The 72,089-nt window shown below is 42.7% G+C and overlaps 2 long non-coding RNA genes across 2 annotated transcripts; one reads left to right on the top strand and one right to left on the bottom strand.

Moving 5' to 3' along the window:
* Positions 1-26,679: 26,679 nt before the first annotated feature.
* LOC139358106 (uncharacterized) lies at positions 26,680-45,503 on the bottom strand. Its single transcript, XR_011612450.1, has 4 exons — positions 45,388-45,503; positions 37,818-38,049; positions 36,056-36,569; positions 26,680-26,902 (listed from the first exon to the last, which is right to left on the bottom strand). It is a non-coding gene; the product is annotated as an uncharacterized lncRNA (long non-coding RNA).
* Positions 45,504-45,609: 106 nt separating this feature from the next.
* Positions 45,610-51,319, top strand: LOC139358107 (uncharacterized). The gene is made up of 4 exons (XR_011612451.1): positions 45,610-45,748; positions 46,498-46,756; positions 47,203-47,324; positions 51,107-51,319. It is a non-coding gene; the product is annotated as an uncharacterized lncRNA (long non-coding RNA).
* The last annotated feature ends 20,770 nt before the right edge of the window (positions 51,320-72,089 follow it).

Raw genomic sequence — 72,089 nt, 5'->3', positions numbered from 1 at the left:
AGGGACAGCTGTCTCTTGTTCTCTCTCTTTTCCAATTCTCAATTCCTGGGTCAGATGCTTTCCCTGGCTCAACTGACTATTGTTGTGGGGTAGGGCCATGAAACAGAAATATCACATTAGGATCCAACCTTTAACTATGTAGATGGACAGCAGTTCACAGAAAAAGTGGTTGGGAGGTGGAGGCAGGTGCTGAACAGATATTCTAAAAGGGCTCCACCAAAGAAAGCTATTTGTTATATTTATGAACATGCTGGAAAATTCTTTCAATTGTGTTCATGAAGAAATTATGATTGATTGGTTAAAAGCTAACACACATGTAGATTATGTAACCTCTTTTTTTTTTTTTTTTTTTTTTGAGACGGAGTCTCGCTTCTTGCCCAGACTGGAGTGCAGTGGGATCTTGGCACACTGCAAGCTCTGCCTTCCGGGTTTACGCCCATTCTCCTGGCTCAGCCTCCCAAGTAGTTGGGACTACAGGTGCCCGCCACTACGCCTGGCTAATTTTTTTGTATTTTTAGTAGAGACTGGGTTTCACTGTGTTAGCCAGGATGGTCTCGATCTCTGACCTTGTGATCTACCTGCCTCGGCCTCCCAAAGTGCTGGAATTACAGGTGTGAGTCACTGTGCACAGCCTATATAACTTCTTAAATCTGTATCTAGTATCTGAATCTACATATTATTTTGGCATATATAGACAAATCCCAGATACTTCAAAGGCTATCATTAGAAAAATGTTAATGAAAAGGTTAGTGGAATCCTTTATATTTAGTACCTGTGAGAATGTCCAGTTTAACTTTCTTACTCTACTGATGAAGAAACAGAACTGAAATCAAAAGATTATAAAGCTATTTTCAAGATGCATTTAGGTTTTCATTCTAAATGCTGAAAAAAGATATCCCTGCAAATAGCGGTTAAGAAATTAAGAAGTCCAAAACCCAATAATGTAGTTGGCAGCCTGTTATAAAGATTTAGAGTGTTCAAAGATAAAGTGAAATAAAAAGACTACTATTAATTTTTTTATACCAGAATAGAAACAGTTTATTTTCATTATCACTACACTTACTTCAGATATATCTATTATCTAAGTTGATGCTTGCAAAGACTCCTGATTCTTACACAAAGGCAGTTGATTCATGGATCTCTTAGAGGAAAAAAAAAATAGTTGGATGTGTTACAGCTATATGAATCATGTAGGATACTGCTTAAAGCTATATTTATCATGGATGAGGGAAAGTTTTCAGGGGAAACTATGAATCTACCTAAAGTTACCCAGTTCACCTCTGTTCCAAGGGACTCATCTTTTCAGCATTTTGTTTAGCATGTTACAAAGGTACCTCAATGTCTTCTACACTATTAGCATTGTGGGAAGAAACTCTCCCGGAGCTGCTAGAAGTCATCCTTGAAAGTCTGGATTTCTCCTGAAAACTTGTATTTCTGTCATTGTGTTAACTACCTTCTTGAATCCTTTTGATCCTGACCTCCATGTCCTCTTCCCTTGGTTGCATTTAAATTTAGTTGCATATAACCTTGCTCTTTTCCTTCTAATCCAACCTATAAACCATATCAGGGGAGGATATGTGATTTGTCAATTTTTTCCCTCACTTCCTCCTCAAGAACTTTCAGTGGCCCCATATTACCTCTGAGATTAAATTGTAGCCACTCATCCTGAGTTTTGGTGTTCCACAATCTAATGTATCTAGTTAGCTTTATGTTCTAGTCTGTTTGGGCTGCTATAAAGGAAGATTGAGGCCAGATAATTTAATAAGAAAAAAGACTGACTTGGCTCACAATTCTGCTTGCTGGAAGATTGAGCATCTGGTAAAAGCCTTAGGCTGCTTCTATTCATGGCAGAAGGGTAAGCGGAGCCTTCATGTGCAGAAAGCACAGGGCAAGGGAGGCAGCAAGGGAGGTGTGGAAAGGTGCCAGGCTCTTTTTAACAACCGCTTCTCAAGGGAACTAATACAGTGAGAACTCACTGACTCTTTCTACAGGGAGGTAATTAATCTATTCGTGAATGATTCTCCCCCATGACCAAAATATTTCTCATTAGGCCCCACCTTCAACATTGGGATAAAATTTCAACATGAGGTTTGGAGAGGGAACAAACATCCAAACTCTAGCATTCTGCCTTTGGCCCCGTAAAACTTATGTCCTTCTTACATTCGAATACAATAGTTTCTTCCTAATAGTCCCTAAAAGTCTTAATTGGTTCCAGCATAAACTCAGAAGTCCAAAGTCCAAAGTACCACCTGAGACTCAAGGCAACTTCCTTACAGCTGTGAGCCTGTAAAATAAAAAATGAGTTATATTCTTCCATGATACAATGGTTGTACAGGCATTGAGTAAATATTCCCATTTCCCTAATGGAGAAACTGGCCAAAAGAAAGTGGTAACAGGGCCCATCCAAGTTTGAAAACCAGTGGGGCAGACATTAATTCTTAAAACCCCAAAATAATTTCCTTTGACTCCATATTACACATCCTGGGCATAGTGGTGTGAGGGGTGGGTCCTAAGGCCTTAGGCAGCCCCACTCTTTGGCTTTGCTGGGTGCAGCCCAATGCCTGTGCCTTTTTCAGGCTGCAGTTGTATGTTGCTGGTGGCTCTATAATTCTGGGGTCTGGAGGGTGGTAGCCCTGCTCCCATAGCGGCAATAGATACTGCCCAAGTAGAGGCTGTCTGTGGTGGATCCGTCCCTATGGCAGACTTCTGCCTGCCTTCCCAGGCTTTCCAGTAAATCCTCTGAAATCTAGGTGGAAGCTGCCAAGCCTCCAACATTTTTGCATTATGGGCACCTGCAGATTTCACACCATGAAACCACCAAGGCTTACCACTTACACTCACCTGAGCAGTGGCTCAAGCCGTACCTGGGGCCATTTGAGCCATGTCTGGAGCCAGAGTGGTCAGGATGCAGACAGCAGCATCCTGAGGCAGCGCAGGGCAGTGGTGCCCCAGGCTTGTCCTGCAAAATTATTTTGTCCTCCTAGGCCTCTAGGCTTGTGATGGGAGGAGCAGCCTCAAAGGTTTCTGAAATGCCTTTGGGGCCTTTTTTTCCTATGTCTTGGCTATTAGAACCTAGTTCCCATTTAGTCATGCTAATATCTCTCTAGCAAGTGTTTGGCTGCATCCTTGAATTCCTCTCCTGAAAACACTCTCTCTTCCTCTACCACATGGCCAGGCTGCAAATCTTCCAAATTTTTATGCTTTACTTGGTTTTTAGTTACAATTTACAACTTTAGGTCATTCCTTTGCTGCTATATCTAATTAACAATCAGATTCACAATAAAAAGCAGTATAAACCAAAAAGTATCTGAGACAGGTCTCAATCAATGTAAGGGTTTATTTTGCCATGGTTAAGGACCATGGCCCATGAAACAGCCTCAGGAGGTCCTGAGAACATGTGCCCAAGGTAGTTTTGTGTAGCTTGGTTTTTTACATTTTAGGGAGACAGAAGTTACAGACAAAAACATAAATCAATACATGCAAGGTATATATTGGTTTGGCCCAGAAAGGCAAGACATCTCCAAGTGGGGGCTTCCAGGTCATAAGTGTATTCAAAAATTTCCTGATTGGCAATTGGTTGAAAGAGTTAAGCTCTGCCTGAAGAGTTGAAGTCAGTTTGAATTAAGATAAAGAGGTTGGCTGGGTACTGTGGCTCATGCCTGTAATCCTAGCACTTTAGGAGGCTGAGGTGGGCAGACTGCTTGAGCCCAGAAGTTTGAGATCAGCCTGGGCAACATGGTGAGACCCTGTCTTTCCAAAAAATACAAAAATTAGATGGGCATGGTGGAGCACACCTGTAGTCCTTGCTACTCGGGAGGCTGGGGCAGGAGGATTACTTGAGCCCAGGAGGCAGAGGTTGCAGTAAGCTGAGATTGCACCTTTGCATTCCAGCCTGGGTGACAGAGCCAGACCCTGTCTGGAAAAAAAAATAAAAAATAAAATTGTGAAAGTAAAGGTTCTTGTCACGTGGATGAAGCCTCCAGGCATCAGGCTTCAGAGTGAATAGATGATGAATGTCTCTTACTAGAACTTAAAAGGTGTCAGACTCTCTGGAAAAGACTTGGTAAGGGAAAGAGATTCTCTACAGAACACTAATTTCCCCCACAAGAGACAACGTTGCGGAGCCTTTTCAAAATGTCAAATAAATATATTTTGGGATAAAATACTTGTATTGTATTGTATTGTATTGTATTGTATCATATTTTTGAGACAGAGCCTTGCTCTGTCATCCAGGCTGGAGTGCAGTGGCACGATCTCGGCTCACTGTGACCTCCGTCTCCCCAGCTCAAGTGATTCTCCTGCTTCAGCCTCCTGAGTAGCTGGGATTACAGGTGTCTGCTACCATGCCTGGCTAATTTTTTGTATTTTTATTACAGACGGGGTTTCACCATGTTGGATAGGCTGATCTCAAACTCTTGACCTCAAGTGATCTGCCTGCCTTGGCCTCCCAAAGTGCTGGGGTTACAGGCGTGAACCACTGCACATGGACAATAAAATGCTTTTATTTCCTTTAGGTCTTGCTATGTCTTGTGCTGCTATAACAGAGTTGGGTTCACATTTGGTATCTTATTGCTACAAAGAGTCTCTTTTGTCAGTCATATGATCTCTGTTTTAATGGTAATGCTGGTCATTCGTGTCTAAACTCCAAAGGGGGAGGGTATAATAAGGCATGTTGGATACCCTCTCATCCTGTTATGGCATGAGCTAGTTTTTCAGGTTTCTTTGGGATCTCCTTGACCAAGGGGTCCATTCCGTTGATTGAGGGGAGTTTGAATTTTAGTTTTGATTTCCAGCAGCCATGCCACCTCTTGAATGCGGTACTGCTCAGAAATTTCTTCTGCTGGCTGGGCATGGTGACTCATGCCTGTGAGAGGCAGGCACTTTGGAAAGCTGAGGTGGGCAGATCACTTGGGCTCAGGAGTTTGAGACCAGCCTGGGCAGCATGGCAAAATTCCATCTCTACAAAAAGTACAAAAAGAAATTAGCCAGGTGTGGTGGCATGTGCTTGTACTCCCAGCTACTTGGGAGGCTGAGGTGGAAGAATGACCTGAGCCCAGGAGATAGAGGTTGCAATGAGCCGAGATCATGCCACTGCATTCCATTCTAGCCTGAGTGACAGAGCAAGACCCTGTCTCAAAAAAAAAATAAATAAATAAATAAAAATTCTGGCAGATATCCTAGGTCCTAGGTCCTAGGTCATCACTCCATCACTTTTAACTGCAACCTTCCACAAATCCATAGGACATGGACACAATACAGCCAAGTTTTTTTTTTCTAAAGCATAACATGGAACCCTTTGCTCTAGTTCCCAGTAAGTTTCTCATTTCCTTCTGAGACCTCCTCAGCATTGCCTTTACTGTCTATATTTCTATCAGTATTTTGGTCAAAACCAGTTAACCAATCTCTAAGAAGTTCCAAGCTTTCCCTCATCTGCCTGTCTTCTTCTGAGCCCTCCAGGTACTTCCAACCTCTGTCCAATGCCCTGTTCCAAAGTTACTTCCACATTTTCAGGTGTCTTTACAGCAACACTTCACTACTTGGTACCAGTATTCTGACTGTCCATTTTGCATTGCTTTAAAGGAATACCTGAGGATGGGTCATTTACAAAGAAAGAGGTTTATTTGGCTCACAGTTCTGCAAACCTATACAAGAAGCATGGTGCCTGGATTTGCTTCTGGTGAAGGCAAGGAAGCTTCCACTCATGGCAGAAAGTGAAGGGGAGCCTCCATGTGCAGAGATCACATGGTGAGAGAGGAAGAGCGTGAGAGGAGAGGAAGCTGCCACACTCTTTTTAACAGAGGTACAGGCTTTTGAGGGAACTAACAGATTGAGAACTCACTCACTACCACCCCTGCCAGGGAGGGCATTAATCTATTCATGAGAGATCCACCCATACAACACATACCTCCATTAGGCCTCACCTCCAACATTGGGATTAAATTTCAACATGAAGTTTGGGAGGGCGAACATCCAAACTACAGCACCTTGTTTCTTGTTGTTTTCTAATATTTATCCTTTATCCCAGGAAATGGGGGGTAGGAAGATGAGTTCTTGGTGTACTCTAAGCGGTCATGCTCAGCCTGTACTATCAAATTTTATTCCACTTATTCTTCTGTTGAGGCTTGCATGACTTCCTTAAGGTACAATGGCAGAGAGAGCCACATAGGTAGTAAAATCAGGGGCAGACAGTTTTCTGCCAGGAATTTGCCTCAGGGAAATTCCTCATCTTTGACTTTCCTCATTCTGACTTCTTTTTTCTTTTAATTCTACCTCCTCTCCAAACCTGGCACTATTCCTTTCCAATCTTTATCCTTGTCCTTACTGTTTTGAAGTTGGCTCTTATGCCTGTTTGTCTTTGCAATCTGTCTCTGCATTGCCATGTTGGTAGTTGTTTATTTTTGTCCCTAGTCATGATTCCCAGAACTTTGCTGTGGTCATTTTGATGCCCCTCCCTTTGACTGTTACAAACCACGAGAGCTCATGCAAGTGGCCACATGTTGTAGTGGTTAAGAGCACAGGCCCTGTAGCTTAACTTGAAACTCAGCACGACAACATGCTGGCTGTGTGACTAAGGCAAGTTAAATGACCACTCTGTGTCCTGATTTTCTTATCTATAAAATGGAACTAGAATAGTACCTCCTCAAAGGGATGTTGTGAAGCTTCAGTGAGTTAATACAGATATAATGATTAGTCATGTGCCTCCATTAAATCCAATCATCAATACTACCAATCTTTATTAAAACTTCTGACTTTTTTTTTTTGGATGTGGCCAGGTCCTGAACCAAATTGGTTTTTCCAAGTCAAATTTAAATCTACCTTCCTTCCCTTCCTTTTTTCTCAGTGCCAAATTGTTCTTCAGTTTCCATCTCTAGCCCCATAATCTTTGATTTCTCTTGCCCACATGGATGGTTACCTTTTCTGAAATGTCATAGCCCTTATAGTGCTAGCCACCTATTTTGATGCCAAATCTTTACACCAACCAATGTTATCACTTAATCAAGTCTTACATCTATGTCTTAATTTCTCCAACCAAACCTAAGACTTGTTGGTGCCAAGAATCAAATCTCATACTTTTGAGTTATTCAAACCCTACATAACAGTAGATACTGAATAAGTATCTGTCTGTATGAATTTTTTGAATAACTAGAATTCTCTTAAAGAGCCTAGAAGCAACTGGGTGCAGTGGCTCACGCCTATAATCCCAGCACTTTGGGAGGCCGAGGCAGGCGGATCACCTGAGGTCAGGAGTTTGAGACCAGCCTGACAAATATGATGGAATTTGACAAATATGATGTAGTAGATGTCTCTACTACAAATACAAAAATTAGCTGGGCGTGGTGGCATGCGCCTGTAATCCCAGGTACTCAGGAGGCTGAGATAAGAGAATTGATTGAACCCGGGAGGCGGAGGTTGTAGTGAGTCAAGATCACACCATTGCACTCCAGCCCGGGCAACTAGAGCAAGACTCCATCTCAAAAAAAAAAAAAAAAAAAAGCCTAGAAGCTTTCCAGGGTGGTCTTGGGGGTATTGGCTTTAGAAGAGGAAGCTTGATAGATGAAAACTTCCAGATCAACAGCATTCTGTGTACTTCTCAGAAACAAGGTATGACTAGACTGAAAGATCTGAAGTCAGGAAGAAACTTCTTGGCATCAGTCTATGCCCTTAGGAAGAAGTGAGTCATAAGTTCTATTAGCATACATAGCTGAAAAACTGAAAGAGGATGTAAGAGAAAGGATTGTAAAAAAACTAAAAAGAAAAACAAATAAAAAAACCCCAAAAAACAACAAAAAAAACCCCCCAAAACCTGGGTGAGGTATTTGCAATACTAGAGCCAAAGAATTTGACCTGAGAGGCTGGGCGTGGTGGCTCACATCTGTAATCCCAGCACTTTGGGAGGCCGAGGTGGGTGGATCACTTGAGGTCAGAAGTGTGAAACTAGCGTGGCCAACTTGGTGAAACCCCATCTCTACTAAATACACATAAAAAAGGGCCCGGCGAGGTGGCTCATGACTGTTAATTCCAGCACTTTGAAAGGCCGAGGTGGGAGGATTATCTGAGGTCAGGAGCTCGAGACCATCCTGGCTAACATGGTGAAACCCTGTCTCTACTAAAAATACACAAAATTAGCCGGGTGTGGTGGCATGTGCCTGAAGTCCCAGCTGCTTGGAGGCTGAGGCAGGAGAATCACTTCAACCTAGAAGGTGGAAGTTGCAGTGAGCTGAGGTCGTGCCACTATACTCCAGCCTGGATGACAGAGCAAGACTCTGTCTCAAAATAAATAATTAACTGGGTGTGGTGGCACACACCTGTAATCTCAGCTGCTCCTGAGGCTGAGGTGGGAAAATCGCTTGAACCCAGGAGGCAGAGGTTGCAGTGAGCTGACATTGCGTCACTGCACTCCAGCCTAGGGGGGAAAAACAGAAAGAAAGAATTCTGATCCAGGCACTGACTCATTGACCAAGTCATCTTCACTCTTCAGGCCTCAGCTTTCTTCCTTTGTGTTTTTTTTTTTGAGACAGTCTTACTCTGTTGCCCAGGCTGGAGTGCAATGGCACAGTCTTGGCTCACTGCAACCTCTGCCGCCTGGGTTCAAGCAATTCTCCTGCCTCAGCCTCCCGAGTAGGTGGGATGACAGGTGCCCGCCACCACGCCCAGCTAATTTTTGTATTTTTAGTAGAGACAGGGTTTCACCATCTTGGCTAGGCTGTTCTCGAACTCCTGACCTCGTGATCCACCCACCTCAGCCTCCCAAAGTGCTGGGATTACAGGCGTGAGCCATCGCGCCCAGCGAGGTCTCAGCTTCCTAATGTGCAAAATGAAAATATGCACTAGCCCTTCACTTGGCTTTCTCTATGTGATAATTTTTTTTAAGTGAAGATGTCATGTTACATTTTATCTTTATGTTTACATTTCATCTTGTGAGGTTGCCTTTGAGCCTTGACACAGTGATTTTTCCCATCTCAACCAGTGTCCTCACCATCCACTAATTGTTTAAGCCAGAAATTTGGAACTCTTCCTTGATTCCTACTCCTCTTGTTCACTTCTTCCATCTACTCCATGAGAAAATCCTGTCCGTTCTTCCTTAAATATGGTTCCCAAATCTATCTCCTGCATCTCAGGTCTATGCACTTCTTCCCATCTCTCCTGCTACTAATCTATCCAGAGCTACAACCACTTCCTTTATAGATTATTGGAATAACTTTCTTATTGGTCTTCATATTTTCACTCTGACTCCCCTCCGATCAATTTTCTGCAATGCAGTCAGAATTATCTTTTCAAAATGTAAGTTTAGGCCAGGCATGGTGGCTCACGCCTGTAATCCTGGCACTTTGGGAGGCCAAGGTAGGAGGATCACCTGAGGTCAGGAGTTTGAGATCAGCCTGGCCAACATGGTGAAACTCCATCTCTACTAAAAATACAAAAATTATCTGGGCGTGGTGGCGGGCGCCTGTATCCCAGCTACTTGGGAGGCTGAGGCAGGAGAACTGCTTGAACCCGGGAGGCCATATATATATATATATATAAAGTTTGATCACACCATTGTCCTGCTTAATCTTTTTTTCTTTTTAATTTTTAGAATTTTTAAGAGAAGTCTCTCTCTATGTTGCCCAGACTGGTCTCTAATTTGTGGGCACAAGAGATCCTCTCATCTTAGCCACCCAAGTAGCTGGGAATACAGGCATGTGCCACCACACCCAGTGACTTTCCTCCCTAAAATGCTTCAATAGCTCCTTCCTTCCTTCCTTCCTTCCTTCCTTCCTTCCTTCCTTCCTTCCTTCCTTCCTTCCTTCCTTCCTTCCTTCCTTCCTTCCTTCCTTCCTTCCTTCCTTCCTTCCTCTCTCTCTCTCTCTCTTTCTTTCTTTCTTTCTTTCATGGAGTCTTGTTCTTTCACCCAGGCTGGAGTGCAGAGGCGTGATCTCGGCTCACTGCAACCTCTGTCTCCCGGGTTCAAGTGATTTTTCTGCCTCAGCCTTCCGAGTAGCTGGGACTACAGGCATGTGCCACCACACCCCAATAATTTTTTGTATTTTTAGTAGAGACAGAGTTTCACCATGCTGGTCAGGCTGGTCTCGAACACCTGAGCTTGTGATCCGCCCGTCTTGGCCTCCTGAAGTGCTGGGATTACAGGCTTGAGCCACCGCACCCGGCCGCTTCCATAGTTTATTTTTGTGCTTAATATAAAGTTTAAATTCATGTCCAGAACCTATAGGGTGTCATATGACCAGGCCCCTCAAGGTATAACTCCAGAAACTCTCCACTTCACTCAAGCCATGTTTGTCTCGTCTTAATTCTTCAAACATACCACATTCTTTCCTAACTCAAGGTCTTTGAGCTTGCTGCTTCTTCCAGGTGGAATGATTTTAGCCCTGCCCTTTGTTGTTGTTTTTTAACCTTTTTTTTTTTTTTTTTGAGACAGAGTCTTGCTCTTGTTTTCCAGGCTGGAGTGCAGTGGTGCGATCTCGGCTCACTGCAACCTCCACCTCCTGGGTTCAAGTGATTCTCCTGACTCAGCGTCCTGAGTAACTGGGATTATAGGCACCCGCCACCACATCTGGCTTATTTTTGTATTTTTAGTAGAAATGAGGTTTCGCCACGTTGGCCAGGCTGATCTCGAACTCCTGACCTCAGGTGATCCTCCCACCTCAGCCTCCCAAAGTGCTGGGATTATAGGCGTGAGCCAGCCAGCATACCCAGCCTTTTTACCCTTTTTTTTTTTTTAATGATTTCAATAGGTTTTTGGGGAACAAGTGGTTTTTGGTTACATGAAAAGTTCTTGGCTGGGCGTGGTGGCTCAAGCCTGTAATCCCAGCACTTTGGGAGGCCGAGACGGGTGGATCACGAGGTCAGGAGATCGAGACCATCCTGGCTAACACGGTGAAACCCCGTCTCTACTAAAAAATACAAAAAACTAGCCAGGTGAGGTGGCGGGCGCCTGTAGTCCCAGCTACTCGGGAGGCTGAGGCAGGAGAATGGCGTGAACCTGGGAGGTGGAGCTTGCAGTGAGCCGAGATCTGGCCACTGCACTCCAGCCTGGGCGACAGAGCGAGACTCCGTCTCAAAAAAAAAAAAAAAAAAAAAAAAAAAAAAGAAAAGTTCTTTAGTGGTGATTTCTGAGATTTTAGTGCACCCATCACCTGAGCAGCCTACACTCTACCCAATGTGTAGCCTTTTATTCTTCACCCCCCCAACTCTTTCCCTGAGCTCCCAAAGTTCATTGTATCATTCTTATGCCTTTGCATTCTCATACTTAGCTCCCACTTATGAGTGAGAACATACAATATTTGGTTTTCCATTCCTGAGTCTCCAGTTCCACCCAGGTTTCTGTGAATGCCATTAATGTGCTCCTTTTTATGGCTGAGTAGTATTTCATAGGGGGTGTGTGTGTGTGTGTGTGTGTGTGTGTATATATATCTATCACATTTCTTTATCCACTCATTGATTGATGGGCATTTGTAACCCTGCCCTTTGAATGGCTGGCTTCTTCTTATGCTTCAGAATTAATACTTTGTAATTATACTAATATATTTTTTTTAAAAAAGAAAAAAAACCCTGTACATAAATATTGGTCTGTCACAATAATGTATAACAGCATTATGGTTTCTATTTTAATGACTTGGCAAACTGCAAACTGGTCAATGATTTCATTAAAAGTGATCTTTTTTTTTTTTTTTTTTTTTTTTTGAGACAGAGTCTCGCTATGTCGCCCAGGCTGGAGTGCAGTGGCCGGATCTCAGTTCACTGCAAGCTCGGCCTCCCGGGTTTACGCCATTCTCCTGCCTCAGCCTCCCGAGTAGCTGGGACTACAGGCGCCCGCCACCTCGCCCAGCTAGTTTTTTGTATTTTTTAGTAGAGACGGGGTTTCACCGGGTTAGCCAGGATGGTCTCGATCTCCTGACCTCGTGATCCGCCCGTCTCGGCCTCCCAAAGTGCTGGGATTACAGGCTTGAGCCACCGCGCCCGGCCAAAAGTGATCTTTTTTAAAAATATAATCAGGTTCAATAGACAGTTTAACCAGATTTGTCAACTGTTTTTGTTTTTTTTTTTTTTTTTTTGAGACGGAGTCTCACTCTGTCACTTAGGCTGGAGTGCAGTGGCGGGATCTCAGCTCACTGCAAGTTCCGCCTCCCTGGTTCACGCCATTCTCCTGCCTCAGCCTCCCGAGTAGCTGGGACTACAGGTGCCCGCCACCATGCCCAGCTAATTTTTTGTATTTTTAGTAGAGATGGGGTTTCACTGTGTTAGCCAGGATGATCTCGATCTCCTGACCTCGTGATCCACCCGTCTCGGCCTCCCAAAGTGCTGGGTTTACAGGCGTGAGCCACTGTGCCTGGGCTTTTTTTTTTTTTCTTAGACATGTTCTCACTCTGTTGCCCTGGATGGAGAGCAGTGGCGCCATCTTGGCTCACTGAAACCTCTGCCTCCCGGGTTCAGTGATTCTCATGCCTCAGCCTCCCGAGTAGCTGGGATTAGAGGCACCTGCCACCATGCCCAGCTAAGTTTTGAATTTTTAGTAGAGATGGGGTTTCACCATGTTGGTCAGGCTGGTCTTGAACGCCTGACCTCAAGTGTGATCCAGCTGCCTCGAACTCCCAGAGTGCTGGGATTACAGGAGTGAGCCACTGCACCCAGCCTCCATAAAAAGGTCTTAAACAAAGGATGTGGTTGGTGAAATAAAAATCCTATTGCACAGTAATTTTCACAAATTGTAAAATTGACAATACCTTCACTTCTTTCAGATCAATTATAGTGGCTTTCAAATGTCATCACTCAAAAAAGTTCCACTAAAATATCTTCACTAGAAAATTAATCATAAATTGATGGTACAGATGGGGTGCAGTGGTTCACGAATAGAATCACACCATTTTGGGAGGCCGAGGCGGACGGATCACCTGAGGTCAGGAGTTCAAGACCAGCATGGCCAACATGGTGACACCCTATCTCTACTAAAAAAAAAAAAAAATGAAAAACTTAGCCGGGCGTGGTGGTGCATGTCTGTAATTCCTGCTACTTGGGAGGCTGAGGCAGGAGAATCGCTTGAACCCAGAAGGCAGAGGTTACAGTGAGCTGAGATCATACCACCACACCTCAGCCTGGGCAACAGAGTGAGACTCCTCTCAAAAAATATGTAAATAAATAAATTGATGTTACACTTGGAAAAACTGATGAAATGTTCCTCTTCTGCAAAAAGTTAGAGAAACCACTGAATGATTGAAAACATTGACATTATTTAATACTTTGCTTTAGAGCAAGTACCCGGTTGTTGATTAAAGTGATTGAGGGATTCAAACACTGTCCTTTTGTTTTCTTCTGGTAACATCAGACCGGCATATTTTGTTATTGCTGCTGGTTGTTTTCTTCAAAATTTGCTTTGAAAAAGATGTAAATGGCCATTTCCTTATACTTGTGATTAAATATTTATTGGCCTTTCCACCAGTTCTCTGCATTGATCTTCAAGAAAAAATTTTAAAACCTGCACACAAACTTTTAAAGACTGCACACAAAATTTTAAAGCATGCACACAGAATTTTAAAGCATGCACATTTTTCAAAGCTGATTCTGTCTCTTCGGAAGTTTGTGTCTGATTAAGTTCATCTAAGATTTCACTCCAGGAAAAAAGTTAACTCAGAAAAAATAAATAGCCTCAGCAGAGAGAAAAATCTACTGATTTTCTTGTGTCTACATTTTCTTTTAGATAGTATACTACTTCAAAGGTTGGGACTCGTTTCTTAAACTTTACTGTGTGCATAGCTTCAAAATGAATACTCTGTTGTGTGTGGGAAAGCCTTTTCATTGTCATACTTAAAATCTTCAGCATGGACCATCAGTGAATCTTTTTAAAATTGATAAAAAGGCCAAGCGCGATGGCTCACGCCTGTAATCCCAGCACTTTGGGAGGCTGAGGCGCGTGGATCACCTGCGGTCAGGACTCCGTCTCTACCGAAAATACAAAAATCAGCTGGGTATGGTAGCATGTGCCTGTAATCCCAGCTACTCAGGAGGCTGAGGCAGGAGAGTGGCTTGAACCTGGGAGGCAGAGGTTACAGTGAGCTGAGATTGTGCCACTGCACTCCAGCCTGGGCAACAGAATGAGACTCCATCTCAAAAAAAAAAAAAAAAAAGGGTTAAGAAGATGAAGTAAAAAATTTCCAAGTTCCCCTCCACCCCTCTAAAAAAATCATACATGAAGACACATTTCCAAAACAGTGGAGTTTGGAGATTGATTTGCACAAGCACAAATGAGGATTTAGGATAAATTTCTTCGACTTTTACCTAAACACTGTAGTCAGTCTTGGCCGTATTTTCAACATTGCTATGTCCTTGGCGATGATAGGGGTTCATGTCCAATATATCACAATTCAGTCATGTGGTGACTACCATGTGAGTTCAGGAGTATTTATCTTAGAAATAGAAAGAAACCCAGGAATGACTATTTTCTTTCAAATTTGCTGTTCTCAAAATGAACATAAATGAAGACTTTACATTTGATCAGAGTGTAAACCATTGGGAAGACTAAGTGTTCTGAAAAAGAATCAGAGACTTGGAGATAGGAACAGAGCCTGAAATGAACAGAAATTATTCTACACCCACCATGCACCTAATCTAGAAACAAATGCGTATAGCTAAGTGTGTTAGTCCATTCAGGATGCTTTAATAGAATATCAATTAACTGGAATGCTTCACAGTAAACATTTATTTCTCAGAGTTCTGGAGGCTGAGAAGTCCAAGATCTGGTATCTGCTGAGGTTCCTCTTCCTAGTTTGCAGATGACCATCTTCTTGTTCTATCCTCACATGGCAGAGAGCAGAGAGCAGACCAACTCTCGTGTCTCCTCTAAGAAGAACATTAATCCTATTTACGAGTTCTCTACCTTCATAACCAAAAGGCTTCATCTCCACATACCATCACTTGGAGATTTAGCCTTCAACACAGGAATTTTGGGGGTACACAAACATTCAATCCATAGCACTGAGTCTGTATGTGTTGGGAACTGATTGCATAAATCGGAATTCTTTAAATTAACTTCCATGTAGAATACAGTATTTATTAAAGGATAAGTAATAAAAAATGTGTTAATTTATAGCACATATATTATTATTAAAGGTCTACAGGGCTGGGCACAGTGGCTCGCGCCTTAATCCCAGCACTTTGGGAGGCCTAGGTAGGGTGGATTACGAGGCTAGGAGTTCAAGATCAGCCTGGCCAAGATGGTGAAATTCTGTCTCTGCTAAAAATACAAAAATTAATTGGGCACGGTCAGGCGCATGCCTCTAATCTAGCTACTTAGGAGGCTGAGGCGGGAGAATTGCTTCAATGAACCTGGGAGGTTCATTCAAGATCATGCCACTGCACTTCAGCCTGGGTGAAAGAGTGAGACTCTGTCTTAGAAAAAAAAAGTTAACAGTAACTGCAATTGTTTAGAATTTAAACCAACAAGATATGTTTTCTTTTCCGGGAGTTGTATTTTTTATCACTGACATTGTCTACAATTGCCAGTGCATGGCAAAAAGCAGACTTGTCTTGCTGCGGTGGCTCACGCCTGTAATCCCAGAACTTTGAATGGACGAGGCAGGAGGATTGCTTGAGCCCAGGAGTTGGAGACCAACCTGGGCAACACAGTGAGATCCCATCTCTAAAAAAATAAAAATAAAACCACTCATTTTTGTCAATTTTATTACTGCTTTTAATTTTTTGAAAGACGATGTGCTGCCCCAGCTCTGGGTACACACATGCCCATGACAGCAAGCTCATAAAAGAAACCACATCCCCTCTCTCCACCTATATATCTAGTGCCTTACACACTAGCTGGCACATGGCGGACATGAAATAAATATTTGTGGAATAAATAAGTGAAGAAAAATTTTAGAATACTTTATAAGGAACAATAGATCCTCAGAGATCAACATTTCAAATTAGCAACTTTATTTACAAACCTCTTTTCTGGATTTTATTATTTACTACAAATGCTTGCAAGACTTGTTATTATACACTCATATATTCCCGTCAAAGGTAATCATCAGATATTATATTTCACTAAATAATTTAATGGTGTGTTCTGTTCTTTATTCATTATTATTATTATTTTTGTGTGTGTGAAAATGGAGTTTCACTATGTTGCCCAGGCTGGTCTTGAACTCCAGGGTTCAAGTGGATCCTTCTGCCTTGGCCTCCCAAAGTGCTGGGATTACAGGCATGAACCACCATGCCTAACTATGTTTTTTGCTCTTTAGTAAGTCTAGCCATATTAAATTTTATGTGGGTTTTTTTTTTTTTCTTTTTCTTTTCTTTTTTGAGACTGAGTCTCACTCTTATCACCCAGGCTGGAGGGCAGTGGCACGATCTCCACTCAGTGCAACCTCCACCTCCCAGTTTCAAGCGATTATTTTGCTTCAGCCTCCTGAGTAGCTGGGGTTACAGGCGCGTACCACCACATCTGGCTAATTCATTGTTGTTTTTTTTTTTTTTTGAGACGAAGTCTCACTCTGTTGCCCAAGCTGGATTGCAGTGATGTGATCTTGGTTCACTGCACCTCCACCTCCCGGGTTCAAGTGATTCTCCTGCCTTAGCCTCCTGAGTAGATGGGACTACAGGCATGTGCCACCATGCCTGGCTAATTTTTGTATATTTTTTAATAGAGATGGGGTTCACCATGTTGGCCAGGCTGGTCTCAAACTCCCGACCTTGTAATCCACCTGCCTTGGCCTCCTGAAGTGCTGGGATTACAGGCGTGAGCCACTGAGCCCGGCCTAATTTTTGTGTTTTTGATAGAGATGGGGTTTCATCATATTGGCCAGGCTGGTCTCAAGCTCCGGACCTCAGGTGATCCACCTGCCTCGGCTTCCCAAAGTGCTCGGATTACAGGCGTGAGCCACTGCACCTGGCCCATATTACATTTTAAATGGAGGTAGAATATCAACCTGAATTCACTAAGATAATGCAGGACAAATCGCCCTGATATCCTGACACAAAGGTGAAGCACGACTTTTTTGTAATTTGAAGATTTAAAAGTATGGTTGCTCCAGGCCAGGCACAGTGGCTCCTGCCTGTAATCCCAGCACTTTGGGAAGCCAAGGCAGGCGGATCATTTGAGGTCAGGAGTTGGAGACCAGCCTGGCCAACATGGTGAAACCCTGTCTCTACTAAAAATACAAAAATTAGCTGGGTGTGGCCAGGTGCCTGTAATCCCAGCTACTCGGGAGGCTGAGGGAGGAGAATTGCTTCAAGGAACCCGGGAAGCAGAGGTTGCAGTGAGCCCATATTGTGCCACTGTGCTCCAGCCTAGGTGACAGAGTGAGACCAGCCTGGCCAACACGATGAAACCCCGTTTCTACTAAAAATACAAAAAATAAGCCAGGTGTGGTGGCGGTCACCTGTAGTCCCAGCTACTCAGGAGGCTGAGACAGGAGAATGGTGTGAACCCAGGAGGCGGAGCTTGCAGTGGGCAAAGATCGCACCACTGCACTCCAGCCTGGGTGACAGAGCAAGACAATGTCTCAAAAAAAAAAAAAAAAAAAAAAAAAAAAAAAAAAAAAAAAAAGTATGGTTGTTCCAGTCCTGGGAAATTGAAATAGGGAGTAAAAAGGGTGGTGGGTGTGGTAGGCAGAATAATTACCTCTTCCCTCTCCCAAGATGTTCAGGTCCTATTCCCTGGAACCCATGACTAGATTACCTTCTGTAGCAAAAGGAATTTTTCAGATGTGACTAAATTTAGAATCGAGGGTTAGGGAGATTATCCTGGAATATCTGTGTGGGTTTAATGTCATCGCAAGGGTCCCTAGAAAGAAAATAGGGAAGCAGAAAAGCCAAAGAAGGAGATGGAATGATGGGAGCTGAGATCAGTCAGATTTACAGATGCAATATTGTTTCCTATAAATTCTGGGGTGAAAGAAATGCTATATTGTTGCTGGCTTTGAAGATGAAGGAAGGGGCTGAGGGCGAAGGAATGCAAGTAACCTTAAATTGGAGAAGACAAGAAAATAGATGGCCCTGTTAGAGGCTATAGAAGAAGGATGTCCTTCTGACACATTGATTTTAGTCTGACGAGACTGATTTTGAACCTCTGACTTCTAAAAACTGTAAGATAATAAATTAGTGTTATTGTAAATCACTACATTTTTGGTAATTTGTTACAGCAATAGGAAACTTATATAGTGGGCCCTGGGACCCATCTGCCCCAGCCATTTATCTAAAACAAAAGATCTTATGGGGAAAGCAAGCAAACAAACAAACAAAAATACAGAAACAAAGCAAAACAAAACACCACTATGCTCTGAGCTTGGACCTGGTAAGGGCACTATGAGCCCATGATTTAGCATGTTGCTGGGAAATCACCTTCCCCCTGTTGAGTTGCCAGAACTGTGGAAGCAGATGGTGTGGGGGATTCAGCCTCCTCCACTGCTTTCTCAGCCAGACCTTTGAGGACAGCTTGGCTGAAGTGGTCCAAGCTTTATCCTCTTGTAGCCATTGTTTTGAGCCATCTCAAACATAAGTAGGTCTTGAGAGTTGAATTGAGTCCTTCCAAAAGACAGACTAAAGTCCTACTCTCCAGGACCTGTAAATATGCCCTTATTTGGAATTAGGATGTTTACAGATGTAATCAAATTAAAATGAAGTCATATTGGACTAGGGTGGGCTCTGATCCAATAGGGCTGGCATCCTCATAAGAAGAGAAGAAGAGACATAGACACATAAGGAAAAGGCCATGTGATGATGGCAGAGATTGGAGTGATGTGTTTACATGCCAAGGAATGTCAAATATTGCCAGCAATATCAGAAACTAAGAAAAGGGCATGGCACAGGTTGTCTGTTAGAACCTCTCAGAGAGTGTGGTCCTGCTGACACCTTAATTTCAGACATCTAGCCTCCAGAACTCTGAGAGAACAGATTTGTGTTGTTTTAAGACACCCACCGTGTGGTAATTTGTTACAGTAGCCCTTAAACTAACACAGTGACCTTGTGTTTTCTGCCAGGGGGATTTGATCACACTGGCGAGCAGGGGTCCTGGTCCATAATAACCCAAATTTCTGCCAGGGAAGAGGAGATTGAAAGGTCTCAATGATCTTGGCCTATTTACTTGGGAGCTCTTCCACATAACAAATGAACTCCTGAAGATGAGCTGCTGCAAGGATTCTGTGCTTTGGACAGAATTGTACCTGCCTCTTCCCCCTGCTGTCACTCCCTGACTAGGAAAGGTCCAAGCTGTAAAGGAATCCACCCCCAGAAGAGACTCGTAAGCATTAAAGACCTGTGGAAAACTAAAAGGGAGGGTGGATAGAGGAGTCTGGAGACCCACTAACTTCTGAGCTGCTTATTGTCTGAAGTGGGGGTGGAGTGGGCTGCAAACACTGTTGTATTTGGGGGACACATCACAGATGCTTATTTGCACCTTGGACTTTGTCAGGACACTCTGGTTACAGCACAGCTTTGTTAACATGGATCACAAGATACTTGGAAAGGTAGTGTTTGCATTAATTAGATTAGTACTCGCTAAAATTTTAATTAAAGAACAAGAGAATACTTCAGAGGCAAGGAGATGATAGTTACATGGAATTACTTGCTATTTGTAAAATCAACCAACTGACCACTTGTGTTGTTTGTCCCGAGGTATAATAATAACTAGATGTTTGCATATTGTGATTGTTTCTGTTCAGATTTAGATGACTGATCTATTTACCATATTAAAAGAGGGATCGAGTTCAAAGATTTCAATGCTCTTTATCTTCTTTCTGTATACAATATTTACTTTTTTAAATGTCCATATTAAATATACATATACACACACGATTCTCAGAATTACAAATAATGTGCTTGGTAGCATTCAATTATATAGATAATTTTTTTTTTTTTGAGACGGAGTTTCCCTCTCGTTGCCCAGGCTGGAGTGCAATGGCACGATCTTGGCTCACCGCAACCTCCACCTCCCAGGTTCAAGCGATTCTCCTAACTCAGCCTCCTGAGTAGCTGGGATTACAGGCATGTGACACCACACCCAGCTAATTTTGTATTTGTAGTAGAGACGGGGTTTCTCTGTGTTGGTCAGGCTGGTGTCCACTCTGTTTCACAAAGTGCTGGGATTATAGGCGTGAGCCACCATGCCTGGCTTCAATTCTGTATATTTTTAAATGTAAGTGTAAAGATTGAAGATACAAAGTATACTCACATATCAGTTTTCATGTTATTAATATTATTATTATTGCCATTTTAACTATCTCCAGATGAAGAAAGCTGAATGTAAAGTTGAATATCTCCTTAACTTTTACTCTATTTAAAAAGAGACTGAGTTATTTGTGAGATAACCCAGTTGTAGCTGTTCTACTCTTCTCTACTGCTAGATTTTGGAAGAACCAAAAAGGAATGAAGCAAAGCGTGAAACAGAAGAGAAAGCAGAATTATACTGTAGTATGTGCTCATATTTTATCAGAGTTTGCCTGTACTTTTGCTGATACGTTTTTTTCCCTAGCTTGGACATTTTAAAGGCTTATTTTAAATTTATCTCTCCTGTATTAATAGGTGAGAAGTGGACAATTCAATGTATAAAAACTATTATCGCTATCATCATCTAGAATTTTGTCTTAAAAGTAATTGGATTTCTGGGGTCCTAGACACATAATGATTAGCGATCATGCCACCAGTTCTATATGGAGCCATCTCAATTCATCCTTTCTCAATTTTTCCTTTCAAGGCATTTTTCTTGAAAGTGTCTAAGTACTGGTGTCTCCCTACGACTGTTATATCTGAAAACACATTCAGTTTTCAAACCAACTGAATTTTATGCCTGACTATTCATTTTAACTTATACCAATGAAAATCCTTTAATAAATTCACTCACAATTGCTCCACTTTCTCAAACAGAGCACAAAGCATCTAACTTAATATTTCTTCATGATTCACAGCATACACACTCTTGACTTCAGATTCTTCAAAATCTTGGTATTTTGTAAGCATTAGTGCCTGTTTTTTTTCCTCCATGAGAAGCACTGACAGATTTGTTCTATTGGGTGTTGTCTTCTGTTTGGTCTTTAGCTTTTCTTATCTGTGATCATTTATTGCTGAATAATTAAGGGCAATTCTTTCCCACTGAAATATTTTTCAAGTTAAACATTTTTTCCTTAAATTTTTGCCCCAGGCTACTTCTAGATCCAGTGTTGTTCCAGCTTACTGAGCATTCCAGAGGGCTAAGGTCCAAGTTAGCCAAGGTTTTAAAATGTTGACCATGTGGATCTGAATTCTTTCCAGTTACATATTTGCATACTTTTAACAAGAGTGGTTATTTCTTGTCAAAAGACAGAAAACTGGAAATACTAGGGCAAAACTATGTGTTTTTTTCTTGGTGATATCTTGATCTTAGCCTTTTACTTTCTCTTCCTGGTTTCTAGCTTGACCTTTGTATTTCAGAGGAGGGTAATAGAATAACAGTGCACTGAGAAGCAATGGGACATGACAGAACAGTTTCAGCAGTGAAAGTCTGGGAAGCTGGTTTCAATCATTCATTCACAAGCTTAAAGGACTTTGGTATCTGACTTTGTGGATGCCACTTTCTCATCTGTAAAATAAGGGGGTTGGATCATGTGATTTATAAGAGGCTTTCTTACTTTGTAAACTTCCATATTGTATAAATACAGTTAAAGGCTCCAGAGAGTTAAGAATGTAGAAAATTCCTGAAATTTACTCAGTTCCTTTGTTCCTAAATATTTTTGAATTCTGAAATTATTATTATTATTATTTGAGATGGGGTGTCACTCTGCTGCCCAGGCCAAAGTGTGATGGCACAATCTCAGCTCACTGCAATCTCTGCTGCCCAGGTTCAAGCGATTCTCCTGCCTCAGTCTTCTGAGTAGCTGGGATGACAGGCATGTGCCACCATGCCTGGCTAATTTGTGTATTTTCAGTAGAGAAGGGGTTTCACCATGTTGCGCAGGGTGGTCTTGAATTTCTGACCTCAAGTGATCCACCCGCCTCTACCTCTCAAAGTGCTGGGATTACAGGCATGAGCCACAGCACCTGTCCTGAATTCTGAGTTTTGATTCTGTTTTTGTTGTTGTTGTTGTTGTTTTGAGACAGTTTTGCTCTTGTTCCCCAGGCTGCAGAGCAATGGCACGTTCTCCGCTCCCTGCAACCTCCGTCTCCCGGGTTCAAGCGATTCTCTTGCCTCAGCAGGACTGTGACTACCACCGTGCCTGGCTAATAATTTTGTGTATTTTAGTAGAAATGGGATTTCACCATGTTAACCAGGATGTTCTTGATCTCCTGACCTCGTGATTCTCCCTCCTCAGCCTCCCAAAGTGCTGGGATTACAGGTGTGAGACGCTGTGCCCAGCCCATACTCACAGATTTCTTTGTGATATTATCTCATTTGTTGTCACCACACCCAGATGATGTGGATGGTAGGAGTAATCCCATGCAAATAAGTGGAATACTGTTAGTAACTGCTTCCTTGAGTCCTTTTGGCTTTGGACTTAACTCTTTTTTTTTTTTTTTTTTTGAGACAGAGTCTTGCTCTGTCACCCAGGCTGGAGTGCAGTCTCAAGCAACGTCCGCCTCCCAGATTCAAGCAGTTCTCCTGCCTCAGCCTCCCGAGTAGCTAGAATTACAGGCATGTGCCACCATGCCTGGCTAATTTTTTTGTATTTTTGTAGAGACGGGGTTTCACCATATTGGCCAGGCTGGTCTCGAACTCCTGACCTTGTGATCCACTGACCTCAACCTCCCAAAGTGCTGGGATTACAGGCCTGAGCCACCGCGCCCGGCCTGGACCTAACTCTTAAACGATGTTACCCAGGTAAACCAATCCATGACTGGGGGGAAAAAAAAACCCCCAAAAAACAGGATTATTGGTAACATATAAAATTGGGACATTTTATGAAATTCAAGCGACTCAGTCAGTTAGGGCATAGAATATTAAATAAATGTCACCAAGTGAATACTTTGGTACTTTGGATATGACTCTGCTATATAATGTAGTACAATAAAGGTGGGGCAGGGGGTAGAAAGTATATTAGAGTAGGATGGGTGAGGGTTATTGAAAAAGAGATACTAAGAATTTTAAATTCTATTTGCAGAAGTGTTCTGTAGGGTATTCATTCATTCATTCATTCATTCAAAAATATATTTTGGGGCCAGGAGTGGTATCTCATACCTGTAATCCCAGCACTTTGGGAGGCCGAGGCGGGCGGATCACTTAAGGTCAGGAGTTTGAGATTGGCCTGGCCAACATGGTGAAACTCTATCCCTACTAAAAAATACAAAAAAATTAGCCATGCCTGTTGGCACATGCCTGTAGTCCCAGCTACTCGGGAGGTTGAGGCAGGAGAATCACTTTAACCTGGGAGGTGAAGGTTACAGTGAGCCTAGATAGCACCACTGCACTCTAGTCTGGGCAACAGATTGAGACTCTGTCTCAAACAAACAACAAAGAAAAAAACCCCAAAATATATTTTGGGCACTAGCAGTGAAAAAAACAAATATGTTCTGGTAGGGGATAGGGACAAAAAAAATAATAAAAAGTAAACAAATAAACAAGATTGCTCAGATGAAGATAACAATAAATACTATAAAGTCCATGACACTGGGTAATGTGATCCTGAGTGACGCACGTGGAGGCAGAAGTCGTTATGCTAAAAAGATTGACCCCTCCTTGAAAAGCTGACTTTTGAGATGTAGCCTAACTGATGAGAAGGAGCCAGTCACAGGAACATAGAACAGTTCATGCAGAGTAAAGGGCAAATGCAAAAACCCTGAGACGGCAGAGTTTGGAATGTCTGAAAATAACCACAAGGCCACTGTGATGGAGCCGAGTGGGTGGGGGCCTTTTAAGACATGAGGCCTTGTAGGCCATGGCTAGGAACTTGTATTTTAAGTGCAATGGAAAGCCATGGGAGGATTTTATGCAGAGGAGTGGCAATAACTGATTTACTACTTCTTCTTTTTTTTTTTTTTTGAGATGGAGTTTTGCTCTTGTTGTCCAAACTGGAGTGTAATGGCGCAATCTTGGCTCACCTCAACCTCCACCTCCCAGGTTCAAGCGATTCTCCTGCCTCAGCCTCTGGAGTAGCTGGGATTACAGGCATGTGCCACAACACCCAGCTAATTTTGGTATTTTTAGTAGAGACGGGGTTTCTCCATGTTGGTCAGGCTGGTCTCGAATTCCTGACCTTGGCCTGCCTCAGCCTCCCATAGTGCTGGGATTACAGGCATGTGAGCCACTGCTCTCAGCCCTGATTTACATTTTAAAATGATAAGAGCTCAGTGAGGATTGGATTTTGGATTGTAGAACAGCTAGAGCAGAAGCAAGAAGACTTCTGGGAGGTGATTCCCTTAGCCCAGATGAAAGATGATGGGAATTTGAATTTGAATAGAAGCAAAGGGTTTCCAGGAGAAGTGATGAAGAAAAATTTAGGGCTGATATTTAGATGAATGGATCAGGACAAAGGTTAAAGAAAAAAAAGCTATCCTAAATAACTGGGTTTCTGCCCAATGAAGACAGAACGCTTACAAGAAGCAGAAGAACAGAGGGACATGAGATTGTAAAACATAAGAATTTCTAGGAATTCATTGAATTCCCCTAAGCACAGGGACTGGAAGTTGAGAAAACCAGATTTACTTTTAGTTAAAAGGAAACTTTTACTGTGCAACTGGTCACTATTGCCCAAGAAAGAGCATAAAAATCAGGGAAAAATCCCATTTCACACTAGGAATGGCATTGGGTTGAAATACAAGGGCCAGAGACAAAAGACAGCTGTGATTGTGGCCCACATATGTGACAATCAAGTATGAATTATAAGAATTGCACAAAGAGGCCGGGCTCGGTGGCTCATGCCTGTAATCCCAGCACTTTGGGAGGCCGAGGTGGGCAGATCAGAAGGTCAGGAGATGGAGACCATCTCCAACATGGTGAAACCCCGTCTCTACTAAAAATACCAAAATTAGCTGGGTGTTGTGGCACGTGCCTGTAATCCCAGCTACTCGGGAGGGTGGGGCAGGAGAATAGCTTCAACCAGGGAGTTGAAGTTTGCAGTGAGCCAAGATTGTGCCACTGCACTCCAGCCTGGCGACAGAGCGAGACTGTCTCAAAAAAAAAAAAAAAAAAAAAGAAGAAGAAGAAGAGTGGAAATATCAGTTAATCAGAAGCTAGGCAGGCCTAACCCCTAATCCACTTAGTGACCTTCTGCAAGACACCTTTCTGTTAGCCTTTTCAAAAACTTGGGATTTTTTTTTTTTTTTTTAGATGGAGTTTCGCTCTGGTTAGCCAGGCTGGAGTGCAATGGCACGATCTCAGCTCACTGCAACCTTTGCCTTCCGGGTTCAAGGGATTTTCCTGCTTCAGCCCCCTGAGTAGCTGGGATTACAGGCACCCGCCACCACACCCAGCTAATTTTTGTATTTTTAGTAGAGATGGGGTTTCACCATGTTGGCCAGGCTGGTCTCGAACTCCTGACCTCAGGTGATCCACCTTCCTCAGCTTCCCAAAGTGCTGGGATTACAGGTGTGAGTCACCATGCCTGGCTCACTTGTGATATTAAAGCTTCAACTGTTACTCCTTAGGAACTTCTCACAAATTTCCATACATAAATATCAAATAGACACCCCTGCTTGCCGAAAGCATACTCTCTAAAACACTGGTTCTCGGATGGACATGGCGGCTCACGCCTGTAATCCCAGCACTTTGGAAGGCCGAGGCAGGTGGATCACTTGAGGTCAGGAGTTTGAGACCAGCCTGGTCAACATTGTGAAACCCCATTTCTACTGAAAATACAAAAAAATTAGCCAGGTGTGGTGGTGCATGCCTGTAATCCCAGTTACTCTGGAGGCCGAAGCAGGAGAATCACTTGAACCTGAGAGGCGGAGATTGCAGTGAGCCGAGATTCCGCCACTGTACTCCAGCTTGGGAGATAAAGTGAGACTCTACCTTGGAAACAAACAAACAAACAAACAAACAAACAAACAAAAACACTGGTTCTCCAGCAGGGCAAATTCACCTCTAAGGGGACATTTGACAATGGCTGGGGACATTTTTGGTTGTCACAACTGGGTTGGGGAGTGAAGTGCTATTGGCATCTAATACGTAGAGGCCAGGAATGCTGCTGAACATTATGCAGTGCACAGGACAGCCCCCCACGGCATTAAAAGTCCAAAATGTCAATTTTGTTGAGGTTGAGAAATGCTGGTCTAAAAGAAATGACAGGACAGATGGCTTGGCTCATGCCTATCATCCCAGCACTTTGGGAGGCTGAGGCGAGCGGATCACCTGAGGCCAGGAGTTTGAGACCAGCCTGGCCAACATGGTGAAACCTCTTCTGCACTAAAAATACAAACATTAGCCAGGCGTGGTGGTCCACACCTGTAATCCCAGCTATTCAGAAGGCCGAGAATTGCTTGAACCCGGGGAGCAAAGATTGCAGTGAGCCAAGATCGCGCCACTGCACTCCAGCCTGGGTGACAGAGTGAGACTCCGTCTCAAAAAAAAAAAAAAAAAAAAATGACACAAGTGTTTACAGTGATTACTTCTGGATGGGATTGTGATGATTGTTTCTCTACTGTTCTAAAAAAACTTTCTGTTCTTTCCAAATGTTTAATATGGTACACTTATTTTATAATCATTAAACAAAGAAATGACAACTGTTAAAAAAAAAAATTCTTAAGAACTGAAAGGCAAATACCACCACTCAAGCCATGTCTCCCAGATCTAGGTTGTGAGTCACATGATACCAGACTTGAGAGGCAGCACATCTTAAGGCCTCTCCAATGTGTGTCAGGGCCAGCAGTGGGAGTAGGGCCCTCCGAGTCAGCCTCTTTGACCTGTGATGCTGCAGGAGATCTTAGGAAACATTCAAGATTTTCACTGAGTCATTTGCCTGTGGCGTTGATCTGCTCACTCAGGTCTTCTGGTGTTTTGGTGTGAGGGAGGCTAAAGAGGAAAAACAGCTGTTTAGTTGCTCATTGATTTGTATTGTCATTGAGCAATACCTGGAGCCCACGTGGGTGTCCTGTGGCCTCTACAGCTGGGTCAGTGTGGAAGGCTTCAGACCCTGAGGAATTGTTCCTGGGAGTCAATTATTTTAATAAGTGAGATATCAGATTATATTCACAGAAAGAGGCTTCCCTGGCACGATAAGGGCAGCCAGGAATAAAATAAAAATGCTTCTTCAGTGAATATAATTGTCCAAATTGAAGACATAGGAAATATTTCTAATTTGTATTTGGTGAACATTCTCTCTCTCTCGCTCTCTCTCTCTCTCTCTCCATAAATGAAGACATGGAAAAATATATTAAAAATTAAATTAAAATGGGACACTTTTACATAAGCAAAATTCCCAATCCCTCTCCTTACTTTACCTCAGCCCAACCAAATGTGGGTTAAATCTCTTCCCTTTCCCATGGGACACTAGCATCTTGGTGGCCCGGCTCAGTAACTAAGCATAGAGTTATGAGTTTGTTAAATAATTTCGATTACATTGTTTTTGAGATTCCAGGGTCACAGGGAAATTCTGACTTGAATTATCTGGATGAACTGTCACAATTGTGCACTGCCTTGTTCAAATTTGGCAAGTGCTGAGAAGCACTCATCCAAGGGGTAGATCTGGACTTCAGCTCATGCAGCAAAATAGAATTTCAGGCTCAGTGATTTCTAATCTGTTACCACTTGCCATTTTCTACTTGAACAGGGCAGATACCTTCACTGATCTCTGTTTCTATTTTATCTTTTGAAAAATTGGGATGGTAACGGTTATCTGGCTTACATGCTTGTCAGGAGGAGTTATTTTAAAGCACTTTACAAATATAAAAATTTACAATAAAATTGCAGAGTCGAATGCATCAACACCTGTATCCTTTGAGGAATCCATCACAATCCACACCCCTCCCAAGCCAACTTTTCTGGTACTACTCTGGAAAATTGTGCTTCTACAGTTAAAATTTTTATTTTTAAAAGGTTGTGTAATTCCCTTTTTCAACAATTTTTTTTGTTATAAGAAATGCAATTAAAAACATACTTTTCTTTCCAAATAGAAGAGCCTGCTCTGCCTTATAAGAATTCTTGTTTGAAAGATTGAAGGACAAATGGAGTCATACAACTTCTCTCTTCGATACCATATTGAACTCAAATGAACACATTTTGAGATAAGAAATGAGCCTGGAAGATTTTTCTTTTTTCTTTTTTCAAGATGGAGTCTTGCTTCGTCACCCAGGCTGGAGTGCAATGGCGCAATCTTGGCTCACTGCAACCTCCACCTCCCGGGTTCAAGTGATTCTCTTGCCTCAGCCTCCCGAGTAGCTGGGATTACAAGCGCGCTCCACCAGGCCCTGCTAAATTTTTGTACTTTTAGCAGAGACAGGGTTTCACCATGTTTGCCAGGCTGGTCTCGAACTCCTGACCTCGTGATCCCCCACCTTGGCTTCCCAAAGTACTGGGATTACAGGCATGAACCACCGTGCCTGACAAGAGATAGAATTTTTCTTTTTCTTTTTTGTTTAAGAGATATAATTTTTCACAAAAATAACTCATACCAGAAACTTTGTAAGGCCCCCCATGCCCATATCTTTAGGAAACAAACTCAAATGCCACCTATTTCCTGATACCTTCTATAACGACCAGGTCATATTCGGAGTTCCTCCAGCACTCAGTGTTTCTCATCAGATCTGTAGCAATGGAGTAATAAATAACACTGCTCAGGAAGTGAGAATTCAGAAAGAAAAGAGCAGAGCCTAGAAAAGGAACAAACTTGTCGCATGTGTAGAGAAAGAATCTGCAAAGCAAGTAATAAGATCCAGAAAAACGTAGCATCATAGTGGTCACAAAAAAGAGTGGTTAAATTTTCGAAAATTGAGACAAATCATCCACCATGATGGTTCCATCTGAATAGAAACACGGAAACAACAACAACAAAATGGCTAAAGAGAGAAGCTCAATAACCACGTGAAATGCTTTGGATGTTAAGAAGTGCTCAGATGGATTTAGCAAGCAGAAAGTCACTGATGCTGGGTGCACAACCAGACCTCAGTGTATTTAGGAGGAATCTGTTATTTTAGAACAACTGAAAGCTTTCATTTGGCTGAGAAATATCGACTCATTCTTAAATAGGTATGTTAGAAGGAACCTCTGGGCCTGATGTCTCCTTGATTACAAGGAAAATGAATAACAGTTGTGTCTGATAACCATGACATATCACCCCTATATTTGCTTGTAGCTTTCAGCAGCTCAAAACATTGTTGAAAACACTCATTATTCCAATATCCCCAACAGGGAAGTGTTAAAACCTGCCTTGTGCAACTGTCAATCTTTGATGATTAGATAAACACAATTATGTCATGAGTCGTAGTTACTGTTATTTACTTCCCAAGAGCCAAATTACACGAGTATCTGATTGCTGAAGCAATGTCTGGATGTACCACGAAATTCCACCTGCAGGTACAGTATAAACACCTCTGGCCATCATCTTATCTAATTTTGATCGGATAAAAGTTAATCCCCTCCTGTATCTTTATAAATCCTAAATTTGCCTCATCCACCTGAACTTTGCTGTAATTTACTCTCAATTTGTATGTGTTGTGATGGAGTTGTTGTTATTTTCTTTCTTTCTTTTCTTTTTTTTTTTTTTTTTTTTAGATTGAGTCTCATTCTGTCACCCAGGCCGGAGTGCAATGGCACGATCTCAGTTCACTGCAACCTCTGCCTCCTGGGTTCAAGCGATTCCCCTGCCTCAGCCTCCCAAATAGCTGGGACTACAGGCATGTGCCACCACGCCCGGCTAACTTTGTATTTTTAGTAGAGATGGGGTTTCACCATGTTAGCCAGATGGTCCCGATCTCCTGACCTCATGATCTGCCCGCCTCCACTTCCCAAAGTGCTGGGATTACAGGTTTGAGCCACTGCGCCCGGCCTCATTTTCTTTATCTCTCTGCTTAATCAGGTTTTGCAAGTTTCACCACATTTCCTCAACTAAACTTCATTTTACCACCCAAGCAAACTTCATTATACATATTTTATTTTTCTGATGACGTCAGATTTCTGTAGGGGTGCCTATTAGCCAGAGATACTTAGATTTGATTTTCCCAGCATGTGAGTATTTCCCATTCTATTCAACACAATGGCAAGAGCAGGAGTATGTTTTTGGGCAATTAAAGAGAGAGAAAAGGCTGGGCGTGGTGGCTCATGCCTGTAATCCCAGCACTTTGGGCGGCTGAGGCGAACAGATCACGAGGTCAGGAGATCATGACCATCCTGGGTAACATGGTGAAACCCTGTCTCTACTAAAAATACAAAAACATTAGCTGGGCGTGGTGGTTTGGGTGCCTGTAGTCCCAGGTACTTGGGAGGCTGAGGCAGGAGAATGGTGTGAACCTGGGACATGGAGCTTGCAGTGAGTGGAGATCGTGCCACTGCACTCCAGCCTGGGTGACAGAGCAAGACTCCATCAAAAAACAAAACAAACAAACAAACAAACAAACAAAAAACAAAAAGAGAGAGAGAGAAAAAGTAACTCAGCTACATTTAGATATCTCTTATTCTTCTCTCACCCATATAGGGGATGTTCACAGAAGTGTAGGAAGCAAAACTATGCAAGTTAAACTGTTAATTTTAGAAGTTTATAGCAGTGACGTGGAAGGCTGATAAGATGAAGTTGGCACTTTGGTCTCACTATGAGCCATGGTAATAAATATATTAACAATGTCCACAAATAACAGTAGACAGCATTTAATAAGGGCTTGCTCCAAGCCAGGCACTGTTTTCAGCTTAAGTCTCACAGCCTTATGAAGTAGATTCTGTCCCATCTAAGAGAAAGTTGGTCTGAGGATCCTCAAGGATAAGATCTCTTGCCAAAGGTCAGCAGAGGTAGTGAGTTCAGAACTGGGATTTAAATCCAGGCTGTTCTATTTCTGTTCCACAATTCTGCCTCAACCGCTTCTCTACATTCTAGGCACATGTTTGAATACTGAAAATTTGGGTCACAGACTTGGAGACGTTTCTTCTTCTAGGTCCGTAGGTCCTAAACGGGAGCCGGGTGCCGTGGCTCATGCCTGTAATTCCCACTACTTGGGAAGTTGAGGTGGGAGGATCGTTTGAGCTCAGGAGTCTGAAGATACAGTGAACTATGACCCTGCCACTGCGATCTATCCTGGGCAACAGAATGAGATCCTATCTCTAAAAAAAAAATAGTAATAAAAATAAAATAAAATAAAATTTTAACAAAAGGGCCCAAACAAGTCAACAGTAATTACAACATGATCATTACTACTGTCTAACAACATCTCAAAGTGCTGTTAAACATACATAGTTACCATTCTGTCCACTTGGTTGCCTGTAATATTAACTCATTAAGTAGGAATACGTCCTGCCCTGACTATATACTCATAAATATATGTTCCAAGTCAAGGGTCTTGCAGGTTCTGATTAAAAAAAAAAGCATTTTTTTGAGGGTCACTGGTTTTACATTACCTCATTCTTTTCAAGTTCCTTTGTGCGTAAAACATCCTTTGCTCAGTTATATGATCTGTTCAACCTGCTGCTTGACAGATATCAAAACAGTGCTCTCATGTAATTTATGTAATTTACATTTTCACATATTTAGCAGTACACCTTTGTGCTATGTTATATTGTTTGAGAACTAATCTGTTTTTCTGATGGCTGGAAGTCTAAGTGAAAAGATTATACATGAAAATAATTCATGTTTATTATCACTAGGAGAAAGTAAAATAATTTAGTTAGATTCACAAGCATTTGAATCCCTATTGTGTCAGACATTGTATTGGAAACTGGGAATACAAGGAAAATACAACTTCATCTCTCAGAATTCCCTAGTTATCCCATACATATATACTATTATTATTTGTCAATTAAATTTTTAAAAATATTTAAAAAGGAGTTTCCAAGTAAGAAAAATCATAGTGAAATGGTATAATTGGTATAATAACAGTTAATTAGCTATAGTATGAAAATACAGAGGAAGATCTAACTAAGTTTTTGGGGATTATTAAAGACAACTTAAATTAGCTGAGTGTGGTGGCAGATGCCTGTAATCCCAGCTACTTGGGAGGCTGAGGCAGGAGAATTGCTTGAACTCAGGCGGTGGAGGTTGCAGTGAGGCGAGATCACTGGGTAACAGAACAAGACTCCATCTCAAATAAAATAAAATAAAAAATATAGAAAATTGGACAGAGATGTGGCATTTGAATTGTCTTTCAGATTATGAAGAAAGTTACCTGGTAGCCAATTCAAATATAAGATTTGCAAACAGAGAGTACAGCATGAACAAAGGTGTGGAGGTACAAAAAGAATAATGTTTTTGAGGGGAGAATAGCGAGTACTCTGGGGGTGGCCAAAGCTTGAGTTGTGTGGTGGATGGAGATGAAGGAAGATTAGGAACTGGATTGAGATCAGATTGAGAAAGGTCTTCCAGACGAGATGAAAAATTTTGCCATATTTAGGCAATAGGGAGCCCCAGAAAGCGTTCAATCATCATCAGCTTTACATTTGACTATGATAATTTGACTTCATAAGATGCATGGGTTGGAGGTTGATAAGAGCAGACACCAAGGGGCCAATTCATTAAACTTAACTGCCAATAATGCAAGAGACAATGAAAGCCAGAATGAACACAGTGACCATGGATGCCAGAGGCATTTCTAGGATTTTTGTAGCGGACTTAAGAGACCATTTGGGAGTGGAGGAAGGCAGAAGATAAGGGGAAAGTAGGAGTTGATGTCTTTTATGACTAATAGCACTTTTGCTAAGATGAAGAATAAATTGAAGCAAGAATAAATTGTCCGGGAGCAATGGCTCATGCCCGTAATCCCAGCACTTTGGGAGGCTGAGGTGGGTGGATCACCTGAGGCCAGGATTTCGAGACCAGCCTGGCCAACATGGTGAAACCCCGTCTCTACTAAAAATACCAAAAATTAGCTGGGCGTGGTGGTGGGTGCGTGTAATCCCAGTTATTCAAGAGACTGAGGCAGGAAAATTGCTTGAACCCTGAAGGTGGAGGCTGCAGTGAACTGAGGTCAAGCCATTGCACTCCAGCCTGGACAACAAGAGCAAAACTCTGGCTCAAAAGTAAATAAATAAATAAATAAATAAATAAAATAAAACAAAAGAAAGAAAAGAAAAGAATAAATTGAGGGAGGGGAGGAGATACAGGATTCCTATTGGAATGTATTGAGTTTGAGATTCCAGCCTGGACATATGGCACTCTTGAGTTGTTTCCCAGGAGATCATATCACTGTCTTGATGATATCTTTAATCACACACATCACTTGTGGGTAAAGAAGAAACTTCGAGAGTTTTACACATCAATCCTTTACTTTGCCATCTAGACAAATTATATTTTTACTAATGCCATTTTCTGTCGTTGTTTTGTGAGTTCTGCTGAAAACTTCCCCTATATTTTTCTAATTATGGTAACCTAGGGAAAACATTAAATTATGTTGATAAAATTGGCTACAATCTGACTCTAATGATAGTAGCTTAGAATCATGAAGCAGCAATATTTTATCCTGAGAGCACACAAACTTTATCCTGAACACATGCGTTCTTCTGCCTTATTCACCTAATGTTACTTGAAACTTTTATTTTTTCGCTTTGAATAGTAGATTCTGCCAACTGTTTTAAAAGCTTTTCTCTTTTTAGAGGAGGAGGGGAACAGCTTTTCTCCCTTTTGTCTGATAACTGAGGAGCGAGGATTTAATCGGTGAGAAAAATATACACGCTATAAACCTCAGAATGTTCCCACTGCTTTTAATGTTTGATGTGCCTGACAGATTACCCTTTCAAAACAGGATAATAGGATAGGTGGTGCTGGAAAAAACTTTTCCATCCAAGACAAAACCACATGGACATTGAAAAGAACTGGCATTTGCCTAGACATTTAGTGGGGGGACATGTCCTTAGGGCACAAAATTCCATAGTGAAAGGCTCTTCCCCCCTTCTACACACTCCAGCTCTCTCTAGAGGGTAGAGTGGAAAGAACCTTGAGCAAGAGTCAGGAAATTGGCCTTTGTTCCTGACTGTGCCACTTTGTGGAACTGGGCAGGTCTTACCTCACTCTGCTTTAGCACCTTCATTTGCAAAAATTAATAATTACCTTAAATGATTTCTGATTTTAGCCAAAAATAAATACAATAGTTTTTAAACAACTGCTACATATTAGCTATTTACGTATGTAATTTTGCACTCAATATAAAATGTATTATGAAAAAGAAACTCAACCTATGTTAACCATCTCTGTACTGATGAGGAAACAAAGACTCAGGGAAAATAAGTGATTTACTCAGTATTGGGCAGTTAATGAGCATTTCTGAGCCAAGGTCTTACTTTAACCAGAGCCGTTTGCATAATATTGTACTGTTGCTAAACACTTCCTATTATTTGACTAGAGGAACACAACATATTGATGCATTTGAAACAATAAAATAATAAATATTTTTCCTTACCCTGGGCAGAAACAGAGGATGATGAGAAACATTGACTAAAAATTTAATCAAGTCTTAGGGACAAATAATATCACAGTTTTGAATAAGAGACTGGGTACTTTGAAAGTAAGCATGAAGAGGTGTTTTAACTCAGCAAAAGGCTCTTTCTTATTCCTGCTAGGAATGAAGAAGCACAAATTGAAAGTGAAAAAGGAGGAAATAAAACACTGACTCTATGTGTAAGAACGGTGACTTGCAAATTACGAGGCAATTAGGAAAATGTTTATTTTTTTCTTATCATTTTATATGTTGTATATATTTGAGAATTAATATTTGTCCTTTGGAGGGTGTGTGTGTGTGTGTGTGTGTGTGTGTATGCATGCTGGAGTTTTGTGTGTGTTTTAGTCCACTTGCATACTGCTATGAAGAAATGCCCGAGACTGGGTAATTTATAAAGAAAAAGAGGTTTAATGGACTCACAGTTCCAAGTGGCTTGGGAGGCCTCACAATCGTGGTGGAAGGTGAAGGAGGAGCAAAGGCACATCTTACATGGTGTCAGGCAAGAGCGTGTGTGCAGAGGAATTGCCTTTTGTAAAACCATCAGATATCATGAGATTTATTCACTATCACAAGGACAGCATGGGGAAACCTTACTCCCATGATTCAATTACCTCTCACCAGCTCCCTCCCAAGACACATGGGGATTATGAGAGCTACAATTCAAGATGAGATTTGGGTGGGGACACAGCCAAACCATGTCAGTGTGCCTGTGTGTATGTATGTGCACATATATAAATTTTTTCATTAGTGACTGATGGACCATCTATAAAATAAATCAAAGAGAAGAGACAGAGTCTCACTCTGCCTCCTAGGCTGGAATACACTGGCATGATCATAGCTCATTGCAGCCTCTAATTCCTGGGCTCAAGTGATCCTCCCTTCTGAGTAGCTGGGATTACAGGCACGTGCCACTATGCCCAACTGATGTTTTGTTTGTTTGTTGTGGAGATGGGAGATGGGAGTACTGCTATGTTACCCAGGCTGGTCTCGAACTCACTCCTGACCTTAAGTGATCGATCATCTGGCTTTAGCATCCTAAACCACTACGATCTTAAAAGGGACCAGTTTCCTGGATTGCCTCTCTCCCTCCATCATCCACCATCTGCCATCAACTCTATAGAGTCAAAGGCTATCCCTGCCTTTTCAATAGAAGCCCTCAAGAAGTCACTCCACAGGGACTGTCTTGGGCTTTGGGAAGTGCACAGGGTTGGGGTGGGTGGGAAGGTGAAGAGGAAAGGCCACTCTTTTAGGTGGGGTTGGAGGGGGATGGAAAATGGATCACAGAGGTTCAGAGAACAGGCCCTTTGTGGAAAGGGGGAGACCAAATGATGCTGCTTTGTGAAAGCAGGTGAAACAGGCTGCAAATAGAAGGAGCCCACAGGAGACCCTGCTCTGAACAGCTGAACATCCTGGGGTCCTCAGACTCTGATAAAAAAGCAAATTTAGCCTACAGCTTTAGGCCCTTCCTCCTACCCTTGTAGACTCTGCCACAGACATGCCCTCCAAATTGATTCTATCCACTTGTCTCTAGTCTACTGCTGCTATTTTAGTCTAAGGCCCTCTCCCCCTTTCCTGGGTTGCGATCACAGACTCCTACCTCAGTTCCCAGCACCAGGTGCCCAGTTGTTTTCATCTGTTACACATTTCACATATTATAGCAAGAGAGATCTTTCTCAAATGCAAATCAGACCTTGTTGCATCCCAATCCCAACCCCTTTAGTTGTTCTTCTCTTTGCCCTCATGGTCAACTTCAAGCTCTCTAGTATGGAGACAGATGTTCCTTTATAATTTTTCTGCTTATGTCTCCTGCCTCAGGCCTCACAATCCTCCACCTCACAGACGATGTCTCAGCCATGATGAGTTCCTCTCAAATTCTTTAGGTTTCAGAGATGTCATTTCCCCTGGGAACATTTTCCTGACTCCTTGTTCCAAGCATATGTCCGTCTTTATGTTCCCATAGTACCTGGTCATTGGATCTTGGTAGGGTTTATCACAGTCTTGTATTTGTCTGCTTGTCTGTATTCTTTACTTCTCAAATACAGTCTTCTTTGTTCATCATTGTAACTCCTTTCCCCAGAATGGTCTCAGATATTTACACCCATATTCCCCCTCTGTGAAGGGAATAAATGGATATATAGCACTGTATTAGCCCATTCTCATGCCACTATGAAGAAATATCCAAGACTGGGTAATTTATAAAGAAAAGAGGTTTAAATGATTACCGTTCTGCATGGCTGTGGAGGGCTCAGAAAACTTACAATTATGGCAGAGGCATCTCTTCAGAGGGAAGCAGGAGAGAGAATGAGTGCAAGCAGGGGAAATGCCAGATGCTTATAAAACCATCAGATCTTGTGAGACTCACTCACTACCATGAGAACAGCACGGGGGAAACCGCCCCCCATGATCCGATTGCCTCTACCTGGTTCCACCCTTGACATATGGTGATTATGGGAATTAAAATCCAAGGTGAAATTTTGGTGGGGACACAGAGCCAAACCATATTAAGCACCATCCTCAAAGTAGCCTTCCAGCTGAAGACAGCTAAGGCACTCATGCAGTCTTATTTTGTCTCAAACAAATAATTTTACCTTTGAATCATTGTTCATTAATCTAGATTTTATCCTGAGGCCCTAAACATTGTTTATCATCTTTTGGGAGAGCCTAGTCCTAGATGGTGTTTTATTCCACAGATTAAATTTACACTTGGGCCAAATCTCCATCCTTGTGGCCTGTGAGTACTGAATTTGGGACTGAAGGCCTGGGACTAACTGGAAGTGTGGAAAAGGAAGAGGGTGTGGTGCTCCCCACCATGAATTTTTTTTTTTTTTTTTTTTTTGAGGATTTCTGGTGGAAAAGGAGAGACACTCAGGAATCCCCAGATAAACATGGTTTAGCTTTCGTAGTCAGATCCTTTCCCCAAATTTACTGCTTCTTTCTCTACCGCTTCTCAACCCCCTAAACTGAACTTCCTTCTTCAACACACTCCCCTGTGCCCTACAGTCAGTCACAAGCTTGACCTATGGAGAGCATGTATTTCTTGAGGCAACAAAGGTGGGAAACCATATTCTAAAATGATTCTTACACTTTTGGCTCTGTCTAAATTCTCCATTTTTCAATTAAAATGGAAATGAGATTAGAATCCTATTCTAGTAATGGATATAATCAGAACACAATAAAGCAGAAAGATTGCTTTAGGCTCCTCTGTTAAAGTTACATTTGTTCAACAACTCTTTATGGAGACCTGCTATTAGTCAGGCACTAGGCTGGGCACGGCAGCTACAAAGGTGAAGAGAACACAGGCTCTTCCCCAAAGAAGCTTACATTGTAAACTTCATAGTTATGAAATCATGATTGCTTACCTAAAATTTTATTGCCCTGCATTCTTAGATATTTTGAGAAACTTGTTTGTTGTCTTGAGAAACTTGTTTGTTTATTTTTTTCATTATTATACAATGTCAGTTAGTTCAGTGGAATCCAAGATGTTCGGCTAACCTTCTGATCCAAGATAGTGGACCAAACATTTGTATTTACTCATTGTGCCTCTCCATACTTCTCTGAAATAAAAGTGTAGATCTTCAGAATTAAACATATCTATAAAGCAAAGGGAACAGAAGGGGATATTATCAGCAGATACGACATTTCAAAAGTTTTTTAGAAAATAAAAGGTAAATTGAATAGTAAGATATGGAATTATTAGATATGTTTGGAAAACCAACAGCATGAACAAGATAATCCAAGAAAAACAAGTTGATCCCTGGAGAAAACGGAAAGAATTTGAGAAATACAGAAGTGAACTAAACAATAAATACAGTCATCTCTTGGTATCTGTGGGAAATTGATTCCAGGACCTCCCTCAGATACCAAAATTTGGATGCCCAAGTCTCTGATATAAAATGGTATAGTATTTGCATACAACCTATGCACATCCTACTGTACACTTTAAATCATCTTTAGATTACTTATAATACTTAATACAAAGTAAATACTCTGTATATAGTTGTTATATTGTATTGTTTAGGGAATAATGAGAAGAAAAAATGTCTGTGCATGTTCAGTACAGATGCAACTTTTTTTTCCAGAATATTTTTAACCTGAGGTTGGTTGGAATCCACAAATGTAGAACTCGGCTACAGAGAGCTGACTGTAATTAAAACCAACAGCTTCTATTTAGTATACTGAGAGAAAATTGGGAAATCATTAAAGCCATAAAATAAGAACAGGATGGAGTGAAAAGCTGGACTCTGTGACCAAATGGACATATATATGGATAAGAACCAGGGAAGTTTTCTTTTTTTTTTTTTTGAGACGGAGTCTCTCTCTGTCGCCCAGGCTGGAGTGCAGTGGCGCGATCTCGGCTCACTGCAAGCTCCGCCTCCCGGGTTCACGCCATTCTCCTGCCTCAGCCTCCCGAGTAGCTGGGACTACAGGCGCCCACAACCGCGCCCGGCTAATTTTTTGTATTTTTAGTAGAGACGGGGTTTCACCGTGGTCTCGATCTCCTGACCTTGTGATCCGCCCGCCTTGGCCTCCCAAAGTGCTGGGATTACAGGCGTGAGCCACCGCGCCCGGCCGAACCAGGGAAGTTTTCATAAAGGAAGTGCCTAACTGAGCTAGTTGGTCAAATGAACTATTCTCCAGGTGGATGGGGCAGGATATTGTAGGCAGAGGAAGCAACAAACAAAGCACAGAGTGAAGCCCCACAGGAAACTACAGGTAGTTGCAGAGAGATGACGGGGCTACAGTGTGCATGGAGAGAGGCCAGCTTGGTGAGGTAGGCAGGAGGAACTCCTGAGGGCTCCAGCCTGGGAAGTCAGGCTGAAGAGGTGGCATTCTATCTTGTCAGTAATAAGAAACATTGACATTTTGTAGCGATGATGAATTGAGGAAGGGATTTATGTGGTCGATTGTGCTTCTGGCTGATCACCCGGCGTGTTGTCTGCTAGAAGGATTCCAAGGGTTAAGTCCTGAGGCGTGAAGAAATACTGATCTGTAAGATAGCTTAACTAAGGTGGTAGCATTGGGGTAAGAGTATGTGTATGTGGGGGGGCGGCTACAAAGTTATTAAGGTGGTAGAATTGATGGCAACATTCATTTTGACAGAGAATACAGGATGAGGAGCAGATTTCAGAGGAATATAATGAGCCCTTTTTTAGCTCTTTGTGAATGTTCAGAAATGGCAGCTGGTGTTGCATAATTGCAAAATTGGGGCTTAGTTAGTTATTGGCTTCTGAGAACATAACTGCATTTTTTTTTCCCTCTGTCCCACTCTTTGAAAGGGGATGGGGCTCAAAGAGTGGTGTGTGTGTGTGTGTGTGTGTGTGTGTGTGTTGTAAATACTTAAATGCAAGTTTCTTTACATTTTTCTTTATCTCCTTCACTCCTTTTCAACATCTTGGCTGGTTGTTCTGATATTACCAAGGTAATCCACAATTATGGCAAATATTCAAAGAAAACAAATTGTAGAAAGTCCAGGAAAAAAACCTCTGAAACACATTTTCCGGAGACCACCATCATGAACAGTTTGGTCTACAGAATTACAGATCTTTTAAAGTATATAACATATTCTTTTATGTGGCCACTCATTATATTTTATGGGATCTTGGTATTATTGCTTTTTAATTCATTTCTTATATTTTAAGTTTGAAATACTTCAAATATGCAGAAAAGTAGAGAAAATAACATTAACACCATACACTTACCATGTAGACTTAAGAGAAATCTATACTTTGCCAAATCTTTTTTTTTTTTTTTTTTTGAGACAGAGTCTTGCTCTGTCGCCTAGGCTGGAGTGCAGTGGTGCGATCTCAGCTTACTGCAACCTCTGCCTCCCAGGTTCAAACAATTCTCCTGCCTCAGCCTCCTGAGTAGCTGGGATTACAGGCACACACCACTATGCCCGGCTAATTTTTGTATTTTTAGTAGAGACAGGGTTTTGCCATGTTGGCCAGGCTGGTCTCGAACTCCTGACCTCAAATGATCCACCTGCCTCGGCCTCCCAAAGTGCTGGGATTACAGGCATGAGCCCCTGCACTCGGCCAAATCTCCATTTTTGTAAATAAGTTTTCAGATATAGAAAACTACCCAATTATGGCTGGGCACGGTGGCTCACATCTGTAATCCCAGCACATTGGGAGGCCGAGGCAGGTGGATCCTTTGAGGTCAGGAATTCGAGACCAGCCTGGCCAACATGGTGAAATCCTGCCTCTACAAAAAATATAAAAATTAGCTGGGCTTGGTGGCAAGTGCCTGTGGTTCCAGCTACTTGGGAGGCTGACGAAGGAAAATCACTTGAACCTGGGAGGCGGAGGTTGCAGTGAGCTGAGATGGCACCATTGCACTCCAGCCTGGGGTGACAGAACAAGACTCTGTCTCAAAAAAAAAAAAAAAAAAAAAAGAAAACAAAAGAAAGAAAACTACCCGATTACTATTACTTCTCTCTCTCTCTCTCTCTTTCTCTCTGTATTCCAAAGGTTTGCAGTATCCTGAAGCTGGTGTGAATCAACCTCATGCATTTTTTTTTTTTGAGGTGGAATCTCGCTCTGTTGCCTAGGCTGGAGTGCAATGGGGTAATCTTGGCTCACTGCAACCTCCACCTCCCAGGTTCAAGCGATTCTCCTGCCTCAGCCTCCCAAACAGCTGGGATTACAGGTGCACACTGCCATGCCCAGCTAATTTTTTGTATTTTTAGTACAGACCAGGTTTCACCATGTTGGCCAGGCTGGTCTACAAATGTATCTATCCATAAGCAATACAGTATATAGTAATATTTTTATTATTCTATTATTTCTATTAAATGTTTATATTCATAGTATCATACTGTATACATCCTTTTGCAATTTGCTTTCTTTAGAAGCAACAGTATATTTTTGAGATTTATCATGTTGCTTTGTGTAGATTTACTTTTTTTTTTTTTTTTTTTTTTTAGATAACGTTTCCCTCTTGTCGCCCAGGCTGGGGTACAATGGTGCAATCTTGGTTCACTGCAACCTCTGCCTCCTGGGTTCAAGTGATTCTCCTGCCTCAGCCTCTCAAGTAGCTGGATTACAGGCATGCGCCACCACACCTGACTAATTTTGTATTTTTAGTAGAGATAGGGTTTCTCCATGTTGGTCAGGCTGGTCTCGAACTCCCAACCTCATGTGATCTACCCACGTGGGCCTCCCAAAGTGCTGGGATTACAGGCGTGAGCTACTGTGCCCGGCTGATTACTTACTTTTTAATTTATTTTATTATACACAATTTGTCTCTTTATCTCACTTTATTTTTTGATTTTTATTTATTTATTTTTTTAGACTGGGATCTCACTCTGTCATCCAGGCTGGAGTGCAGTGGCATGATCTCAGCTCACTGCATCCTCTGCCTCCCAGGTCCAAGCGATTCTCCTGCCTTGGCCTCCTGAGTAGCTGGGACTAGAGGGTGCACCACCACATCTGGTTAATTTTTGTATTTTAGTAGAGATGGTATTTCATCATGTTGGCCAGGCTGGTCTTGAACTGCTGGCTTCGAGCAATCTGCCCACCTCAGCCTCCCAAACTCACTTTATTTTTTAGGTATTGTTAACAGCACTATAGGCAGCATCCTCGAACGTCTCTCTTTGTATAAATGTAAAAGACATTCATAGACATGGGACTAAAGGAGGTGCCCATAGTCAACTGTACTAGGCATTGACAAATGGCTTGCTAAAGGAGTAATACCTGTGTATATTGCCACTAGCAATTTGTACACTTTCTTGATTCCTTTCACTGTTGTCAGCACTTACTCTTCTTTAAATTAAAAATTATTGGCCAGGCATGTTGGTTCATGCCTGTAATCTCCTAGCACTTTGGGAGGCTGAGGCAGGTGGATCACCTGAGGTCAGGAGGTTGAGACCAGCCTGGCCAATCATGGTGAAACCCTGTCTCTACTAAAAGTAGAAAAATTAGCTGGGCATGGTGGTGGGTGCTTGTAATACCAGGTACTTGGGAGGCTGAGGCAGGAGAATTGTTTGAACATGGGAGGTGGAGGCTGCAGTGAGCCAAGATCGCGCCATTGTGCTCCAACATGGGGGACAGAGCGAGACTCTGTCTCAAAAAATAAAATAAAATAAAATAAAATAAGGTAAAATAAAATAATTGTCAATATTGTTGGTTATGAAATGCTATCTTGTTATTGTTTAAAGAGGCATTTTCCTTGATAACTAGTGAGGCTGAATTTTGTTTTCCAGATGTGCATGAGCCACTGGTTTTTTCTGTTATGCATTTTCTGTTCATATACTTTGACCGCACGATACATGCCTGGTCATAACCCATCAAACTCTTCTTTCTCTCAGACACTTCACTTTATGGAAATCTTTTTCACGTTTATTCCTCAAACCCAGAATTTTGAGTGTCTCACCTGTTCTAACATAAATTTGAGGAAAATGAAGGCTAATTCAGAATAAAGAACTATGTAAGCAGATGGACGGCATGTTCTCCTCTAAATAGGGGTGCTAGGATAAGAGGCGGTAGGATAAATGCACAGCCTCAAAATCTACCACCCACTAAAGACCTCACAGTACATGATGACATTAGCATGCTGTGCCAGCATTTCTACCTACCACGATGACCTGGAATGAAAGACAAGAGGGGCAATTGTTAAGTCCTGTGCGTAAACTTTGGAAGAGAGCATACCTTGCTTTAAACCATTAAGGGGGCAGGCAATAGATTCCTGTACAGGGTGGCTTAGCCAAAAGCGGCTGGTCTTGTTCTCATTTATATGGTTTATAATGATTCTAAATCATTCTCGGAAAAAAACTGACTCATTTCATCTCCCTTTAATTAGGATTTCTGTTTCTGCAATATTTTAGCGGTATTTATGTCAAATGGTTTCTTTTGAGAACTTCTCCCTTTTTCTGTCTTTTCTCTTTTCTTTTTTTAAAAACTTTTATTTTAGGTTTGGGGGTATATGTGAAGATTGGTTACATAGGTAAACTCAGTCAAGAGGGTTTGTCATACAGATGATTCATCACCCAGGGATTAAGCTCAGTACTCAATAGTTATATTTTTCTGCTCCTCTCCCTCCTCCTACTTTCCACCCTCAAGTAGACCCCAGAGTCTGTTGTTTTCTTCTTTGTGTTCACAAATTCTCATCATTTAGCTCCCACTTATATGTGAGAACATGCAATATTTGGTTTTCTGTTCCTGCGTTAGTTTGCTGACGATAATAGCCTCCAGCTCCATCCATGTTCCTGCAAAAACCGTGATCTTGTTCCTTTTAATTTACTTTTTGCTATTCTGATTAGAGAGTGGCCATGCTCCATGCTCTGTGTGGATATTCTTTGGAAACAAAGCGTTTTTGAAATGGTAGGACTGGGGCTAGTAAAAGAGAACAGAAAGAATTGTGAACAGGGTCTCCTCCAGTACAGATGGTTAAAGAACACAAATAGGGAATTGTGATGAGTGACCTCCATTTAATTTGGCGCCCAAGCTGTTGGCTGCTCCAGCATGGGTTGCCATCCTGACTGATCCCTTGGCTCAGAAACAGATATGGTGCTATCAGGGATGCAAGGCCTATGTCTGAGTATTGCAGCAGAGACTGCTCCCATTTCAGAAAGCAACCCAGCTTAAAGTTCATGACTCAGTTTCAATAAATGCTTCCTTTTTTACAAAAAGGCATTTAACATCACTCTTTTCCCTGGTAATATGGACTTAGCTTTTGGGATCAACTGGAAAGTGCATCCATTCAGAGGGAGATTGTAAAAGGCCGCCTGCTAACCACAGGAAGTTGGGCTGATGCAGGGTGCCAGGTTAACTTAAGGTTGATAACGGTTACTTCCTTGTCACTTTTTGCATGCATCCTTGCTCTGCAGTGGGGGTTATAAGAAGTAAGACGCATGCAAGGTGAATCTCTAGAAGTCAGCTTCTCCGAGAAGTATTCTCCGACCATGCGTTCTTACTACAGTCCCCACATATGCGCGGATCTCCCCATGTTCACCCCATTGTTGAAATCACTCCCTCATTGTAACTGCTCACTCATCTGTCTGCACCATAAAGCTTAGGCTTCTAGAAGGTCAGGACCAGAGCTGACTGTTTTATTCCCAGACCTAGTACAGTGCCTCATGTGCTTATGGGATGAATTTAGTGCCTGGAGTTGGGTGTGGTGACTAGAGCTGGGGGCCAACTGTCATGAGGCCTCTATCCTTGTTTTTGTCGTGCTTTCCCTCCCAGCCCCTCCTTGACCACTCTTTCACCTCCCTCTTTCTACATATATAGAGACAAATAATAATATGCTTGTACAAAGGGTGTACTTGTATTATCCCATTTGTATTGACAGTCCGCAACAGCAGATGAGGTTTTTTTGTTTGTTTGTTTGTTTGTTTTGACGGAATCTCCCTCCTTCGCCCAAGCTGGAGTGCAGTGACGCAATCTCGGCTCACTGCAACCTCCACCTCCCGGGTTCAAGTGATTCTCCTGCCTCAGACTCCCGAGTAACTGGGACTACAGGCGCCTGCCACCACGCCCGGTTAATTTTTGTATTTTTAGTAGAGATGGGGTTTCACCATATTGGCCAGGCTGATGATCTCTAACTTCCAACCTCAGATGATCTGCCTGCCTCGGCCTCCCAAAGTGCTGGGATTACAGGTGTGAGCCACTGTGCCCGGCCTGATAAGGTTTAAAGATTAAATACCATGTTGTTAAATTTAAAAATCTCTCAAACAGGAAAATCAGGAACAATGACAACATTTGGAGCTTCCCAGAAGGTAACAACTATAGAGATTTTTGCGGGCGTCTGAGAGAAGCACATGCACAGATAGTTTGCCTTTCATTGGTCCATTCTTGCCCAGAAGGCAATATGAACTGAAACAAAGAAGCCTCATATGAGAAGGACATGGAGTCACAGCAGCTTTCGGTGTGGCCCTGGGTCCTTGATCTGGTCTCTCTCTGGCTCATTTTGTATTGCTCATCTTGTTACCTCACAATCCAGGGCTTGTGACATTTTTCTTCTCTGGAGTGGAAATGACAGAGCTGCAGAACACTCGTTTCTGATTGGTTCCTATGTGTCAAGAAAGAGGGCCGATTGAAACTGGGCTCACAAAAAAAAAGAAAAAAGAAAAAAGAAAAAAAGAAACTGGGCTCACATGTGTCTTCCCATCAGCTAAACAAGTTTTCAGAAGTACAGAAAGAATTTGTTGGGGAAGGGGACCCAGGACAATGACAATGTTTTCGATGGTAATGTCTGCACAAGTCAGGCAGGTTTCTTCTGTGCCTGAAGAGATGGCACCACTTGAGGAGATGGCATACTCATGGCGGAATCTTCATTAAGATGTCACAAAGTAAGCTGTAGGAAATCAACTCTAGAAAACAGCTCTAATGCAGGAAAATATATATCCAGTTTTATAGAGCAAGAGCTGTGATCATGGTGACATTTAACAACTATATTAGTTGGCCAAGAGGGTAAAAATATACTTGACCTCTTAGAGCACCATAAATAGCCTGGATACTCTCAGCTCATGGGCCAACTGTGTCATGGTCTTTTCTCTCTTCCAGCCCCTCCTCTTTCTCCCTTCCTTCTTGTCTCTCTCCTCCCCTCTCTTCCCTCCCCTTTCTCCTTTCTGACCCTGTTTTCTCTTCTCTATCTTCTCGAACCTTCCCTTCCTCTTCTTCTTTAGGTGCTCAGCACCTCTTTGATTTCAATAAACATTTATGGAGCTCCTTCTTGTGCCAACGACGGTACACAGAGCTGGGATGTCAAGATGAATCAGTTATATTTCCTTCCCAGTGCCAAGTGATGACTTGATGGGTTTTGACCAGCCCCTCCCTGGACTCCCAATTTCTACCTCCTGGAACATGCTTTACTTACCAGCCTTGGTGTTATTCTGCAATATGAGCAACTGGGATTTTTTTCAATCTTGTAGAAATTATTCTCAGGAATGCTATTTTTTTTTAAATGAAGTTACAGCATACAATCTAAGGATAAATAATGTACTTACTCTGCAACTATTGTTTCAAGTTAAATCCCCTGATTACTCCTCCAAAAGTTCTTTTCTTAATAAAATCTCTAACCCTTTCCTCTTCCTGTTAGAACTTCTGGAGCTACCATTGTTCCTGCTCTTGGGCTGCTCATAACCTAGGGGAGTCACAGTGAGATTACTTGCTTTAAAATTCTTTAATCACTCTGCGAGTCGTTAGGAAAAGCTGACACATCTGATTTGGAAACTCCCACTTCAGTGGAGTGTTGTGCCTCAGCACACAAGGACGGGTGGAGCAAAGGAACAAGAAGCCAAAAACTCTCATGGCACTTACTATGATTGTGTAAAAGAGAGACTCATCAATTAACACAGGTACTGGCAAGCACGCCTCATAATGCCTCCATTTCTAGACAGATCAAAAACAGTGTGCCCTGTCAATAAATACTGAGTTTCTGTAGCAGCCTGATGGAGATCAGCTAACCTTTAGGCCAAAAGCGTGATTCTTCCTTGCTGAAGCTTTTGGCAAAGCATGTTTAGCTTCATGCCAGGAATTAGATTAACTCTTGCAAAACTGGTTCACCAGGAACAATGACTCAGTGTTTTTTTTTTAGTATCCGGCATATTGTGTGGAGCAGCTATAAATATATTTACAAGCTGGAGTTTCAAGGGAGGGGAGTATTAGCTTGCTGAAAAACAAGCCAACTGAGTTATGGGTCTTCACGTAGCCAGCATACTGTGTTTTGGGCTTTGCCTGTTTTAATGTTTTAAAATTAATTAATTTATTCTTTATTAATATTTATTTATTTATTTATTTTCAGATGGAGTCTTACTCTATCACCCAGGCTGGAGTGCAGTGGCACGATCTCGGCTCTCTGCAACCTCCGCCTTCCAGGTTCAGGTGATTCTCCTGCCTCAGCCTCCTGAGTAGCTGGGATTTCAGGTATGCCTCATCACGCCCAGCTAATTTTTGAATTTTTAGCAGAGACGGGGTTTCACCATGTTGCCCAGGCTGGACTTGAACTCCTGACCTCAAGTGATCCACCTAAAAGTGCTGGGATTACAGGCATAAGCCACCGCACTACCATGCTGCTTGTGATTTTATTTTCCTCCTCAAGGACTTTGAGCATATTATCTTCTGTTTAATAACTTGTCTCCACCCTCTTTTGTGCGTGTGTGTGTGTGTGTGTGTGTGTGTGTGTGTATTTTCTGAGCTCCCTACAGGGGGTGGAGAGTCTTAAGTAGGTATGTCCATGTTATTAACATACCGTCTGCTTATTAACTAACTGCACCAATGATGAAAGCCAACTGACAAACAAGCGATGCTCTTATCCCTCCTTCGCAAGCAATGAATCTGAAAACCAAGAGAAGTTTTCTTTTCAACAGGAAGCGTTTTGGAGTCCGAACAACTCTGCATTTAGACAGTGCAGCTTTTAGTTCCAGATCTTGGCAACGGGGCAGGCAGAGGGAGTGGCAACTACAGACTTTGCCGTAGGGCTGTGTTTTCTATTGAGTGTGTGTACGCTGACGAGCTAGTGACAGGAGGGAGGTTACAAAAGCATTTACTGAAATAAGGATTTCTAATAGAGGAGCTTTTTAAAAGTATTAAATATGCTAATGTGCCTAGGGCATAGTCAACAAAGAGTTATAATAAGTGTCGTTTTTCATATTTATCAAGGAAACCATGTCACCCACAGCCTTTCTCTGTGTCTGGCATTCTAAGAAGCACACTGTAGTGGTGCCTGAGGGTCTGGGGAAAGAAGAATAGAATGAATGGGGCATTTCAGAATCGGAAACTCCCCCAGTTGTAGTTCTTTTCGATGTTGGTCGATGGATGAATTTCCAGTTTCTACCATTGTGGTTGGGTTAGGGAGAGTAGCTCAAATTGGGAATTGCTTTTTGAGGATCCAGGGCTTCTGGAATTCTCCCAGTTTCTTTTTACTTCTTTATGCTATTTTGTCTACTTTGAAAAATCAGTATCTCCGTTTGATTGCAGAGCTGAATCTTTCTATACAGTGAGGGGTTGTAATCACATTACTTATAACCTGCTCATTTAATTTTTTAAAGGTACAAGTCATTGTAACCTAAGTACTTACTCACACTGATCCTAATACACTCCCCTTTCTTATCTGCAAGCTTTTTTCTCTGGTTTCTCCTGACTCTGTTACTGCCCATGAGTTTAAAACTTTGTCTTCTCAGTTCCTGTTTGGTCTCTGCTCTCCAGGACTCTACCTTGGAAATCTGACTCACACTTCTATGTGTCCCTGGGGCTCAACTTTACCTGGCCTCAGAATCACCCAGGCTCCAAGCAAGTCCTGTAGATTCCACTCAGTCCTTTGACTCAAGGAAATCTCCACTTCTAAATGGCTTTCCGGTTGATTTTGATGCCAGTCTGGGGTTGAGAACCACCACTGTAGCTTCTAGACACAGAGCCCCTTCTCCTTTTTCCTGGAGCCCTTCTTAGGTCATGATTCTATTTTCCCTATTTCTGCACTCAGAAGGGATAAAAATGGAAGTGTATGTGAAGTTGCTACCATGTCTCAGGTGCTTTAAATACATCATTTTATCCAATCTTCACAACAGTCTTATGCAGTCTCTTTCTATTTTAAGAATGAGGAAAACAGGGCCGGGCGCGGTGGCTCAAGCCTGTAATCCCAGCACTTTGGGAGGCCGAGACGGGTGGATCACGAGGTCAGGAGATCGAGACCATCCTGGCTAACACGGTGAAACCCCGTCTCTATTAAAAAATACAAAAAACTAGCCGGGCATGGTGGCGGGCGCCTGTAGTCCCAGCTACTCAGGAGGCTGAGGCAGGAGAGTGGCGTGAACCCGGGAGGCGGAGCTTGCAGTGAGCTGAGGTCCGGCCACTGCACTCCAGCCTGGGCGACAGAGGGAGACTCCGTCTCAAAAAAAAAAAAAAAAAAAAGAATGAGGAAAACAATGGCTGGGTGCAATGGCTCATGCCTGTAATCTCAGCACTTTGGGAGGCCAAGGTGGGCAAATCACTTGAGCCCAGGAGTTCAAGACCAGCCTGGGCAACATAGCATAACCCCGTCTCTACCAACAATACAAAAATTAGCCAGTCTCATAACCTGGTCTATGCATAAATAAATAGATAAAAATTTAAAAATAAAATAACTTAAAAAGAAAAGAAAGAGGAAAACAAGATTCAGAGAGCCTGGGTCATCTTCCCAAAGGTGCACAATTAAGAAACGGCTGAGCAGGGGTTCTGACTCAGATCTGTCAGCACCTACAGCTTTGCTACTTAAAAGAGTGTGGTTCCTGGACTAGCAGAATCAGTGTCACCTGGGATCTTGGTAGAAACGCAAATACTTGGGTGTCATCTCAGACCTACTGAATCAGTTTCTTCGGGGGTAGGGCCCAGGAATATGTATTTTATCAAGACCTCCAAATGTTCCTGATGTTTCCCAAAGTTTAAGAAGCATGGAGAACCATGGCTTTCCCTGCCATATAGTCTCGTCTCTTTCCTTGTTTCTTTACTCCGAAGGATTGCCTTCTTTCTTTCCCAGAAACCTCACTATCAGCTTACTGTGCAGCCTTACTCATATCTTCCTCAACCAGCAGTTTTATTACACACACCCTTCTCATTTCCTCACATTGCTCATGGTATCTGACTGAGTGAGGGATCCAACCTGGCTTTGGGTTTTGCACTGTCTTGCCTCAGTCTCTTAATTTCTTCCTATGTACATTTTAAGATATTGAAGACACTGACTTCCAAACCCTTTCTCTAAATCTGACAGTGAAGCAGAGTGTGTGTGTGTGTGCGCACGTGCCAGTGCACACACCACACACATATGCACATACACAGAGTTAAGTTTGATCACATTTGCTTCATTAATTGATCTATATATACCACAACTGAGAAAACCTTACTGGCATTCTACTCCAAGCTTGAATTCCCGGACGAAAAACAAACAAGCAACCTCTCCCTAAACAAAAATATCTAGTGGCCTTGGAAAATTCCATTTAACATTAAACTATGTCTTTTCAAAGAGAAGCAGGGTGGGCAGATTTTTGAACATGAGCCTACTGATAACACAGCACCTCTTCAAAACTAGAATCTCATTCAGGGTTGGATGATGTCCAAGTCAAACCAGAGATGCTTGCATGATACTCCATCGTCAGTCAGAGGTTTCAGGGTGGCAAACAACTTTGGCTGACTCTCCTCTGCCTCTCTCTATATTTGCAGAAAGTCCAGCTTCCACTGCAAAAGTTCGATCACTCTGTAAAACAGTTTGATCCTAACTTCAAAAGAATTTTTATGCTATTTGGAACGCATAAAAATGAATGTATTCCAATATCTTTAGCCCCATAAATAATGCATAATGATTGGTGAAAGACTGGCATTTTGGAGTTCAAAGAACATAAAGTTTTCTTGGATGGATAGTGCATCACCCTTGACTAGCATAGGGGGAAATAGAAGGTTGAAGGTTGACAAGGAAAACTTAGTTTAGGATTGTTTATTTATTTTTCTCTAGTTATGTTTACCTTCCCGGGTGGTTTTATTGATGCCACCTTTCACAAGGATATTTCGTGAATAAATATCAGGTTGAATCTCTGGCCCTCTGTAATGGTCACATTTTTATTTTTAATGAGTTGCTTATGGGATTATATCTTAACTGGAATTGCAGTTAGTATATTGAGATGCATTGACTCCATTTCTGTCTTTCATTCTTCTTTCTAAATGTATTCTCACTGGATTAGCACTCCTAGCCCCGAGGACTCTTGGGCCAGTTTTATTACTTAAAGAAGAATTACAGTTCCACTACCTTGCACGAAGTATCAGCGCAGCTCAATTTCAAATTCTGCTCAAATTTCAAATATGTTCTTGGTATATTTTGCTTAGCAGTTTATTGCCTTCTCATCTCCACTGTTTTTCCTGAGTAACAGCTCAGAACTCTATAAATAAAACCTAATAATGGGGAGTGACTCAAAAGTCTGGTTATTTTTATTAGTAAACTATTTTAGGGGTGAACACATTTTACATTCTAATGCTCCACAGTACTGAAAATAGTTTGAATTTTTTTTGTTGTTGTTAGGTTGAAGAGAATATTTTTGAGATGACTAACAGAAAACAGAATCAGTAAAACAGTGCTATCAATTTTCATGTTGAATAACTTTATAGGAAATGATAACATCTTCATTTATATATTTATTTTTGAGACGGAGTTTCGCTCTTGTTGCTCAGGCTGGAGTGCAATGGCGCGATCTCGGCTCACCGCAACCTCCTCCTCCTGGGTTCAGGCGATTCTTCTGCCTCAGCCTCCCGAGTAGCTGGGATTACAGGCCTGCGCCACCATGCCTGGCTAATTTTGTATTTTTAGTGGAGACGGGGTTTCTCCATGTTGGTCAGGCTGGTCTCTAATTCCCGACCTCAGGTGAGCCACCCGCCTCAGCCTCCCAAAGTGCTGGGATTTCAGGCGTGAGCCACCGTTCTCAGCCGATAGCATCTTAACAATAAACATACAAAGATTTGTAAGTGTTGGCAAACAGCAAGAAAAACACATTTAGAAAATTGTGCTATGCTTTAATGTCCTGTCTATACGATAATTAACTTAGCTCTCTTCCTTCCCCGCAACCCCCTATAATGTTTAAACTGAAATTTAAAGCACAGTTGATCTTGGCTTGGATAGGAAGCCTACATATTAACTGAGGATTTAATTAGTATCCAGGGGCAGATCTACTTCTCAAAGTGAGATTCACATAGCCCCCTTAGAAGCTTTCAAATAGATTGACTAGCCTTTTAAAATTCCTCCTTTCGGCCGGGCGCGGTGGCTCAAGCCTGTAATCCCAGCACTTTGGGAGGCCGAGACGGGCGGATCACGAGGTCAGGAGATCGAGACCATCCTGGCGAACACGGTGAAACTCCGTCTCTACTAAAAAGTACAAAAAAACTACCCAGGCGAGGTGGTGGGCGCCTGTAGTCCCAGCTACTCGGGAGGCTGAGGCAGGAGAATGGCGGGAACCCGGGAGGCGGAGCTTGCAGTGAGCTGAGATCCGGCCACTGCACTCCAGCCTGCGCCACAGAGCAAGACTCCGTCTCAGAAAAAAAAAAAAAAGATTCCTCTTTTCCCCTTTCTTATTGGCCCCGCCTTCTCTAGCTGTATGCTAACTTGCTGCATAGACTCCTGAATTTCTGGATTTCTACACTTCTAACTCAATGAATGGGGTAAATCAAACCTTAATAACACCCTTGATTTTGAAACGCTTCAGTGCTTCATGTTAGACTTTTTGAGAAAAGATCATTTTCATTTATTTCTGTTTTATTTCTGGTTTAATGATTAAATGTAAGCTGTTCAATATCTTTTTCAATATCCCACTTATTAAACCCACACTAAACCTCAGAAATACTGAGTCAATGATCTAAATTTCCATTCAAAATTTCCACAAAGCAGAAAATATAAATGTTTTCATTGTCATTACAAATAGACAGGGCCGGGTGCAGTGGCTCATGCCTGTAGCCCCAGCAGTTTGGGAAGCTGAGGTAGGAGGATCACTTGAGGTCAGGAGTTTGAGACCAGCCTGGCCAACATGGTGAAACACTGTCTGTACCAAAAATACAAAAAAAATTAGTTGGATTGGTGGTGTGTGCCTGTAATCCCAACTACTCAGGAGGCTGAGGTAGGAGAATCACTTGAACCTGGGAGGCGAAGGTTGCAATGAGCTCAGATTATGCCACTGCAGTCTAGCCTGGGCAATAGAGCAAGACTTCATCTCAAAAAACAAAAACAAAAACAACCCCTTTCCCCTCCCCCCACGAATAACACCCCAAATAGACAAATGAAAGCAATGAAAACAGGAAAATAATTTCGACGCCTACTTCTGGGATGTTATGTTTTGCATGGGTTTTATTTATTAGACATGTTCTCATCTTTATTATTTAAGAGCACATAAAATAACCTCACTACATTAGTCTCTTTTGCTCTGCCTCTTTCCATATGATTCTTCATTAGCAGTTCCCAAAACAAAAAAATTGTGCACCAAAATCCCAACTGAGACTCAATTGTTTGCTGACTCAACAACCTCAATGAGAAATCTTATACAAGAGCTTTTGTTTCAAAACCAAGTGCCAGGAAAATTTTGCTTCCCTCAAGCAATGGCATGTTTTCTTTTTCTGGACAGTGAGAACCATGTAATTAAACATATTTTCCTTTGTGCTTTGGCTGTCAGGAAACTCAGAGCCAAACTTGTAACCCAAGTTTTATGGCTATGTAAGACATTATGGCCCATATATCTGGACTCTTCCTTTCTCCTTCATATTGATCTTCAGTCTTGGCTTTAGTTTACAAAATATGCCATTATAAAAAATAACAGTATCTGTAAGCTGTCTGAAATTATTATGGAAAAAAGTAGGTTATAAATAAATGAATAAGTCAATTGTTTGAAAAACAATGCGTTGGTGTCAGAAATAACTTTGTGAGTGGTCTTCAGGCTGTAGTGCAGTGGTGAGATGACAGCTCACTGCAACCTCCACCTTCAGGGCTCAAGCCATCCTTCCACATCAACCTCCCAAGTAGCTGGGACTACAGCTTCACCCCACCATACCCGGCTAATTTCTTTTATTTTTTGTAGAAACATGGTTTTGCCACGTTGCTCAGGCTGGTCTTGAACTCCTGAGCTCAAGTGATCTGCCCACCTTGGTCTCCCAAGGTGTTGAGATTACAGGCATGAGCCACCACACCCAGCATAATGTCATCAAATTGCGGTGAGAAATGGGAATGTCACTACAAAGCATAAGTAATAAACAAAAGATTATCATTAACATTGCTCCTAGAGAAAGACAGGTTTATTTAGAGGTGAGGCGAGTAGAATTTTTTTAAGGGAACTTCTGGGTAATTTAACACCACGATCCTTCTCGAATGCATATTACAACGTAAAAATGTAGTTCCTGCTGGCCGGGCGTGGTGGCTCACACCTGTAATCCTACCTGTAATCCCAGCACTTTGGGAGGCCGTGGTGGGCAGATCACGAGGTCGGGAGATCGAGACCATCCTAGCTAACACTGTGAAACCCCTTCTCTACTAAAAATACAAAAAAAAAAAAAAAAAAAAAAAATTAGCTAGGCGTGGTGGCGGGCGCCTGTAGTCCCAGCTACTCGAGAGGCTGAGGCAGGAGAATGGCGTGAACCCAGAAGGCAGCAGAGCTTGCAGTGAGCAGAGATCGTGCCACTGCACTCCAGCCTGGGCTACAGACTGGGACTCTGTCTCAAAAAAAAAGTAGTTCCTCCTTTTTCTTTTCTTTTCTTTTCTTGAGACAGAGTCTTGCTTTGCTGCCAGGCTGGAGTGCAGTGACACAATCTTGGCTCACTGCATCCTCTGCTGCCCGGGTTCAAGTGATTCTCCTATGTCAGCCCCCCGAGTAGCTGGGATTACAGGCGTGCACCACCACGCCTGGCTAATTTTTGAATTTTTAGTAGAGATGAGGTTTCGCCATGTTAGCCAGGCTAGTCTTGAACTCCTGACCTCAAGTGATCTGCCCACCTTGACCTCCCAAAGTGCTGGGATTACAGGCATGAGCCACCATGCCTGGCCTTTTTTCTTGATAAAGGGGTGTCATTGGGGCCTCTCTTACTCCTATCACTCATCATGGGTGCCATGTCTTAATTGACAACCACAATGAAGAGAGGAAGGAAAGAGGAAAGAAGAAGACAATATAAGAAGAAAAGGGAAGGAAAAGCCAATGACAGAGATTAACTGGATTTTCCTACATAAAGAGGTCATGAGGATCAAGAGCATATAGAAGTTTGCAAGATACAGAGTTTCTCTGGATTGGAGTTGACCAAAATAAGAGAAAGGTGAAGCAAGTATAATGTACGGAGACTTATCCTGGGAGAATTTGTCAGTGAAGTTATTGGGTCATGCAGTGATGGTGTGGGGATAGGACCTGGTGGTGAGTTCACAAGGAGCCATTGCCATTCAGTCATCAAGCGTCATGATGTGTGTTGTGTAGGAACGGGGAGGTGAGTATGGAGTGCATGGGGCGTAGATGGAGAAGCAGGAGGATTCATCATGCACCCTGAGGCTTGCCATTATTGATGTCAGACTTCCTCCAACTGTGTCGCCACCCTGGACTGTTTGACTTTGGTGGCTATTTTAAAATAGCAAGAAGAGCTGCTTGAGAAGAACCTGGGGGAAGTTTCAAAAACAGCAGCTGCATCGAATGCCCCTGGATGTGTGCTTTTGGAAACAATTTACACAAGGGCTGATTTCAACATGCACTAATATATACAGTTTAGTTGGCACTTTATATGGAAACTTTAATAAAATGGTGCTTAATTTACATAGATTAGAGAGTTCTACAGGCCCACAAGTAGGGCTTGGGGATTTTGTGTCATATGATGGAGATGCCAGTTTGATTCAGATAAAGAACCAATCTTAGGGAATCCTGGTGAAATTTGCCTGACACAAATGAAAGAGTTGTGGCTTGCATTTATTTTACCCACTCTTGTCCAGTGGCTTGAACTAGCTTCCTATCTCTTCCACAAGATTTAGGACAAGATGGATTTCTGTGTCAGCATCTAGTAGGGGAGCTTTGATTTTCTAGTTCTGTCCTATGTGGATCTGTATGTAGCTCAGATTCCCCCACAATCTAGGTCAGAGAAGCTGCTAGCCTTGGTGCAAAGTTTTCAAAAAGGCTTTTATTGAGAGAGATGAATAAGGAAAAACTCACTCCCTACATGCGAAGTTTGCTTAATGAGAAGTGTGAGATGGAACTCAGTTGCCACTTATCCCCGTAGTTGGGTACTGTTGTGCAGTCTGTGCACTGCCCAACCATTTGCAGTGGCCCCGAACAGGATCATCTGGTCATCTTGCTGGGAGAGAATGTGAGTTCCTGCCACATCACTTGGTATAACATGAGAAAACTCAAACTCTAGGCAGATCATTGCACCTGCCCTACTTTTCCACCTGCTCTCACAGACTTCTTGAGGGTGACCAGAGTCCAAGTAACTAGGTGTAATTCAATGTGGTGAATGATATGATTGCTACACAGGAGTATCTATTAAGGCTTTCAAAATGTAAAGAGGAAGCGACTCATTCTTCCTGGTGGTGGTGGTTGCATCAGTTGGTGTAGTCTATTTCCTCTCTCCCATCAATAAGGGACATTTGGCAAAGTCGGGAGTGTGTCAACTGTGGGGTGGTGGTGCTACTGGCATCCAGCGGGTAGAGGTCAAGGATGCTGCTGAACATCTTACAATGCCCAGGACAGCCCTCTCACAACAAATTATCTGGCCTAAAATATCAATAGTGCTGCCATTGAGAAATCTGGTTATGTAACAGATAACTTTTTTTTTCTTTTTTTGAGACGGAGTTTCACTCTTGTTGCCCAGGCTGGAGGGCAATGGCTCCATCTCAACTCACTGCAACCTCTGCCTCCTGGGTTCAAGCAATTCTCCTGCCTCAACCTCCCGAGTAGTTGGGATTACAGGCATGCACCACCACGTCCGGCTAATTTTGTATTTTTAATAGAGACGGGGTTTTACCATGTTGGCCAGGCTGGTCTTGAACTCCTGACCTCAGATGATCCACCCACCTCAGCCTCCCAAAGTGCTGGGATTACAGGCGTGAGACACTGCGCCTGGACAACAGATAACTTTAAAAATTCTCAGCTGCTTAACCCAACAAATAATTATTTCTTCCTCAGGCCGTATATCCAGCATGGGTTGGCAACATAGCCCTGTTTGTCCTAGTCCCTTCAGGAAGTCTATTGATGAAAGATGCATTTTCATGTGGGATTCTCTCACCACTATGATAGAGAGAAGGAAATTTGTTGGATTGTACCCTGAATTTTAAAAAGCTTCTGCCAAGAATTGACATATATTCTTTCCAATAGCATTTTACTGGCCATCATCCATCATATGACCATGCCTGAATTCAGACAGAGTAGGTGGAGAATACATTTTTAATTTTAATTTTTTTTTGAGACAGAGCCTCACTGTCTCGCCCAGGCTGGAGTGAAGTGGCGCCATCTCGGCTCACTGCAACCTCTGCTTCCCAGGTTTAACAATTCTCCTGCCTCAGCCTCCCAAATAGCTAGAATTACAGGCATGCACCCCCACTCCTGGCTAAGGTTTTTCATATTTTTGTACAAATGGGGTGCCACCATGTTGGCCAGGCTGGTCTCAAACTCCTGGCCTCAAGTGACCCATCCTCCTGGGCCTCCCAAAGTGCTGGGATTACAGGCGTGAGCCATTGTGCCCGGCAAGAGTGCATTTTTTTCTTGTACCCAGAAGAGGAGAGAATGGGAATAATCATGAACTACCCTAATGACTATCATGCTGATGGTTAATGGTGGTTGTGGGATGGTGTGAGATTTAAAGATTTAAAGACGGCTTCACTCCTGTCAACTTTGCTTACTTACTGCTGTATAACAAACTGCTCCAAACTTCGGGGATGAAGATAACAAAAATCATTTAATTTGCTCATGAAGTTGCAATTTGGATAGGACTGTGTAGAAACAACTCCTCTCTATACCATGGGGCATCAGCTAGGACAGCTCAAAACCTGGGAGTAACTCAAAGGCTGGGGGCTGTAGTCATCTGAACGCTTGCTCACTCCCGTGCTCTCATGTCAGGCAGTGGATGCTGGCCGTAGACGGAGACCTCAGCGGTGGTTGTCAGCTTGACCACCTACTCCCAAACTCTACATGCGGCTGTTTGGCTCCCTTACAGTATGGTGGCTGGGTTCCAAGGCAGAAAGTAAATGCTGCCAGTTTCTTCAAGTCTGTCTGAAAATTGGCACAGCATTCTTTCTATCATATTCTCTTCATCAAGGAGTTGTAGAGGCCAACTTTAAGGGGAAGAAAAATAGACCCTATGTTTCAATAGCAGGAAGGTCAAAGAATGTGGTGGGGAAACTGCTTCCCAGGTTAGAAAAACAAGAATTATTTTTGCTTTGTTTTGGTTTTTTTGAGACAGAGTTTTGCTCTTGTTGCCCAGGCTGGAGTGCAATGGCGGGATCTCAGCTCACCACAACCTCCGCCTCCTGGGTTCAAGTGATTCTCCTGCCTCAGCCTCCCCAGTAGCTGGGATTATAGGCAGCGCCACCACGCCCAGTTAATTTTGTATTATTAGTAGAGACAGGGTTTCTCCATGTTGGTCAGGCTGGTCTTGAACTCCCAACCTCAGGTGATCTGCCTGCCTTGGCCTCCCAAAGCGCTGGGATTATAGGCGTGAGCCATCACGCCAGGCCAGACAAGCAAGATTTCTTTAGGTGGAGTTTGTGGAATGAATGTTCTGGACAAGTAAACGTCATGCATCAAAGCACAGAAACATCAGAGCTGCATTCGTATAAATTCTCTAGCTGGTCTTACGTCCTAGCTACTTACTCCTACTGTTGACATTAACCTTATAAACTTGCTAGAGGCTCAGTGTGGGGAAACAAACAAACAAAGCCTCATGAAACATTTTGATTCAATTAGAAAATGTCTATTAAATACATTGTGTTTCACAAATGTGAACTATTAATACAATCTGGGTTTGTTCTGATTTAATTGTCTAAAATTATACATAATTTATCCTCTTGCCAACAAATGAAATTATGGAAAAATTAAAAATATCACCACCAATTTTTTCTGTTAAATGTTTATTTTTGTAATTATAACTTAGTTTAATCTCAGTTTGACATTTAGTACACTGTGGCATTCACTCTGGTTTGGGTTCATTTGGCTCTGAGCTTCATGGTTCAATTTAGACTTCAAAGCGTGTCAGACTTGACCTGAGGCACGTTTTCAACAATCAGGTGCAGTTTGTAAGGTTATGGGTTGAGGAATAGCATAAATGGGCCATCCTTTTTCTGATTTTGAGAAGAGAATGACTACTAACACCCAGGTGTGTTCTTGTCTTTCTGGAGTCAATTCCAACAGCATTGGCTGTGGGTTATAAAACCATAAAATTTTACAGCCAAGAACAACTTTAAATGCCTTTTAGGAGGAACTTCTTCATTTTGCAGTTGAGGAAACTGAGAATCAGAGACGAAGTGACGTCAGGGCGTTACAACTTACTATTACTGTATTGAAAGAGGAAGGGAAGCTGGTGCAAGTTGAGAGACCCACTGATGACCTGCAGGATACCCAATGTTGCCCCTGTGTTTGGGCTGAGGGAGAAGCAGCTTCTTAGCTTCTGCTATGCTGACTTATCTTGTGATCTCTGTCCCAGCCCTTGGCTGCCTCTCCTCCTTGTCCCCAGGCCTGCACCATTCCATCTGCCTCCTGATTATTCACTGACAGCTGCCTTTTCCCTCACCCTTTGTTCTCAGTTTTTTAAAATCCAATGGGGAGAAGCTTGGATTCAAATGATAGCATTTGAATTCAGCTCATGAAAAATTCTATAACAAGTGCATTTGACCGTTTGATCTCTGGCTTCTCCCACACACTTGCCCTTTATACTCTGACAGCCATAAGCTTCATTTCCTTGAAGCAGATTGCAATTTCAATGGAAAGGAAATAACTGTGTAGTTTTCAAGCTGAGTTCAGTTCTAAAAAGGACTGAGCGAAGCTCAATCCCGGGCTACTGTGGACTCTTAGTCACTGAATCAGGCAGCGAAAGATCTCTCTCCAAGCTTCCTGGTTATGATCTTGGAAAACACCAGAGCTAGGTTCAGATTTCAGCCATACCATTACTTAATTGTGTGATTTTGGCAAATACGCTTAAAACTTTTTTGACTCAGTTTCCTCTTCTCTAAAATGGGAACACTAATTAATGCTCACCTCTAAAGGTTGTTCAGTCATTCAACATATATTTGTTGGGTGCCTCCTGTGTGTCAAACTGTTTCAGTCCAGTGAAGAAGATGGACATGAATCTAAGAGTCACCAAAAAAATGTAAAATGGCACCTTTGATGAGTGACAAAGGAGAGGTATATGAGAAAGTGTGTGAGAGTATCTAACAGGTGAGGGCATTGTATAATTTATTGTTGCAAACGGGACACTTTTGAGTGAAAGAGGGTGTGTTAATTGTCCTGGAACAACAGGCTTAAATCAGGACTTCGTGGGCAAACTCGGGCCCATGGTTTCTTCCCTACCCCACTCTTACCCACCCTTACTATAAGAGGGAAAGTTGGGAAAGGCTTTCCTGGGGGAAGGAAAGAAGAAACTGAGATCTACGGAAGGAGTGAAGATTCCTAGGCAAAAAGAGGAAGACAGAGTGGTTTAGGCCAAGAGAGCAAACAGTGGTGCAAAACTCTAAGGCAGGACAAAGCATGGAGCCTGCAGAGGACAGACAGAAGGTCAGTATGATGAAGAAGGGAGAGGGGGTGGCTTTAAACACAGGCCCCTTGCTTGTTGGTTTGCTCTGTAGGTGTTAAGAAATGTAGGCTATATCAAGGTGAATTTAAAGTAGAGGTGGCCGGGCACGGTGGCTCATGCTTGTAATACCAGCACTTTGGGAGTCCGAGGTGGGTGGATCACATGAGGTCAGGAGTTTGAGACTAGCCTGGCTAACATGGTGAAACCCTGTCTCTACTAAAAATATAAAAATTAGCTGGGCATGGTGGTGGTTGCCTGTAATCCCAGCTACTCGGGAGGCTGAGGCAAGAAAATCGCTTCAACCCAGGAGGCAGAGGTTGCAGTGAACTGAGAGCATACCACTGCACTCCAGTCTGGGTGACAGAGTGAGACTCTGTCTCAGAAAAAAAAAAGGGGGGCGGGCAGGGAGCAGGACACATGACTCACACCTGTAATTCCAGCACTTTGCAGGGCTGAGACAGGTGGATAACTTGAGATGAGGAGATCGAGACTAACCTGGACAATATGATAAAACCCCGTCTCTACTAAAAATACAAAAAATTAGCTGGATGTGGTGGTGCATGCCTGTAATCTCAGCTACCCGGGAGGCTGAGGTATGAGAATCGCTTGAACCTGGGAGGCAGAGGTTGCAATGAGATGAGATAACACCACTGCACTCCAGCCTGGGTGACAGAGTGAGACTCTGTCTCAGCAAATAAATAAATAAATAAACAAACAAATAAATAAAGTAGAGAAATTGCAAGACCAGACTTGCAGCTTTAAACATCAGTCTGACTGCAAGATAGAATGGATTAGCATTGAGTAGTAGTTCTGGCCTTGGCTTTCCAAAGGAAACTTCTAAACAATATCAAAGCCTGGGCATCACCCACAGAGATCTTGATTTAATTAGTTTAGGTTGACTCCCAGTAGGTTATAAAGTGTGCCAGGGCCGGGCGCGGTGGCTCAAGCCTGTAATCCCAGCACTTTGGGAGGCCGAGACGGGCGGATCACGAGGTCGGGAGATCGAGACCATCCTGGCTAACACAGTGAAACCCCGTCTCTACCAAAAAGTACAAAAAACTAGCCGGGCGAGGTGGCGGGCGCCTGTAGTCCCAGCTACTCGGGAGGCTGAGGCAGGAGAATGGCGTAAACCCGGGAGGCGGAGCTTGCAGTGAGCTGAGATCCGGCCACTGCACTCCAGCCTGGGCGGCAGAGCGAGACTCCGTCTAAAAAAAATAAAAATAAAAAAAATAAAGTGTGCCAGGATTGAGATTCACCATAGAAGGAGGTGTGAATATGGGGAAGAATAATTATAAGGCTATTGCAGTAGCCCAGGTAAGAAGCGATGGAATAGGTTCATGGCAGTGGGTTTCTGAAACTGGTTTTCAAACTGTAGTGGATTTGAGAATCCCCTGGAAGCCTTATTTGTTTACTAGAGATGGTCTTGCACTGTTGCCTAGGCTAGAGTGCAGTGGTACAATCACAGCTCACTGCAGCCTCGATCAGCCTTCATCTCCTAGGTTCAAGCAATCCTGCCACTTCAGCTTCCTGAGTAGCTGGGACTACAGGCATGCACCACCATAGCTATTTTGTTTGTTTGTTTGTTTTTAATAGAGTCAGGATCTCACTCTGTTGCCCAGGCTGGTCTCAAATTCCTGGGCTAAAGCAAGCCTCTCTCCTCGGCCTCCCAAAGTGTTGGGATTATAGGTGTGAGCACCGCACCTCGTCATGGAAACCTTGTTAAAATACAGATATCTGACTATCCTTGATTTAGTAGGTCATGGGTGGGGCCTGAGAATTTGCATTTCTGACAAATTACCTGGAGGTGCTAGTTGCTAGTTGCTAGTTTAGAGATCACACTTGGCGTCTAGTGGGTAGTGGTTGGGGATGCTGGTGAATATCATACAATGCACAGAACAGCCCTTTTGCTGATCACTGATCGAGCAAAAAGCCATCTGACGTGGTAGATACCATCAACAGGATTTGGTAGTAGATTGTCTGTAGAGCTAAGGGCAAAAGACAATTCCAGGACTCTTACAGTTTTCTGAATTTCACAACTAAATGACGAGTGTCACCATTCACTGACATTCAGGAGACAGCCCTTCAGACCTGAGAAGATGGTGAAGTCAAAGCTGCACATGTATTTGAGGGTTACCTTTGAAACAACTAAGTGGATATATCAAGCAGGGACATATATGTGGAACTTGAAAGGGAAGATCATTACAGATATAAACTTGGGGATATTAAAGCCAGGGACTTATCAATGGCATCAATCAATTCTCTTTTCTTTTACTCTTATCTTTGGTGTCAAAGCTCTGGCCTCTTTTTCTTGGTCCTACTCAGGTGCTGTGTGTGATCCTCCAGCCTCAGCACCTTGCTGCCAGCTCTCCTTGGGAGGCTGCCTCTCCCTCCTCCTTCAGAATTTACCTCCTACTTCTCCTTTGGGTCCCACCACTCAGGCTTGGTTATGTGCGGCATTAGCAAGCAGGTGCGTGTGTTTCCTTCTGAAGCACAGATCAAAGCTGTGGTTTTGTATCTGTGGGGTTATTTGCTAAATGGCCATCTCTTCTACTAGATTCTAAGTTGCCTGCAGTGACTGGAGAACATCCCCAGGGATCAGATGCTCAATGTCTTACACTTACGGAACCGTCAAAAACAGTTGTTAAATGTCCAGTGGGTCAGTTAGGGAGATGGTGGTTGTTAAAACTGTGATGAGTTCTCAGGAAGAGGGAGAAGCAGTTACCTTTGTGAAGCAGTTGTTGGTGTTTATTTAGTAATGAGATTAAATTTCCTGGGACAGTGGGTGTGTGAACCAGCAATAGCGCCATCTGGTGGAAATAAGTGATACAACAACTATTATCTTGAGGACTAGGCTCAGGGCTGTTAAAACAGTATTGCTCTGGGAGAAAAGATTCATTTTTTTTAAGGTTAAAAATATGAGTAAAATTCTTTAGAGGGAAGATAGAATTTCTTTTGAAACAGTTGGTTGGAAAAATTGGATAATTATTGAAAATAGTGTTCAGTTTTCAAAGAGGAGAGAAACCTTCAGGTCACTGTAATTAAGAGGAGTTTATTGAAAGAACACATGGGATAAGGAAGTTAGAGATCTCCATCCAAAACCAGCATCTCAGAAAACAGAAACAGGCAAAAATCTGGCGGAGTGTGGTGGTTCATGCCTGCAATCCCAGCACTTTGGGAGGCCACAGTGGAAGGATCGCTTGAAGCCAGGAGTTTAAGAATAGCCTGGGCAACATAGTAAGATCCCCATTTCTTTTTTCTTTTCTTTTCTTTTCCCTTCCCTTCCCTTCCCTTCCCTTCCCTTCCCTTCCCTTTCCTTTCCTTTCCTTTCCTTTTTCCTTTTCTTTTCTTTCTTTCTTTTTTTTTTTTTGACGGTTTCACTCCTGTTGCCCAGGCTGGAGTGCGATGGCACGATCTCAGCTCACTGCAACCTCCCAGGTTCAAGCGATTCTCCTGCCTCGGCCTCCCAAGTAGCTGGGATTAAAGGCATGCACCACCACACCTGGCTAGTTTTGTATTTTTAGTAGAGACGGGGTTTCTCCATGTTGGTTAGGCTGATCTTGAACTCCTGACTTCAGGTGATCCGCCTGCCTCGTCCTCCCAAAGTGCTGGGATTACAGGTGTGAGCCACTGTGCCCGGCTCCAAGACCCCCATTTCTATTAAAAAAAAAAAAAAAAAAAAGAGAAGAAAAGAAAAATGGAAACAGGCAAAAACCTAGGCTTCTCAGAGACTGAAGGGTATTTTGGAACTGACTGAATATTGCTCATCTCTGGCTGGTTGTGTTGCAGCCTCGTTGGTGGCAAGTGCAGACCGTCAGTCAGCCACTTTCTCCTTTGTTGCTCTTCCATCAAAGGGCCCACTTCTCCTGCCCAGGCATGGTGTTACTAATACGGTGATGGTAGGGGCAGGGGCTGCATCTATGATGGGTGGAGGTACAAGAGTATACACATCATTCTGTTGTTGTCTTTGTTAGTTTGTTTCTAATTTCTATTGTTGGGGAGAAAGAGAAATTCTTCCCTACCCTCTTGGGATATTCACCTGGGTCTAAGAATTAAATCACTATAAGACAGGTTAACAGGAGAAAAATATATGAGTTTTATTGATTTTTACATACATGTGGAGACCCTCATGAGACAGCAGAAGACCTGAAGAAATGGACAAAGCAGAAAACTTTAATACCTTTTAGACAAAGAAACCATAAATTCATGAAGAGCTGACAAGACAAAGGGGTTCGGGCCAGTGGCAGTAAATTGTGGAAATTCACTAGGGAAGTGTAAAGATAGAGGAAGATAAGGGATAGTTTGGAAAGTTTATTTGTACAGCTCCATTGCAGCATCAATTCCCAGTCAATGGTGATAGGAGTTATTTTCTTACGCTGGTTCAGGGAGGGCACCTTTCTCAAAGAAATCTTTATGGCTTACGACAGGTGGAAGAGGGCAGATCACACAGCCCTTTCCTGCATCTGCTGTTTCTCAGGTGACTGTAGCTCAAAATAATTGACATGCCACATCAGCAAATTTTGGGGTGACATGGCCTGTTTCTCTATAATGGGAAAGAAATTGGACTTTTTAACTCTGAATTAGAAAACACAGACTTTGACTATGTCCCACAATTTATGTGACTGATTTCATATTCTATCACATCTATTTTATATTCTCTCATATTTTCCTCATGAATTTTCCCCCGGAATATTGGAATTTTGAAATGACTTGGGGGGCATGCTACAATTGGAAAAGGAGACAGACATACTCTCCAATTCTCTCCCCACCTACCTCACAATGTGCAGATCTCCTCTGCTGCTACTGCTTTTTTTTTTTTTTTTTTTTTTGAGACGGAGTCTCACTCTGTCACCCAGACTTGAGCGCAGTGGCGCAATCTTGGCTCACTGCAACCTCCGTCTCCTGGGTTCAAGTGATTCTCCTGCCTCAGCCTCCCGAGTAGCTGGGACTGGAGGTGTGTGCCACCACACCCAGCTAATTTTTGTATTTTTAGTAGAGACGGGGTTTCTTTATGTTGACCAGGCTAGTCTCAAACTCCTGACCTCAGGTGATCTGCCCACTTCGAGCTCCCAAAGTGCTGGGATTACAGGTGTGAGCCACTGCGCCCGGCCTCCTCTGCCTCTGATTCAACTGCTGCTACTGATAGACTTACTGAAGGATTTGAAGCCAAATGGTATTAATTTTGGTTAGTTACTTCCCTGTATCTAGTGTCCCCACTAGACAAAACTTCTGTGTCTGGCTACTTCATAGACCCCGACCAGCCTAAGTATTGTTTGCTCTAAGATCTAGTGCCCTCTATTATTTCATTCAGATATAGCCATTGTTGGTGGGGGAGTCACATAATACAAAACATAATCACTGTACCAGTTCAGGTGCTCTTGATTCAAATGGATTTAATTATGAGGAAATTTATTCCTTACAGAATTACTAAGTCTAGCATTAGAATGGCCTGCAGTTGAGGGTTAATCCAGTGGTGATGGCCAGAACACTGTTTATTTTTTCCCTTCTGCTATCTATGGGGTTGGCTTCATTCTGAGGTTGTCTTCCTTTCTGTCATAGGTTTTATATCAATGGGGTAAACTAGTTTACATTATGGTAACAAGCAACTCTCATCTTTTTTTTTTTTTTTTTTTTTGAGACTGAATCCTGCTCTGTTGCCCAGGCTGGAGTACAGTGGTGCAATCTCAGCTCACTGCAACTTCTGCCTCTGGGCTCAAGTGATTCTCTTGCTTGAGCTCCCTGAGTAGCTGGGATTACAGGCATGTACCACCACGCTGGCTAATTTTTGTATTTTTAGTAGAGATGGCATTTTTTTCTTTCTTTTTTTTTTGAGACAGAATCTTACTCTGTCACCCAGGCTGCAGTGCAGTGGTGTGATCTCGGCTCACTGCAACCTCTGCCTCCTGGGTTCAAGCTATTCTTCTGCCTCAGTCTCCCGAATAGCCGGGACTACAGGCACATGCCTCCATGCCTGGCTAATTTTTATATTTTTAATAGAGACAGGATTTCACCATATTGGTCAGGCTGGTCTTGAACTCCTGACCTCGTGATCCGCCCACCTCGGCCTCCCGAAGTGCTGGGATTACAGGTGTGAGCCACTGCGCCCGGCCAACTCTCAACTCTTAGTAGCTTAAGACAACAAAGATTTATTTCTTGCTCTTACTATCTGCCCATCTGTATCACCTTCTCTGCAGGACCCAGTTTAATGGAGCATACACGGAAAAAGGTGCTTGTTACTAGGGCCAAGGGAACAATGGCTCTGGAAGGTTTTTCTTGAACAATGCAGTGTTCCAGTCTTGGAGCAATACATCTTATTTCTACTGTTAAATCCATGGCCAGAACTAATCATGTTGTCCCACTCACCACAAAGCCATATGCAACCCCACCATGTACTCAGGAAAGAGGAATGGGAAGCATTTGGTGAACAGAAATAATGACTTCAACAATTGGGACTACCAGTTCACTGTTCCGATTGTTAAAAAAAAAAAAAAGAGAGAGAGAGAGAGAGAGAAATAGAAAAAGAACAATTGAAAGTACTTGCTTTCTCATCCAAGAAAACAGTTGGTCAAAGCCTCTTAGTGTAAGTCTACAAAAAAGTCTACAGCAAAGAATGCCTGATAAGGAATTGTACATACTGTTCTTTGTGAAAACCAAGAGTACTGTGTATTTAACATGGTTGCTCTGGGCTTCTTATAGCAGTTAAGAGTGTATCAGCAGGCTTCCATGGTATTTGAATATTAACAGCTTTCATTCCCCCTGGAAGAAAACACATAGCTAACTAAAGAAATAAAAAAGAAGGGGAAAAGAACAAAGAAAAATAACCACTAGAGTGTCTGAAAAGAGGTTGTGAGATACTTGGCTGTCTGCGCCTTCTAAGTATGTACCATGAACCCTCAGATTCCTACCTCATTTTGTGATGGTGGGGAAGGCACACTGGCCACCAGCAACCCTTGTAAATATTTGCGGATTTGAATTTCACAAATAGACTGCTGAGGGCTTTGCTGCTAACGTCAAAGAGCTGGGGCAACTACCACAAAACCACCCGTGGGAGACTTTTTAGATGAGAAGATAGGAAATTCCTAATAAGAAAATTTTTTTTGTAAAACACTTTCTAATGCTGGCTCTTTAGAGAAGCACATTTTATACGGCAGTGGTGCAAAGTCCTCGCCACTAAGATTTCTTCACTCACAGAAAGAAGGAATGATGCAGGTGCTGTTCACATGCGGTGGGAACCAGGCCCTTGCCAAGTGGCCCGGCGGGGCACAGGGGCTGCGCTCCTCATGATAGTGCAGATTGGCTCCGAGGTACTCAATTCTGTGGAGTCACAGTACCCTCCGACAGATTTCAGTTTCTGGAAAAGGAAGGGCTCCCTTCAGGGTACCTGCTGTTCACCTTCCATTAGATTAAGGTTGATGAGCGAGTGGCCATTTGTAGGTACTGGTATGGGGTGTTCCTAGCTACCAGTATGTCAGCCCCAGGAAACGGCAGCAGTTCCCACGCTTCTTACCCTGGGTCCTGAGTAGGAATAAAAGTTAGTGATCTTAGGGGCATATTGAGAGCTGGCAATGATACCTCTCACAAATCCCTCCCCCAGAGATAAGGGGTCCCCCATGTCTTTGATGTATTTGGGAGCTGTGCTGTGTGTGTTCTCTTTGGCTCCCCAGTGGAGAATAATAACAACGACAACAGCATACTAATACAACCCAGATGTCAGCACAGACCCTCTGTTCTCTGTCTTCCCTGAGATATCTGTATCTTCTCGGGGATTACCGTTGGTTCAGGCCTGGCTGCTGCTTTCAGCTTGTGGGAAAACTCACTCCATCTTCATTCCATAATCTCACATCTCCTATGCCAGTTCCTTCTCTGTGTGCCATGCTGAACCAAATGCCACACGTATCCCCTTTGCTTTGAATTATATTGGGGAAAAAAAAAACCCCTCAAGGGGCCTTTATGTGTAACAGTCTTCACTGCACATTTGAGAACACAGATGGGGGTTTATATCCTAGCAGAGCAGATATTGTCAATGGAAAATGGAAACAAAACAAAACACAAAAGACAATTTTCAGCATCACTGTGTAGCTTGGCTATCATCTTTTGCTGTCTCCTTTACTTCTGGAGTCCCTTCATGTACCCCCAGGAATGGAAATAGACTCTACATCAATCTCTGCTCTGGGAAATCTACTCACAAATCCAAAGGCAAACTAACAAGTTCTTGCTCTGACAACCCATCGACTTGGGGGTCTCATCCCTCCCTCCCTACCAGCCTCTGTGACTGAAAGGGGCCCATACAGAGACTTATTTTCCCAGGGATGTGAATGATGTCCTTCTCCTGTTACTTGACCTTGGGAGGCAGACTTGATTATGGTCAGCTTTGATTCAAAGTAAGGTTTTTTGTTTTTTTTTTTTCCCTCCCTTAGGAGAATGTTGTGAGGTGCTGATTGTTCTCTGCTTCATAATCGTATCACTTATTACTGATATCTTTTTCTGCCCCCGGAGGTTGCTGAAGAATGTAGCATATACCGTGGACACAGAGCCCTGATAATATAATTACTAAATTCTCCAAGGTTGAGGGCCTGGTCTTAGGTCATGAGATTCCTGATCCTTGCCTTCTGCCTGCTAGGAAGGCCCAACTAATTTCACAATCTGTATCAGGGAACCATAGTAAAGGGGGGCCAGAAGAGAAGAAGATGATGTCTTTTGGGAAAATGCCAAAATCATATTGTGAAAATCCTTCCTACTGTTCTTCTCATGGGAGGGGAAGGACTTTGGACTTGTTTCTCTCCTTTTTCTGTACACTTGGGGATGTCATAACCGTCTATTCCCTCATCTACACGTGGTTAGATGCTGACAATGATCTCTTCTCTTAAAATTGCTTACTATTAGACCAGCAGAGTGTTTGGTATTAATTGATCAAGGAGGAATTTGTAGGAAAGGCTTGGCTTAACTAGGAGAGGGAATGCCAGGGAGAAATCTGCATTTTCCACTGTTTTTTTTTTTTTTTTTCTTTTTTTGAGACACAGTTTCACTCTGTCACCCAGGCTGCAGTACAATGGCGCAATCTTAGCTCACTGCAACCTCTGCCTCCTGGGTTCAAGCGATTCTCATGCCTCAGCCTCCTGAGTAACTGGTATTACAGGCGCATGCCACCATGCCCAGCTAATTTTTGTATTATTAGTAGAGATGGGGTTTTATCATGTTGGCCAGGCCGGTCTCAAACTCCTGGCCTCAGATGATCTGCCCACCTTGGCCTCCCAAAATGCTGGGGCTATAGGCATGAGCCACCACACCTGGCCATTTCCTACTATTTTGTTGATAAAGACGTTTGGATTTCCTTGCATTAGGCAGATGTAGAAGAAGACGGAAGGAGTGAAAGCCTCCTTGCCAAAATCTCCCAAAAGACCTAGCCAATGGGTGAGCGAATCTCAGTTACAAAAAGCCTATGGGTTGAATTTTCTAAGAAAAGGCCTGGGGAGGAGGTACCAGGAAGCCAGTTGAAGTTGGATTCTCATATCACAGATTTTCATATCTTCCTCTCTCGCTCTCTCTCTCTCTTTTTTTTTTTGTGAGACAGAGTTCAAGACCAGCCTGATCAACGTGGTGAAACCCCATCTCTACTAAAAATACAAAAAGTTAGCCGGGCGTGGAGGCAGGTGCCTGTCATCCCAGCTACTTGGGACGCTGAGGCAGGAGAATCACTTGAACCCGGGAGATGGAGGTTGCAGTGAGCCGAGATTGCGCCATTGCACTCCAGCCTGGGCGACGAGAGCCAAACTCCATTTCAAAAAAAAAAAAAGGAAAAAGAAAAAGAAGAAAGAAAAAAAGCTAAATGCACTTTTTGCTGTCAGTAAAAGTTAAGCAAAAGTCTTGTTGAGAGACTGATATTTAAATAACTATTATAATGCAATGTAAAGAATACTACAAGAGGTATGAACACAGTGCTCAGGAAGCTTAGAGGAAGGAGAAACCAACTCCTTAGTGATGGGAGGTGGACTGTCAAGGAAGGCTTCATGGAGGTTGTGTAATTGTAGGATGAGGGCCATGTAGTAGGTCGACGGGGCCCTCATGTGCCAGGTGGAAGGAAGCCATTTAAGTCTTTTAAGCTGTGCGGTGGCATGATTACAAGTGCACTTTAGAAAAATCTCTATGGCAGCAGTGTGGAGGATGAAGTAACAAAAATACACACTTTGGTTCATTTTGTTCTAAATGGCAACTTTACCTTTAACTGTGTACACAGCTTACTGACTATACTCAAGCAACAAAATGTACACTGGGAAATTCTGTGTCACGTGCCTATACTAGCTTTGTCTCTGATTCACCGTATACCCTTCCTCCTGTGTGACAGGATTGTGTATGGAAACAGGTAAGACTGATGAATACTAGGCTATGTTCAAGTGTACAGTCTCATGATTACCACCAATACTGTGGGCTTTCCCTCTTTCAGATAAGTTTTTCTACCATATCTTTGGCTTTACAAAATGTATTAACACAATTTCATAATAGGCCTCCTGGAATATGATTGTTTGGTGTTAAGCATTCTATCTGGCAAAACGAAAAGTAAGATGGTAAGAGTTATCCTACAAAAATTCTGATGTTCTCAAGCTACTGCTGAGATTCTTTTTCTAGTAACTTAGAAAAAAAGTCCCCATTTTCTTGCAGAAATAAGTCAATTAAAAAAATTAAAATTAAAAATTGAAGTTCTTAATGCTAAATTATATTAAAATTTATTTCCTGTTTTACCCTATATCCTATGAGCGTCGTTCTCAAATGTCATTCAATGTGTACCAGAATCACCGTGTGCACTTGTTAAACAGAGGTCTGGGTTCCATCCCCAGAGTTTCTGGTTCAGTTCATGGAATCTGAGAATTGGCATTTCTGATGAGTTCCCAGGGGATGCTGAGGCTGCTGGTCCAGGGACCACATACTGAGAATTATTGTTCTGAAATAGTAATGGCTAATTTTTGTTGGGCAGTTTCTGTGTTCCAAATACAGGTTGAGTATCCCTTATCCAAAATGCTTGGGGCAAGCTGGGTGCAGTGGCTTATTCCTGTAATCTCAGCAGTCTGGGAGGCTGAGGCAGGAAGATTGCTTGAGACCAGGAGATTGGGACCAGCCTAGGCAACATAGCAAGACCCTGTTTCTACACACACACACACAAATTGCCAGGCATGGCAGCATAGCCCTATAGTCCCAGCTACCTGGGAGGCTGAGGGAGGAGGATCAGTTGAAACCATGAGTTTGAGACTATCCTGGGCAACATAGTGAGACACTGTCTCTATAAAAAGTTTTGAAAAATTGGCCGGGCATGGTAGCTCATGCCTGTAGTCCCAGAACTTTGGGAGGCTGAGGCAGGTGGATCATTTGGAGTCAGGAGTTCAAGACCAGCCTGGCCAACATGGTGAAACCCCATCTCTACTAAAAATACAAAAATTAGCTGGGCAGTAGTGGCGGGCG

The sequence above is a fragment of the Macaca nemestrina genome, chromosome 14 (assembly GCF_043159975.1).
Source record: "Macaca nemestrina isolate mMacNem1 chromosome 14, mMacNem.hap1, whole genome shotgun sequence".
In the NCBI taxonomy this organism is placed as follows: Eukaryota; Metazoa; Chordata; class Mammalia; order Primates; family Cercopithecidae; genus Macaca; species Macaca nemestrina.
This window is presented reverse-complemented; position numbering and strand designations above follow the sequence as displayed.